The sequence below is a fragment of the Cornus florida genome, unplaced genomic scaffold, assembly GCF_030987335.1.
Source record: "Cornus florida cultivar Cherokee Brave unplaced genomic scaffold, ASM3098733v1 CherokeeBrave_3.0.0_Hap2_Chr02, whole genome shotgun sequence".
Classification (NCBI taxonomy): domain Eukaryota; kingdom Viridiplantae; phylum Streptophyta; class Magnoliopsida; order Cornales; family Cornaceae; genus Cornus; species Cornus florida.
In genome coordinates this window covers 44,638,564-44,710,652 of record NW_026775572.1, presented here as the reverse complement: position 1 = coordinate 44,710,652, position 72,089 = coordinate 44,638,564, and the positions used below count along the sequence as shown (strand labels likewise).

Sequence of the window (72,089 nt, the reverse complement as noted above, 5' to 3'; positions counted from 1 at the left end):
GTTCAATATAATTTAAAGCTTTAAGTTAGAAGAATTTTAAAGTAGTAATTTTTTTATATTTAATATATATATATATATATATATATATATATAATTTTTATTTTAAAATCACCCTTTTTTGAGATTTAAAGTAACTAGTTAGAATACAATTTTTGTATTCCAGTTTACTAAAGTATCTGGTTCATTTGATGAATTTTCAATTAATTTGAGATTGAATTAGTTTATTTATTTATTATTATTATTATTACGTATTAGCTTTAGTTTTTCATATCCTTATTCATATTTGAAAAAATATATATCTTTATTCATACTTTTTAGTACACATTCAAAATGCAAATAAAAATGACCACAAAAAATATACATCTTTTACAATAAAAAAAATAAGTTAAGACTACAAAAATAAATTATGCTAAAAAACAATTGCTACTAATGTTAGTAAAAACTGATCGACAAGTCCATCAATCTTTTTTATTCAAATACTAACTTCAATTCCTTTGGAGTACTACATTGAGGCGCACACAAAGTGAAAGTTTGCAAGAAAACAAATATAAAAGTGACCAGAAATATTAATGAGAGAATAAATAAAAAATAAAAAAAAGAAAAGAATTGATATGCATGAGCTACGAGAAAAAATATTGATATGGCTGACCTGAGAGGGTGGAAGAATAGAAAAAATAAAATAGAAAAAATAGGTGATGGAGAGACTAATGAAGGACAAATAAAATGAAAAGTAAAGATGGAGATTAGAAAGAAGATAAAAAAATTAAGTTAAATTAAAATAGGAGATTTAATAAAATAAAATAAAAAGTAAGAAAGAAAATATATATAAAAAAAAAAATTCATCTTTCTACAGTTAGACGGATGAACGTGGATGGGCATGATTTCTAGTGTCCAATGAAGACAAATTGCTAACGAAAGTTTTACTATAGACATGCAAATATTTAAGATCAGAGAAAAGCGGCAAACAAGACAAAAATGACAGATGTTGAGTAACTTAAGATTAAGTAAGATGGATGAATGCGGGTGGCATGACTTCTACTGTACACATGCAATGAAGATAAATAACCAGTAATGTAAGTTTTAAAAGATAAATAAGCGACAAATAGGTAGTCACGAAAGTATCACTGTGACAAATAACGGGTGTGTGTTATACCGTACAGATGTAATGATAAATAACGGCAAATTGTTGCGACATATAGTGGGTAACTTAAAGTATTATATAGCAGATAAAATTGAGCATAACTGATGAATGTGAATAGTATGACCGGTGTTTTACACATATAATAAGAATAGTGTGACTCACTACGAAAATCATATGGTATCGCAGATCAACCCATGAGTTATGATAAGGAAAAATTTATGTGAGTGGGGTGCGAGAATTGTGAGACCACGAGCAATAATAGTGTGTCATGATAAATAACGTGAAATAGGATGTGTGAGAATGGCGTGAGATAATAGTGCGAACGGTTGTTATGAGAAAAAATAGTGTATCATAATAAACGCGAATAGTATGACACCTATTATATATGGGCATGATAAATAACGACGATACGATCGTATAATCAATAATAAGAATGATGTAACGTCCATAACTAATAATGAGAATGAGAATGGTGTAACGTGATATCGTAGATCAACGTGGTGAAAATCATATAGTATCGCAGATCAACCTTATGATAAGAAAGAATGTATGTGTGTGCGTGTGAGAATTGTGTGAGAATTGTGTGACCAGTGTTTAATGATAAATATCGTGGAAGTGAATGGTGTTAGATAATAGTATGACCGGCTGTCAGAAAAAATAATGTCATAATAAAGAACATGAATAGTATTACCCATTATTACATGCGCGCATAAGTTGTATCGTCAATATCATAACTAATAATGAAAATGGTGTAACGTATTAACGCCTACTGGTTTGACAAATGCCACGCTGCTATTACAAATAGCTAACGTTATATTATAGATTACATGAGTAATAGAAAAGACCTTTTTGAAAAACTCAGAATGAGTAATCTTTTTCTTTTTAATCTTATAGTGTCAGTCACTTGTAGAGAAACAGTAACAAGTTCTATCAGCCCTCCTGAGTAACGGGAACCACTCACTTAGTTTAAGAAAAGAGTAAGAATCACCCTTCCTCGCTGTCGTCGAGGTTTTCTCTGTGTAGAGATTGTCTCGTTTAATCGAGAGTTTGAGTATTTGTGTTCATCGTGATCTTTTTGGGGGTTTGGTTTGTTGATTGATGTTGTAGATCTGTTTCTAGAGTTGAGTGTTTGAGTGTTTGGTGGCTGAGTGATTGCTGTTAATTTAGTGTATCCTTTGGGTTGCTTGTGAACTTTCTGTTTTACGTGTGTGGATCCGAATCAGGTGATAAGTCGCCGGCCTGTAGCTATTCTAGGTTTCGTATTGAGATTGCTAAATTCACTATATTCCTTTGGGGTGGAGTTCTCTGCCATTGTTGCATCTTAAGTTCTATTTTCCTTTGGTTTTTTTTTTTTTCAATCTACATGGTTCTTGGATGTTTGTCTTGGGTGAATTTGTGCTGTGTGATAGGCCGATGATAGTGATTTGGAGGATTTGTGGTGATCGTCACTGTTGGTTGGGTACTGTTTGGATTTAGGTTTGGATGCAACTTGCTCTGGTTGACGGTGGCGCTTGGCTTGTGTAATACATCTAATTTCAAAAGGATAGTCCTGATATTAATTATTTAATTACATTTTTAGTTGGTTTAATTGTTTAACTGCGTATTATTTGAGTTAATTGTATTATTTATATTATTTGAATTATTTGAATTAATTGATTTAATTATTTTTTTATTATTATTTGACTTTAATTGAAATTGTTTAATTATTTGAATATGTTAAAAGAGGTAATTGTAAATTAGGGTTTTATCAGTCTTTTATGATTCACGTTGTAATCGACTTATGGTTGGAGTAGAATTAGAATTAGGTTTCGTTTTAAGTGAAGCCTATAAATACATATGATACGTCTGCATAGGGTTACAAATAAACCCTATCACGTATTGAGAGACAGAGAGAAATGGAGAGTGAACTTGAGAGATTAATAGAGAGGTTCAAGGAGGAAGGAACGGATTTGCTTCTGGGTTGAACCAAGAGCACCAAAGGTGTAGAACGGCAGTCTAGGACGTGAACGGAAAACTTAGAGACGGTGGTTTAGAGTTTCAAAACTGAAACTGAAGGTAAGCCTCTATTCTACTCTTTCCCTTAAACTTGTGATCTGTGCATGCCTAGGAAGGCTCCAGGGACTAAACTAATGCTAAGACACATCTTTTATGCAAGTTTAAACAATATTTAATTTCACTGAATTAATTTGTTATGAGTTGCTTAAAATTTCTAATTAAATTCCTACTGCCGTTGTTTTCAAAAGTTGTGTTCAATTCATATCATGGTTGTATATTAACGGTTTAGGATTAATCTGGGACTGAGATTGAACTCTAGAACAAGTAATAAAAACAGTATAGAGGCTCTGAACTTCACCTCCTGGAGGCGAAGAAGACGAACAGGTTAGGCATTACGGCTCTTAGAGGAGGAGAGCCGACTCACCACAAGGGTGGAGCCGGCTCTACAAGGGGTGAGCCGGCTCCCACAAGGGTGGAGCCGGCTCCACTAAGGGGAGAGGCGGCTCCCTTTTCTATTTTTTTTTGTTTTTCGTGGTTTTGGGTTCGGTTTGGCTTGTAAGGAGTAGTCTGAGTTGTTTCAGTGGCTGTGGATGATGTATATAATTGCTACAGAGATGTAAAAACTACTGGGAAGCATGTTTGTATTATAGGATATTGATGACTGAAATAACATAAGGTTAAACAATGAATCTATATGTGGAAGGTTGGATAATTAATTTAAATTGCTTACTATTTTTTTTAGCAAATTGGTTTCTCTGCATGATTTAAAGTTGATAATCATGTCTCAGCTGTGTTATGAGCATATAGTTGTTTATCTGGAAAAATAAGTATGCTTAGATGGGATTAATTGATGTTTAAATCTGTTGTATATTGCATTAGTTATGGTACTGTTTGGAGGAGTTAAATGCTTAGTCTTACTTTATAAATTTGAAGGACTGGAATAGGATTTCTAAATCTTGTTGGATGCATAATTTGTCATACACATGTTAGACTATATTTATGCTTATTTTGAAGTATGGTAGATGAGTATTTATTACTGTTTTGTCAACTATGTTGGTTAGAGGATTATATGCACCGGTAGGGGACGGTGGCATACTAGGTATGGATTAGTTCAAATACTAAGTCTTACCTAATCTGGATTGAAGTTTGGATTAACCATAAAGATTAAGTGCGAGAGTGCTAGCACCCACAAGCAAAGCTAAATGAGTAGCAAAGGGCTAAGATGACTCAAAATGATAGGCATCCCTAAGATGAACACCAGATTTTCCAATTCGTTGTTTTAAACTTAGCCCCACCAAAGTCGTTGTTAACCAACGGGCTAGTGGCCTAGCGGTATCGACCTCTTACTTTCCAAAGGGAGGTCAGGGGTTCAAGTTTCAGAAGAAACGTGTGTGTGTAAGTGCCAACTAGGAAAAAAAAAAAAAAAAAAAAAAAGAGTCGAGGTGTTAAAGGTCCACACCTTTCCAAATAAACTAGAGCGACACAATAGTTCACTCTGGTATGTATCTTCCACCGACAACACTTTTTGCTCTTTCTCCGTCTAGGTCAGAGTCATGCCTTGGAACTAGAATATCATAATAACCCACCATTGAGGTCTCCCAGCCTAGCAAGAAACAGAAGACAGCTTAACACAGTAAGAGCTCAAAAAGAAAGAAATGTAAGTAACAAATGGAAGAAACTGAAAACAGAAAGCTAGTGGACCCCAAAGATCAATAACAGTGAATATAAAAAGGTTACCCAAGATTTCAGGATAAGAAGCGTAGTCAATATGCCATTCACCCTTAATCATACACTTCATAAAGCTAAGTAAATGATTGGACGTAGAAGTGTAAAAAAACTGACCTCTAAAGATAAAAATCTGCACCGCCTTACACAGAGCCCTAGAATAGTCAATGACCTGGCCCACTAACAACCAGCATAACACTTTGAAATTATTATCTCCACACGTTAGCTATGACGTCAAAGCTTCACCAACCGAATACCCAAGAGCCGACTTCCAAAGCCGACCCGCCGAGAAACCGCCGAGCACAACACTGCAAACACCATAGATGTCGAACGCCGGCATAGTGCTCGAATGCTTCAGCTCCACCCCTATAGGAAAACACTCCAAAAATAGTAGCTCCAAAGAGGATCATTCAGAAAGATCCATCTCCGGCGACCTGAGAACACCACCTCCGCATGTCGCCACTGAGTCTGCCCCTCCACGTGACACCCGCGCCCAAGACTCCACGCCGAGGTGTCCTGAAAACACCACCATCGCACTTTTCCCCAAACAAAACAGATCAACGCTGGCCAGAAAACCCTACCATCAACCAAACCACCGCCCCTGGTTGAAACACGTTTCGCCTATATCCCTTCCACAACGCCCTACTCCATCGAATTGCCCAGGTTCAGTGGAATCCTAAACTGTGATACCCCTCAATTCTAGAGCCACGGGTGATCAAGTCCGAGCACAGATTCGAGGGATATCAAACAATTAATATATAATTAAGCATATAATACAAACCGAATTAATAAGAAATAAATAATAAAGCAGAAAAGAATTCTAATTAAAAATTCCTCAAAATGAAAATGTTAAAATCCATTAATCCAAAACCTCCAAAGTAACTCCATTAATTAACAACTCGGGAATCCCTCAAGTGGACTCCTAATAAAATCCCAAACTTGGAAAGAAAATAACTGTAATCAAAATCCAAAGCTAAATAAAGTAGTCCTACGTAGTCGGAGAAATGAATATTTGTATCTGCTCTGCACGACCAAGCTCTAACGCTAGAACTGACGAGCACCTGAAAAATAAGAGAGTGGATCAGGCCCACATGCAAGTCCTATTCTACTACGATCCATACAGAAACCCGATACGCAGATTCATCCTAGATAGCTCAACAATATTTAGTAGTCCATATATGTATAAGTACACACTATAGGACACTCGCTAGTCCAATAGGTCTGTCTCAGCCTGAGTAAAGATACCATGCAAATCGCACATAATGTGGTTATGTGTACCTAAACCTACCAGGGAACAACACATATGTCCAGTTATCCATCCTAGGCGATATATGCACCCTAACCATGGTTTTGAGACTCAAGCTCATACCATGGCACCATAATGATAAATATATAAAGTCCGTATACTTCTAATACAAAATATCATCCATCTGATATAGTGGCCTGATATATGTACAACAATCCATCCAGAAATCAAAGTAGGTCATTCAATTGTTTTATTAACATAACACAAATATGATTAACTGACACCTTTTAGATGTAATTTATTGTCAAGGCTGTTATCTTGATATTTGTGGGTGTTAGTTTTGGATGTTTTGTGTCTGTTGGTGCTGATTGTGTTTGCTTCAACAATGATACCTTGTTCTTGCCTCTGTAGATGTCGTATGGCTGTTTTCTTACCAGGGTTTAAAAATTAAAAAAAAAACTTGTTAAGAAACAATTAGCATAGGTTATATAAGAAAATTGTAATAAGTTAGAAACATGAACTATCATAACATACTATCGTAGATCAGACAAATAGTTTGTCTGTTTCACCAACAAATAGCGACAATAGCCTAAACAAACCTTCTTATGAACTATATATCATAACTCTCAATGGAATAGTTAAAATTAATGAATAAGATGTTGGTGTATAGTGTGACCTTGGTTAATTTACTATTTCATTTGGGATGTCATGTGGTAAATAAAATGCAAGAAGTGTGGATCAAATTAATTCACCCTCATGGGGCCCTAATTTGATTTTTGTTTTTGAGTTTTATAAAAATTTGGCTAAAATTTGACTATAGAAACTTTGGAAATTTGTAATAATTTAGACAAATTTCTATCAAATTCATGAATATTATGGCCAACTTTCCCTTGAATCAACAAAAGTTTTAAAAAAAGTTTATTTTTTTGGTGAATTTTAAACTCAAAAACTTTTCAAATTTAATTATTCTAAATATTACCTTTTCAAGATGGTGGTGGTGGTTGAAGTGGTGGGATGATGGTCATTGACCAGGATGGTGTGGCACTGAAGAACGTGCACTGGCTGGTTTGTAATGGAAAAACCATTGCAACGATATTCCGATGATGCCCGTAAAGAAGATGACGATGTTGGTTGTTGGTGGTGAAAGGGAAACAGAGCTTTTTTCTAGGTTCACTAAGGAAGAAGACAAAGCGCACAAGTGGATGGAACCCCACGAGCGGCGACAGTGGGGTGTGTGAGTCCATTCCAGTGGAGGTTGGGGCTGAAAAAAGAGTGATCCGACCCCACGATGCCATTATCTTCCATTCAACGATGACAATCTGAGACTTACAAGGCCAAAATTCAACTCGATTTGGAACTCTACATCATACCTTGTTGCTTGTCTTCAACACCCAGAATAACGATTTCTCCGATTACCTTCAAGGTGGTGGTTTCACAGGGTGGCCATAGTGGGAGGAGGTGGCAGTGGCCATGGTGGTGATGGTGTATAGGAGGTTGAGAGGTGACAGTAGTGGCAACCGTGTTTTGTGGGGCAGAGGTGGTAGGTGAGGGTGATGACAGGTGGCCTAAAATATGTGGATAATATTGTTGGGGGTATTTCGGTCGCGTAAATATTATGATATTTTGGATTACGAAATTATTATTTTATTGAAGGGTAATAGCGTCTTTTTAAACATTTTTAGGTACTGTTTGGCAGCACTTTTTGACAAGGAGTGTGAGTGTTCCAAAAAAGGCCAACATTTATTTGCCTGTCATTAAGGCAAACCTCAGTAGGTGTGAGTGTAATTAACCAATAAATAATAGAGTTTACATCAATTAAATATATATGTGATAGTAACTTTGCGCCTTTGACATACTGTTTGTTCTTTATCTATCTTAGAACTGCTTATTAATTGATTCAAAGGTTAAAAATGATTGAATTAAATAACGGTGACTTATAGCGAGAATAGTAGACCCTTGTTGTACTATGTACACTATGTAATAATAGTGTTACACATTACTGTACATTGTGCAAAAATCGTGCAATGTAACCCGATTAATGTATTGAATAATTGTTTAATTGGCTAGGTCAAAAATATGTCGTTGTCATTTACATAAATAATAGAGTCTAACATCGATTAAATAAATATAGGATGCTAAGTTTGGGCCTTTATAAAAGGAGGGATGTTTAGTCAATTGACGCTAATAGTCGCGTGACATGTCACTAGCCTACTAACTTTTGTTATTATTATTATTTTTTTGTTTTTCGTCCCTGTCTTTTTTTTCTTTATTGTTTTTGCTGTTTGTGTCGGCTATTCTTCTCTCTCTCACCTTACTCTCTCTCTCTCTAAGTTTGCAGACCCAAAATCCCTTCATCTTCCCCTTCTTCTTAACCCAAAAAAACATCTTCTCCTTCTACTCTCGGCCTCACCTTTAGTGGTCACCCTTACCTTTGCAAAACCAAGATCCAAACAAACACACAAAACCTGATCTCTGCAATACCCAAATTCATCACCTCAACCTTCGTCGTCGTTCGATCTTTACAATACCCAAATTTATCACTTCAACATTCGTCGTTAAATCAAACAACACAAGTAATCATCGTCGGCATCTTGGGTAAGTCCTCTCACCACAATCAGAGAGCTGGGTGGGTTAGTGACGGAATCAAATTAAAACGATTTGGGCGAAAACCAATTCAAACAATTTAGGTGAAAACCCCAAAAATTTGGAACTGAGATTTGTTGATAAAGGACGATCATGATGTCAACGGAGACCCGGCCGATAGGTCCACAGATGGCGAAACCAGGTTACCGAAGAAGTTGATCTTGGTGAATCCATGGTGGGATTCGAGTTGGCGGCGGTGTGGACCAGTAGCATCATGCAGTGATAGGTGAGGAAGGCGATGGAGAAGAGCATGAGAAGAGTCAGGTCAACCGGTCTTCTTGAAGATGTAGGGAAGGCTGAGAGAATGAGTTTTTTTGGGTTAGGAAGAATGGGAAGATGAAAGAATTTTGGGATGAGGGATCCTGTTTGTCTCTGCAAACTCAGAGAGAGAGAGAGAATAATAGCCGACATAAACCACAAAAACAATAAAAAAAAAAATAAAGGAAAAAAAAATAGGTCCGAAAAATAAAAAAAATAACAAAAGTCAGTAGCCAATAGGCTACTGACATGTCACGTGACTGTTAGCGTCAGTCGCCTAGCATCCCTCTTATAAAGATGATTTATTGTTTGTCCTTTATCTATTTTAGAACTAATTATTGATTGATTCAAATACTCAAAATTATTGAATCAAATTGGAGTGGCTTATAACGAGAACAGTATGACCCTTGCTATACTATGTACATTGTGTGAGAAAAGTGTTATATTATATACTACGTGAGAATCATGCAATGTAATAGAGTCCCACATTTTCATGTGTATATCTTCGAGCTGCTTTTAGTTTATTCAAAATCTCAAAATTATTGAATCAAATGATGCCGACTTATAGTGAGAATAATATGACCCTTGATATACTTGTATACACTATGCAAGAATAGCGTGACACATTACTGTACACTGTGCGAGAATTGTGCAATGTAACCCGATTAATGTATTGAATAGCTGACGTAAAAAATATATCATTGTCATTTAGATAAATAATAGAGTCCAATATCGGTTAAATAAATATCTGAAGCTAACTTTGAGCCTTATAAAAGGAGACTTATTATTTGCCCGTTACTTATTTAGAACTGCTTATTAAGGGCCTGTTTGGTACGCGTTGTGTTCGCGGCGTTTGTTTTAGCCTAAAACAAAACAAGTGCTTTGTTATGGAGTGTTCTGAATTGAAAACTGAAGCATGTTTGGCGACGAAAATTTGCAGTGGGAACTTCAGAACAGAAACATGTATAACATGTTTGGTAAGGTATTTCATTTCAATAAATATGAAAACAAAACATGTTTGGCAGAGTGAAACTGTAGGCAAAATTATTGAAACAAAAACATAAAATATGTTTGGTAAGGAGTGTTTTCAATTTATTTTTGAAATTTTAAATTATATCAGTACATTATTATTTATAAGGCAAATTTCTCAAAACCCCCAAAACTATCAAAAAGTGATCATAAAACCCCAACCAGTTTTAAAAACCCCCAACAATATAAAAACGTTATCATTTTACCCCAACTTTATCAATTGGTCGTTAAGAGTATGTGAAATGACTAAATTACCCTTATGATATTCCAATTTATTTAAAAAAACAAAAATTTATAATTTACAAATTACAAAATTATCCTCTATTTTTGGGTTTTGATTTGCTGCTATCATCTCCCTTCTCTTCCCCCTCCATTGCCTCCTCTGCCCCACCTTCAATCCTCCCATTTTTCTCTAAAATAACACACACAAACACACTCTCTCTCTATATATAACACTATATGTATCTGACTTGGCTCAAGTCTCATCCTTTGAGAGTCCTCCCATTCCCAGTGCAAACTGTTCACGGCGATTGGTTAATGCAGGTTCGTCGAAATTGTTCACGACGGAAAACATGGAGTTTGAACGTTGAAGCTCAAGTTGAACTTCTGGTTACTGCAATTGGGTCGAGAAGATTGAAGCTTCGCTGTCTTTGAAGTTCAACGGAACTTCTCGCTGGATTGACACACCAAAACTGAAGTTTGCCTAAACAGGAGCACGCCGGAACTTCTGGGTCTGTTAATGGGGCTCGCAGGAACTGTTTACGGCGATTGGTTGATCTCTGTACTGAACTGAAGCTCGCCGGAGTTCATGGTGTTTAAACTTTTGGGTCTTGCCGGTCTTCATGTTGATGGAGTTTTTCACCGGTGCTTGAAAATTTCCAATAAGATCAAAATTTTGGGTGAAGCTCACGTATCCAAAAAAAAAAAAAAAAAAAAAAAAAAAAAAGAAAAAGCAAATTTGGTGAGTTATGAGTGTCATGAGTGAAGAAAATTGTGGATTTCGTCAAACTGTTGCGGGAAGTGTGGCTTATACTTAGGGAGATTGTAACTGAGGGAGCAAGGGTGTGGTTTGTGAGCTAGTCGAGACTGGGAGTGCAAGTTAATTCAGCAGAGACTGAAGAGCCGAATTCCTTCACAGATTACCTCTACTTATCTTCCTGTTACTAGTATGCTACTATTTCTATATTAAAATGGAAATGAATTATTACATCTTGGCATGTAACAAAACAAATCATAATTGCTGGACTCTATGTGCTTATCCGGTAGTTCCTACCTTCTAATCAACATATAAACACACATATATTGTAGAAATTGATTAACTCATTTTCAAATGTAACCAAACAGTCTTAGCATTCCAATAATAATTCCCATATATATTATAAACAAATGGCAGTAGAGGATAAATACCGCATTAAAGTTTTCACTGTACTCCGCCTCCATGAACGGCCACAGCTTCTCAAAAACTTGAGGACTCCGATACATAGACCCAGGTGGTGCCTTTCCGCCGCCGCCGCCACCATCTTTGCTAACAACAACCTCTAAGAGCAAACACCAACGGCTCCACGAAATTCTGCAGCTTCGGCTCCGAACCAACTCCCCGAAAACCTCCTCCCCCGCCGACAACAAAGCCGGTAGCGTGCTTGCTGCGGCCATGGCGGAACCGAGGTGAAGACGGCGGCGAGGGGGTGGATGACCTCCTGCTGCTTAGACGGTTGTAGTCGTGCATGGTGAAGGCTGGCTAGGGTTTATTACAGAAGTAAAACCCTAGAAAATGCTAGGGATCTGATTGATTGTTGCGCACTACCAGTTAGTGGCATTTCAGTGGTGGTTTTTGAGGAATTTGGTGTTTGTTTGTGAGAAAGAAAAAAAAAAATGGAGATGAAGAAGTTGAGAGGTGAAGCAAAAATGGAGATGAGTACGTAGACTTTTGTGGGTTTTTACTATTAGAAGCTTGGGTATTTTTGGTATAACATATTTAAATACACATCACTTGTTTGGCACATGTGACAATAGGGGTATTTTCGTCACAAAAGTTAATTTGTCAAAGCAATTGTAAATCACGCGCTGGGTTAACGAGGCCAATTGACAGAGTTGGGGTAAAATGATAACGTTGTTATATTATTGGGGGTTTTTTAAACTGGTTGAGGTTTTATGATCACTTTTTGATAGTTTTGGGGGTTTTGAGAAATTTGCCCTTATTTATATATAAGAGTACATTGTTTTATATGGTTTAAAAATTTATAACTTTACTAAATATAAAGTAAAATTTTATTATTTATTAATTTTATTCTACAATTGATATAATTTTTAATTTTTATAGTTTATTTTAAGTTTTAGTTTACTTAATAATATTACATTATGGCTTTATATTTTTTTTAACTAATCTATAAAAACCAATAAAATGTATTTTCTTCCCTTTTATTAAATTTTATTTTGTCTAATTTTGTAAAATAAAAGTTTGATTTTATACCTAATTTAGCAAGAGTATATCTAATTTACTAAAGAAAAATTTTAAGACTTATTTATCAAACAAATTTAAAAAGTAAAACTTGATGGTAATTTTTGTATATTTTACATGCCGCTCTTTTCATTTTTTTACCTTTTTAAAAATTGATGGAGGGTTAATTTGTTGTTAAATTTGTTGAATTAGAAATTGTAAAACCTATAAATGCTGGATATTGTTTTGACAATTGTAGAAGACATTATTTCAATATCGAACTGAAATAAACTATGAAAAAAATTGGTCAACAAATTATTATCAAACTTTTTGTCCCTATAGAGACATGAGTTTCAAGATATTACACATTACATGTCTCTCTCTCAAACACACACACCAAACTCACCAGAGGAGTAGTCTGACTCCCAAAACTCATCTTAAGCATGCCAAAACATAAATATTACATCATTTGTCAGCAGCCACAATAAAAGTGTTTAGGTAAAATTGAACTATTATCAACAACCACAATAACCAACAACAACAACATGAACAATAACAAAAATAATATAGTTATAGTAAGACAACAACAACCACTATAGATAATGTAGTTTTGCCTATATTGTTGAGCTTGCATAACAACTACATCCTCCAACTCTTGATCCACATGACCACCCACTTGCACACGTTGGTGCTTGTCATCCAACAATATAAATGCACGAGTATGTGACTAAAATATCAAACACTTGTATATAATTATAATGCCCCTGTGACAATAATATGTATGTATAAAAAAATTGGCATTCAAAGGATTCTATACCTCCTAAGCTAGACATTTATAGAATAAATGCCCATAATTCTTTGAAGTTCCAGTCGTATGAAGATTCATTCGGCCCCTTCTACATGCACAAGGTGGCCCTTTTTTTTTTTTTTTTTTTTTTTTTTTTTCTCTCTCCTGAATGGGGTATATATATATATATATATAAATTAAAATTGTACAAGTGCATAAGGAGGCATACTTCTTTTTACAAAACAAGGCCCAGAAAAAGCCCACTTCCAGTAAATAATGAAAAAAGCAAAGGACTCAAAATCATGAAAACACAAGACTAAAATCTTCCATAGTAAGAGAGAGGTAAGAAAAGACCTCCAACACAATACTCCAGCCAATATAGGAAATTTGCTCCTTAACACCATCATGCAACACTGTATTATTTACTATCCAAATTTTCCAAATAGTTGTTGTAAATATAACACTTAGAATTTTAGACCTGATAGAATTCTTAATAAAATGCTGTCTGAACCACTCCACAATAGGGGTGCACAAAAGAATCGGAACCGTGGAACTGGAACCGGAACCGTGAGAACCGGAACCGTTTTTTCCGGTTCTCACGGTTCCGGTTCCGATTCCGGTTCCAAATTTAGGAACCGTGGACATACGGTACCGGTTCCAGCCCGTGGGAACCGGTAAGAACCGGAACCGTATATATATATATATATATATATATATATATATATATATATGTATTATATATTTAATTTTATACTTTTAAAAAAAGTAAAGATATATATGTTTGTGCTTGACAGAGTAGTCAATGACTCATCAATTAGAATTATTAAATCACGTGGTGGTGGTCCACAACCTAAATTCAGTCCTCAGTTCTAAACCTAACCTCTAAAATCGCTCTCAAGTCTCATCTCAACTTTGGTTATATTCTGAAATTTCACTGAAGCGGCTCGCCTCGTCACTTCTCGACTTGCCTCGCCTCATCAGTCCTTGACTCCTCTCTGTTCGTCGCCTCGCCTCGCCGACTCCTCAAATCTCAACTTCATTCTTCAGTCCTCCTCAAGCCCTCAGTCGATTCAGTCCTCAGTTCTTCTCATCGCAGCTATCGCCGACTCCCACACACCATCTCAGACTTCTCATCGCCGTCGCCGACGCCCACACACCATCTTCAGATCTTCTCATCGCGGCTACCTACAATTTTTTTTTTTTTTGAATGTTCAATAGGACTAATATCTTTTCTGTTGGGTGTTCAATTTGCATATCTACTCTCTATGTTATTGTTTTGCCCTGCATATATACACACACACACACACTCAAAGGCTCAAAGCCTTCAACAGGGAAAAAAGAGCAAACAATCAGTGAGAACCGTGGAACCGAACCGGAACCGTAGGTTCGGTTCCGGTTCGGTTCCATACACATATGGTTCTGGTTCCGGTTCCATTTTCAAGGAACCGTCGTGAACGGTTCCGGTTCCGGTTCCAACCGGAACCGTGAGAACCGGAACCGTGTGCATCCCTACTCCACAATCTGCTATAAAGAAGTCCATGTAGGCATCTCCAATTGTAACGCAATGTAACCCAAATAATGTATTAAATAGCAGAGGTCAAAAGTCTGTCATTGTCATTTAAATAGATAATATAGTCCCACATTGGTTAAATACATATAGGATGGTAACGTTAGGCCTTTATAAAAAGCGACTTACTTTTTATCCTTTGTTTATTTTAGAGTTGCTTATTAATTGATTCAAAAGTTTAAAATGTTGAATCAAATTGCAGCGACTTATGTAACGACCCACTCCACTACATGATATGATGTTGCCCGCGACTTATGTAACGACCCACTCCACTACATGATATGATGTTGCCCGCTTTTGGTCATGAGGCCTTTTGGTGTAAAACCCTAGAGCAAAATCGTGCAGGCTCAGGCTTAAAGCGGACAATATCATATCATGTGGTGGAGTGGGTCGTTACAAATGGTATTAGAGCCTGATCCAGCCGGAAGTGTGCCGACAAGGACGTCGGGCCTCCAAAGGGGGTGCATTGTGATGACCTTGTGGACAAGTGTGTCGTGGGCAGGTGCGAGACACTGGCAGACTACCACACTAAGCGAGATACGGGTGCACAATTCCACATTGCCTAGGTAAGAGAAAGGTGAAGTGCTTATATGTAGTTGTGTCACTCCAATTGGTATAAGGCATTTTGGGGTAAAGTACAAGAGTAAAACCATGCGAGCTCAGGCCCAAAGTGGACAATATCATATTATGTAGTAGAGTGGGTCGCTGCATTTGTCACCTTTTAAACAGGCACGAACCCATGAAGAATTTTTTTTTATTTACAAATTTATCTATAGATTTTGTGAAAATCTTAAAAATATCTTTATTTTTTTGTAAAAATTTTAGATATCCCCACTCAATTCTAATGATACCCCACCATACATTATTGTTGTTCAAAGTCGTCCCCTCTCATATAATTATCTGAGTTCATCGCAACTTTTAAACCCAAACAAAAATATTCTAAAATACTCCACAAATATCGATAATTATTTAAAATATTCCACCTTAATCTAGTAGGAATCACATGAATTTATTTTGTTCTGAACATTTAGGGATGGCAACGGGGCGGGTTTGGAGCGGGTTTCCCTAAATCCTGCCCCGCCCCTTTTAATTTTTGTCAAGTCCATGCCCGCTCCAAGACCCTCGACGGGTTGGATTTTCATGTCCAGCCCCGCCCCGTTGGGAAATACTGTGTCCCCGTGCCCGCTCCGCTAACAAATTTTTTTCTCCCACTTTTTGGAACTTAAGCTCCTGCTATTTGAATGTGGAAAGCTTGGGAATGGCACAACATAAATGAAATTATGTATCCCAACAAAAATAAAAAAAATAACATGCACATAACATAATTCGGATAACATAATAAACAAAAATAAAAGTTTAATACAACTAAATCACAAAAAGTTCTAAGCTCCAACTTCCACCATAACCAAAACAAGAGCAAATTTAATACCAAGTTTACATATATATATATATATATATAATATAATATAATTATATGCTTAACAGGGCGGGGAGGGGCGAGGCGGGGCGGGGCCCCTAGGATATGTATACTGAACCCTTACCCGCCCCGTGACCCGCGATGGGTACAAAATTTGTATTCATACCCGCCCCAACGGTATAAAAAGTGTTCCCATATCTGTTATTAATGGGGCGGGACGGGGTGGGGCCCCGACAGGGCGGTAAAAATTGACATCCCTACGAACATTCCTCTATAAATGATAAACATAATGTAGGTATCTACAAATAATTATATTTCGGGTAACAAACATAATACAACACACCTTACATATTTTTCATTATTAAACGCTCGTGTGGTAACTTCAAAAAATTATTTTTCAGGTGTGATTTAGAAAACCAAACAAGATCTTGTGTGGTAATTTTTCGAGTGTCATTAGCCACGTCTCAAAAAAAAAATAATCAAACAAGATCATACAAATCCACTCAAGTTCTTCAAATGACCAAACTTGCCCACCTCTACACTGAAATAGACATGTTCAGCACATATTATCATGGCATTGTTACATGATATATACTTGAATAGGCATGTTTAGCACATATTAATATATTATGTACTCAAGTTCTTCAAATGAACATACTTGCCCATCCGTACACTACAGCACTTTTTTTAACTGCAGCCTCATGCATATGATAAATGACTTGTTTGCCCATGATTGAGCTCATCCAACAAAATTCTCCCACTAACTTCTGCACTCAAGTTCTCCCTATTTGTGAAAATTAGGGGTACTTATAATTAGATATTTCATAGGTTGTACCCCTTTTTCAAAATTCATATCACATAAATTTGTGATCTCTAAAGGCAGATGGCTCGATAGTCCATTGGTAGGTGACTTTTCTTGAGTATGGCAGCGTTTGGTTTCGAATCTTTACGTCTAATAACTACTAACATTTCTAAGACCAAAAAAAAATTGTGATCTCCAAGAATGTTTGAAATCCTCTGTGACCCTCACTTTTCTCCCATATATACAACTAATAACAACACAGAGAAATAAAGAAAACATCGAAAATTCAGTCAAGTAGGAAATTTCATATTTTGCGGGCATGAATTTTCGGATTATCATGCACTGAACTTCCCAATTTTTTTTTTTTTTGGTACCTTACACTCCTTGTATCCCTTCGACTCAACCCAATCCCTTTTATACTCAGCCTACACTGGAACTTTTTTAGAGTTACTACACAAAGGCCTGGAAGTGTGAAACTATACAAAGATAACAGTTGCATACCAATAGGCCAATGGCCTAGCGGTACCCAGTCCCTACTTCTCAAAGAGAGGTAAGGGGTTCGAACCTCAATGAAACAACCAGTCGCATAACAAAATATGTTATGTTGATCATCTTCATTTTATTTATCAAAATTAAAATTAGTCATCTATTTATATACTTCTGTAGGTACGCAAGACATTTTCTTTAATTCCATGGCTAGAAAAAATCATTCCTGAAGAAATATGATCATTTGTGATAGTCTAAAATATTACAAATCCATTCTAAAAATATTTTGAAATTACGAAACTCCCTCCAGACCTTTTTTAATCAACAAACAAGTGCTTATAATTTATTTGTACATAAGTGAGTGTAATTTACCAAATTATTTGATATAAAATATGCTATGCACTACTCTTCGTGTTCATCTCTCATTCAAATCTTTGATCTTCACTATTTCATACTTGACCAACATTAAATAAATAACTACTCCAATCAAAGCATAATAATACAACTATTCGGCTTCTTGTCAAAATTGAAATTTTTTACTTTTCTGCTCCCCAGTTTTCCCCAGTATGAGTGCACGCAGCAAAGCTTTCAAAACGAGGTCTCGACATTGCTATTCACTTGTAGCTTTTGATCAAATGGATGAAATCAATTCCATCACTCTTTTCACTTCCCCAGAAAGTACATTCCATCTCTTAGTTCCAACTTCTCTTCCACGACTAAACCAGATAAGAAGCTTTGCAGCTGTTGGAGTGACTTGTCATAAGGCGGATCAGCTACGCAAAACATCTGCAGGAACATTTAAGCATTTTTGTGATTATAATGTTCCTAGAGGAATAATTGTTGTGGGGGCATGAGGGTAACCGTTTTTACCTTGAGAGTATTATGAATCCGATCCAATGCCATGCTGCCGAAATTTGTTAGCATCCCAGTGATAAATTTCTACAATGAAAACCAAAAGTACATTCAGAAGTTTGCATCAACAGATACCACCTAGAAAGTCCTCGTACAACATACAAATTTTGACAAACATCTGGCGTAGTATCTTTAACCAGAAATGAAATGGTTTTTCAGAATTGTTCAAATTGCAAGGTTTCTCAAGAATTCGTAAAGTTTACCTACCCGAGACACCCAAAAAGGCTATTTCCCCCCAAAAAACACAAAAACCCCAAGGGAAATGTTGACCACCTCTCTTTCTACCAACACTGAATTTTTTATGCTCATTTCAGTTTTTACTTTCCAAATATTTATGTTGTGTGATTTCTTTTGTAGATCCCCAAAGCAAAAGAAGGCAAGTTAAGGCATCTAATTTAACCTCTTCTTACCTCCCTTCTCGTAAAGATATTCAACTCATAGAGCATTTGCTAGTTTAGGGAGTAATTTTGAAGGAGTTGCTGTACATTGAACTTTCCTTTCAGATATTATTCTAGATAAAGAATTTGTATCCTTACAGTTTGGGATCAAGTTCAAATGACATAAATTTTGCCTAATTTACCAATGGCTGATTTTTGAGAGATATGTCAAGTGTGGTAACCCGCCAGGATAATAGAATTTGATCAAAAACAATTTTGGGTTATCAGTATGAAGTGGTAAAATGAGACGTGAAAACATAACAATATTGAGGAGTGCTTGAGAACCTATTACATTTGACTTGGTGCATAACATTGAACATGAAATGCAAGGTTTGGATCTGTACCATAATTATCATAAGAAATTAAATGAAAATGAGGTTTAAAAGAATAGTTAAATACTATCACAAACTCAGGAGTTAACTTACAAAAGACCTAAAGAACCTTTCAGCAAGCATACTAAAAGCTAAACAAGAATAATCAGAAAATGTACCTCATACACAGTCATTTCTTTACGTAGTTGATCCTCAATGGAGGCCACTGATCTCTCGCCATCCTCGTCACCAACTAGAAGCTCATCACAGCTACCACCGCCAACACCAGGTTTATTAGAGTCGGCAATGCTATCCACCAGCGTAAATATGTGGTCGTTAGAGTCATCTCCAAATGATTCTGCAAGAATCCCCTGGGTGACCGTGAAACAAACAAACAGAACATGAAAATTAATCATATGCTATTTTAATTTTATCCCCAAGGACAATCATGATAAATATTTCAAATCAAATTTTATAAAAACAAATGACCCTATTTGAGCAAGCAAAAAACAAAATGCTAATGCTTTCACCATTCAAAATGACCATATGAATGGATTTGGCCATAATTTGGCAAATAAAAGCTAAAGGAAAGCAACCCAAGGAACTGGCAGTGATTTGGCTTCTTAATTCGAGAAGGTGGTTAATGCTATTTTATTAGTCATTGAGATCACACTGGATAATGGCCTTTTTTGGGCTAATGGCCAGTTTAACATAAAAGGCTTTCAGAAAGAGGAAAAAAAAAAAAAGTTCATGCCAGGCAGACGTTTAAAGTTTCAAAGCAAAGCAACAAACTATATGCCAATATTACATCTCAAAAAGAAAAGAGAAGGATTTTAGTTACAGCTACAAGTAAATTGCATAAAGTGTTAGAATGAGTATAACTAACCTTGCTTATCCAGAAATTTATTCTGCGATTGAGTACGTCCGCAGGTATCCCAATAGCAGCTGCAAGATTCTTAGAGGTCCAGCTGAAATTACAAGGTATAGATTTTGTTTAACTGTTTACAAATAACAAAACGTATTGAGATGGTTCACAAGGTTACCTTGTTTGATCTTGAAATTGCATAATGATTGACGCATGCACAGGAGCCACCGTAAACTGCAGTGCTCTATCTTCAAATTGCAACTCCAACTAAAATGGAATGACCACAACAAAAACAGTTAATGTTGTTTGCCGAAGCAAGAAGTAGCCGATGGTGCTTGGTGAGGCAGGGAGTGTAAAAGGATGAAATTTGTTTTAATTTTCTATATTGAGAAACCAAATTTAAGTAAAAATTTAAGTTTAGGAAAAAACAATGAGTTGCAGCATATAAACTTGAACTGCCTAACCTTGACTGTACCAAGATTTTTCTTCCACAATAGCTTCCGAGGGGTCTTGATTTCATTAAATCTTTTCGCATAATCACTTAGCAGCTCATCCACAGGCCCCGGTATTTTAATGGTTTCGTCCTGCAATTTCTCTTTGAGGTTATATACAGTGTAACAAAAACTTGTTCACAAGGATCAATGAAACCATTCTGAAGCAAAATTAAGAACCAGAAATACGTGAACGAAGTTCTCACCATTTCCTTGTGAGCTCAATTTATGTAATAGAGGTATTTCATATAAACAAAGCAGATATAATAATATTATATTTTTCATGAAAAAATATGAAAATCATGACAGTTTTGCTTAGAAAAAAATGTCTGAAAAATAACCCTTTTCTTTCTCTCTTTTAGTTTTTTGGCTTGAACCCGCCTGATATCAATAACTCGGGTAAGATTTTCGAAGTTTTATTCAATGGATACCACTGCATGTCATTATCATTTCCCGAACTCATGTTCTCAGTAAAAAGTATGTAGACTGAAAAATATTGTTTTCCTACCTGGATGGGGGGCCAGAAATTTGAAGATAAGATTGTAGCATTCAGAATATCAAGTGATACACCATTCTCCCCTAACTCATCACCTGTGTTCAAATTGAAAAAAAGTTACTCGCAAAGCTTCAAGAAATATACACTAGTAAAGTAACAATGGTTTTTGTCATGATTGCAAGATTAAGCATAAGGTTACCAATAAAGGCTGAAAAGCTTAGAAAAAGAATAATAATAATAAATAAATAAAAAAGAATAAATAAATAATACCTGTTTGAGATGGCTGGTTTATGGTTGCTTTTATATTGGTGTTTGTCCTTTTGGAATCAATCAGATCATTGAGCATAATCTCACACCTCTGCATGCTGCTCTCTCCAAAATGTATCTGGGAAATGAAAATACAAACTTGATACTAAGATGTGTTAAGCTGAAACCAACAGGACACTCCAATCAAGTGCCGCCAGTAGACTCAAATGAAACTGACATAGATCACAAACTTACATAGCCCACCTACCTTAAGCAGTTCCAAGGTACGTATTTCTGAGTCAATATCATAATCAGATTTGTTCAGAAGCTTTTCAGCTAGCATAACATGATATTCATTAACTAGCTGATCCTTTGAACCGATTATGCCAACAATCATTCCAAGTATGTCCACCTTCCTTCGATTCCTGCTACCCTTCAAGGGGTCAGCCTCTACAGGGTCAGGCTCCCAGCTGAAAGGGTGTTCAATTCAATTAGAAAAACATGTCACGCTTTTAACATGGTAAGCAGAAGTTCATACTCACTGCACATCTTGACTCAACTCAATTCAATTCAGCATTTTCCCAACTGTTCGTATTAGCTACATGAATGCTCCAAGTCCACAACTCACTCAAACCAGATGCTATCATATATTTCTCAACTATCTCAATCAATGTTAACTTTGGTCTTTCCCAAGCATTACCCTAAATAAAGTCCACCACTTTTCCTAACCTGTGCAACTTTTTTTGTTTCTTTTTCGAATGGTAAAAAGATTAAGAACACAAACCTGTGCAATTACATGCTCATCTTCATGTGTATAAAAATTGAATTACTTTGTCCATGTCCATGTGCATAAGAATAACATACACATACCGTTGGGCATTTATCCATGCTTGCTTGTCGTCAGTGTTGATATCATCATCAATACTAGTGTTCTCCTGATTTTCTTCATCTCTATTTAATTCTTCAAGAAGGCTATCCCCATTTCCAGGTCCATTGGGATTCCCACCAGTCCCATCAGTAAGCATGGTCACGATGCATTTAATGGTGTCTTTTCTCCCCTTTAGGTATTCCCTTATTGGTTCACCAACTGCTTCAAGAAAAACACCCGCTGGATCAATTGTCCGAAGTGCTTTAATAGTTGAAACATATTGGTGCAATATGTCATTGGTTGATGCACCAGCTGTAAGCAGACGATATCGCAGTGCAGAAATAAACGAATCAACCAGCTTTGAATGTTGTCCAGTATATTCAAGACATTGTTTCAAGTCCTCGATAGCAGGAGAACTGCAAATTCAAAACAATTATATGCATATCACTTTGATGCCAAAGATTTTAGACGAATATTAGTGAAATAATAGTTTTACTACATGTACAAATATTAGTGAAATATATATATATAAATAGGTAAGGTTAATAACAGTTGCTCACTTTTTGTGTTATATATCTGTGCATTTTTTTTTTTCCCTGTATGTCTGTCTCTCTCTCCCGCTTTTGTTTCTACTAACTGACTAAAGGAAAAGAAACTAGTTCATGCCCTAGATAGAAACCCCAATAGGAATTCCAGAACTAGTTTAGATATAGGGAAATGAATCTTTCAGAATTACATGAGAGCTCAATTCTCACAAAAAAATAAGGAACATATAGCCCCCCTTTCTCCACCAGGGGAAAAAAAATAATACATCCTAAATAATTTGGTAACACGTATACAGATGTGCTATATAACCCTCTTGCTCAATTCAAATATACCACGTTAGAACTACACTAAAATTTGTTAGAATTTGTTAACAACCATCTACTCCAAGAGCTTAAGTTGTTAGAGAGGGTGCAACTTTTATATTTATATCCTTCAACGCGCCCCCTCACATGTGGCCTTCTTTTTGGTCCAACGAATGTTTTTCAATTTTTTAATTAGGGTGACGGTGAGGTTTGAACTCGAGACCTTTGGCTCTGATACCATGTTAACTACCCATCTACTCTAAAAGCTTAAGTTGTTAGAGAGGGTGCAACTTTTATATTTATATCCTTCAACAGAATTAAACTAGAATTGATTTGTCATCAAACATGAATAAAATGGCTACAGAAAGTTTGTTCCTGTGCCATGTATCAATGTTAATGCATGCAAAAAGTACCAAACATTATTAGCATGGCCACAATAAAGAATTTAGGTTTTCCTGGTTACTGTGTCAAAGACTAATACCTAAATTAAACTCCAAGTAAAAAAAGATATGTTGACTACTGAAATACATTAAAATTCTCACCATACTCATATCTACATAAATCCTTTCTAATTAAGGACTCGTGTAGGAAGCATGTCCAGCGCAGAATTTCATTACACAGTTACCAAGACTAACAAAGACTGCCTGTTAAAAATGTGGTAGAACATCATCTAGAATGCAAAAAGAATTACCTGTCAGGATAATCCACAATAATCTCAAAAAGTTTGGCTATTCACAAATCTTGCAATGTTTAATAAGCAAAATACTCTAGCCACAACTGCCATCTAACAAGTCCTTAGAGGGCGTGTCAGTTTCAAAATAGCACGAAGGTGGGTGAAATGCCAAAGGTGATTTCAGACCAGAAGAAGGGCTGTCATAACTAACAGACTACTGAAATACATTAATATTCTAACCATACTTGTATCGACATAAATCCTTTCTAAGTAAAGACTCGTGTAGGAAGCATGTCCAGTGCAGAATTTCACTACTAAGTTACCAAGACTAACAGAGACTGCCTGTTAAAAATGTGGTAGAACATTATTTAGAATGCAATAGAATTACCTGTCAGGATAATCCACAATAATCTCAAAAAGTTTGTCTATTCTTAAATCCTGCAATGTTTCATAAGCAAAATACTCTAGCCGCAACTGCCATCTAATAAGTCCTTCAGAGGGTGTGTCAGTTCCAAGATAGCATGAAGGTGGGTGCAATGCCAAAGGTGATTTCAGACCAGAAGAAGGGCTGTCATAACTAACCGAGTCACCGAGATAAGCAAGAAGTGCATGCAAGAACTGGAGGGGCACAGCCTGTTTGATATATTTCCAATATTAGAAGACATTCATTATCCAAGATTGTGTGGCAGAAAGCAAGGATTAGGAACAGAATAAAAGCAAACCATACCATGTTCACAACATATAAATAATATATCAATTTGCAATTTTAGCATTACACTGCATGGGAAAATTGAATAATCATATTTGGGCACTTGCAGTAGTCCCTTTAAGTTAATTAAAGATGTCACTAGGAATAAACTACTTCTTAATGAAATTTATTTATAGTATGATATGATCAAATGTCCTCCAATTTAGAAAATGTCCACAACTGATACCAAGAGAAATGCTAAGGCATTGCAAATGATGCTTATAGATGAAAATTGTGCATTAGATACTCTTAATCATCATAACATAGTTAAAATCCACCCATGCAATCACCAAGCATATCCTCAATAACTTACCAAGTAGAGCCAATAACACCTACTACATTATCGCAGCATGTGCATGGATGAAATATGCATCATTAGAGATTAGTCCACTATAAAATGAAATTATTAAAAAAAAAAAAACTCCACAATTTCAAAGGATAAAAACTAGAAGTATCTGGCATGTGAGAGCCACCTGTATCCACTCCTTAATGGACTCCAAAACAGAACTCCTGTAATCATCACCAGCCAGATCATGAACTTTAGCCTGCCAAGAAAATTGAAAAAGACAATGTTATAGAAATAAATTAAATATAGATATAAAATATAAACAACAGGAACCAACAAAATTTAACTGAGGAACTATAATGTTATCTATTAGAGACTATTGGATCTGATGCAGTTAAAGAAGAGATGACTAATTATATGAACCAAAGTAGGAAGGGAATCAGATATGCTGAATAACATTTGCATAATAAAACACATGCTCACCTTTAAAAGTAAAAATATAGCAGAAGCATAGGCATCTTCCGTCATTGATGTAAATCCAAGACTTCTAAGATTACGAACAACCGTTCCAATGCTCTTCACTAGTTTGTTGTTTTCTGAAAACCTTCTCTGACGATAGTACCCATCAATATCCATTTCACCAATTCTGTAGGGGAGTTTACCTTTTTCATCTATATCCATGTCATCTTTATCTTGTGATTCATCATCTTCTCCAAATTCTCCAGCCATAATTGTACTTAACTCCTCCAGCCTTCCCTTGAAATACCAGTGGAGTATCTCTAAGAACATTGTAAGACATAAACAAAGCAGTGATAAATATACTTATGGGGTGTCAGAAGCATTACATAATTTGAAGCTTCGAAGAAAGACCTCTAGAATGGATAACCCAAGCCCAAAGAACGCACTGAACCATTTTACAAATATGTCAAAGAACTACAGCATCACAATATTAAATGGAGACGGGTGAATTGGTAAGAACTTTGAAATAATGAAATGGAACAACATAGAATGAGTAAGATAACTAAGGCTGGCATAACAAGAATTTGAATAGAAATTGCTAATTTAAAAATATATATTAAGAAAAAACAAAAGAAGAAGAAGAATTGAATAACTCAAAATAAGTGAACACAGACTTGCACATTAATAGGTTAATTCATGAAATAAATTTATATGGGCATTCAATTCAGTTACTCCGAACTCATATCTAGATTATACGAAGCTGAAATGTCCATCTGAGGATATGACATATAAGGTTGTCTTCAGAGATCACTAAACTAGACGAACTTACTGATGTTAAGAGATCTTTTCACTTACCATATACTTTTGAACTACTTGAAGGATCACAAACATAGTCATTTTATATGGGCAAAACACTATGATACTTTCTTTGGCTTATGCCATTTTACCAAGAAGACAATAGAACTTTCAAATTACCGAGAGAGATAGAGAGAGAGAGGACCTCTTTATCATATGAATTGACATTATAAATAGCTCTACAGATGGCTTTCTAAGTTTGTGATAAGATACCATCCAACACGTATACGGAATTCAACAACAATATTGACTAACTTTATAATTCAAGTGCCATAGAAATCATGTTTTTGTAGTTAACTTCAGAAATTTCTGGCTTTCTAAGGGCCCGTTTGGAAACCTTCTCCGTTTTATGTTTCTGTTTTCACCTGAAACAGAAACAACATTTTTGTTGTGGGGTGTGTTCAATAGTGACTGAAACCATGTTTGGTAACGTAAAATTTGTTGCAAGATTTTTGGAAGCGAAAACATGAAAACATGTTTGGTAAAAAAGTGTTGCAAGATTTTAAAACACCTTTCCTAGTTAAAAAGGCCATTTAGAGGGGTTTTTTTGGGGTACTGTTCATCACTAGAGTGTTTTGCCACAATGCGGAAACACAAATTTTTTCTTTTCGGTTTGGTCCTCTTTTTGGCAACAAAAGTGGTACTATTCAAATCCCAACAAAAGTTACCAAACGCGCTTCGGTGTTTTGCTTCACTAGCCGCAATAGAAAACACAAAACAAAAGCGGTTTCCAAACAAGCCATGAGTTTGTGATAAGATACCATCCATTGCAACACGTATATGGAATTCAACAACAATATTGACTAACTTCATAATTCAAGTGCCCTAGAAATCATGTTCTTGTAGTTAACTTCAGAAATTTCTATCTTATGATTTGCAAACAAAGAGGCTGACAGACAAGCACTGATGTGTTAGGATCAGTTGCCCTCCAGAGAGAACAGACAGACCATGCACTTTACAGAGTACCCACATACATGGTGAAGTAGGATAACAATGATTGGCCCATATTTACCTAGTCTTTTTGTTCACTGGAATCAAAGTTATACTTTCAACAATTTTGTATTGAACTTGAGAAAAATGGTGAACACTAGCGTTTCTGTTTATCTTTAGGAAAACAAATGACAAACCTGAACAGTTCATCTATATTTTTTCTATCATATTCAGCAAACGTAAGTCCGAATTTTCTCATGCATAACTGCATAACTAATAATATCGAGACATACCAGGAAAATGCCGAGGAAGAGAGGCCATGAGAACTGAAGACACCATTAACTGATATTTAGAAGAAAGATGGATTCTTTCGGAATCTGACTTGTGTCTTCCCTCCGACATACTATCTCGGTATGACTGTAATGCATGAACCAACATTGAAAGGCACTTCTCCTGGTATTGTTTTTCCAACGATATCTCTTCAAGAGCTTTACATAATACTTGTTGAACTCCATTCTCTTGAACCTGTTTCAGTAATTATGGGGGTCAGGATTCCAACATGACATATAAACTATTGGAATCTGAGCGGATCAATAGAAAAACAACTGGCAGCTTGCAGCAGCTTCTTGAAAAAAAGAAAAGTTCTTTTTAATTCTATTGGTAAGTCGTGGTGTTGGTCACAAACAGGATTAAAATTTAACATGAGAGGATTTTCTGATAAAGTATTTAGCAATTCTAAGGATATTTCAGCCAGATCCCAATATATATATTTAAGCAATACAGATTTGTAACAAAATTAATCAAACTTCATCTTCCGTTCAAAATCCAAAACCATTTAGCAGCTTAACTTGAAGAGCTTTACCAAATATAAACTTCATATATTAATAGAAACCAAGAGAGGAGGGAGGGGTGGGGGGGGGGGGGGGGGGGGGGGGGGGGGGGGGGGGTGTGGGGGGTTGTGTGAGGGTGTGTGGGGTTGCGTTAAGAAAAAGAAACACTCAGTACCTCGAACTAGAAACAGATGGAATATAAGGAAGGAAAGAAGGATAAAAAAGTGACAAGAAAATAGCAGACAGTGAATAAAAGAGCAATTGCAGATAGCATTTCAATAACCACAAATCACTTCAGATGTGCTTTAAAAATGAAATATATATATATACATATATATATCAAGTTTATGTTTTGAATTTAAATATTCAAAAATAATCATAAGCATTATCATCATCATCATTTTTGCTTGAATACCAATTGAATGGGGTCAACCACATGATTCTCTTCTTCCACGCCAATGATCTAATTTCTTTATATCTTTTTTTATTATTTCATTGCATGTTGGTTTTAGTCTACCACTTTGTATCTTACCTTCTCCATAGCTAGTTTTCTTTGTCTTATTGGTGCATCAGCTGGTGTACATTACATATGTCCATTCAACTAAGCCTGCTTCCTCTCATAATATCATTAATACGTCACTCCTCATTTCTTTCTAACAAGTTAATAAATCTGCATTGATTTTTTGAAGGGTCACTGTCTAGTAGCAATGAATGGTTCTAGGTGGGGTAAATTTTACACCTACCAAATATGTCCTTATCTGCATAATGTGGCTTCCATAAGACTCAAATTCGCATTCATGCTTGAGAGCTTAATTTCTACCACTGAACCAAGCATGTCCCTTTGCGTTAATTTTTTTATTTTTATAAGTAAGAATAAGAAAGCTGCATTTTGTGGTGATTAATGATGATAAAACAATAGAACTTCATTTGAGTAATGACCTAACAAGAGAATCCACTCTTACTATTTCAGCGGATCATATTTGAGTATAATAGAATATGTGTCTTTTTTCACAGAATCCTTAACCACAAACTGCTCCCAAGATCAAGTTCAGATAGATTTTCTTGATTGTAAGCAACACTTTATCAAAAGTACAAGGGGATTCCTGTAAGAGAGGAGTAAAATAAGGCATGAAATGATCATGAAACAATCAAACAAATTAATTACAAAGAAATCATAAACAAATTGGTCAGAAAATAAATTAAGTTGGGGTACACAATCTTCCCAAAGAAGTTAACATCTCATCTGCTTACCTCCATAAAGCAGTGATGAATGGATGTTAATGTAAAATTTCAAATCACATAATCTCCCAGATAGCACTGGATTCATGAATTTACATCTGAGCCCCCAAATTTAAACCCATTGTTTTTCAACGCTCAAAACACCCTATTTTGGATTTAATAAAAAAATTAAAAAATAATATTAGACGTTTAAGATAAAAGATCTTGCTCTAGCTACATATTTCTGGTATTTTAATCTATATACAAGCCAAACACTCCCCTTCTGCTAATGTAAGCCACTGAAACGATTAGCTTCACCAAAATCACAGGAAGTCCATGTGCTTACTTTGTACGTGTACATGTGCTCATGTGTGTTTAAGCTAAAACGCTCATGTGTGTTTAAGCTAAAACCATCATAAGGAGAGAAGTGCCAACCTTTTTGTTGGAATACAATCAGATAGCTAAGTATCTAAATGAGCCAGCCTTGTCCAAGGCAAGTCACTAACAATATAATGCATTCAAGAAATCTGCAATAAACCAAGTACAAAGCAAAATCCCTTGGCAGGTATAGCATATTTGTACATTTGATGAGAACATTTATATATCTCGTGGTTGAACTGATCATTTTTGCATACTGAACAATGTTGAATAGAAACTTTGATTTACCAATCACTTTGAAGGTGAAAATGCCAAATTCATCAGTGACATTTAAAATATATGTTGTAATTCATAAAAACTAAAGCAAACTGTTAGAGATTAGTTTGTCCCTTTAAACAACTGAAGTGTCACAATATGTCAAGAGGCTGAAAGTATTATCTGCAAACTATAAATCTTATCATTATGAATTTCGACAATTAGATGAATTCAATACAAGACAAACAATCAACAAATGATGCTCAGAAGCAAAACAAATATTCCTAATCACATGTTTCCTAGACAATTTATATTGATGGAAGGACAAATAATTAAACAAGCAACAAAGTACTTAGCTTGCTAAAGCATCTCACATACATACCGGGTCATTCATTTCTAAAGCTGCAACATTGCTGTAAGCATCAAAATGCCGCCAGAATTTTGGTACTCCATTTTTCTCGAAAGTTTCCTATTAGCAAAACAACAAAAAGTGATACAAAATTAAAACACAAGTATCTGGAAGCCTAAATTCAATAGATAGAAAAAAGAAGGTAAACATTATTTATAGCTACAATACTGAAACTGTAGCACTGCATCCATTTTCTTTTAGGTTTGAATGAGAATGATCTGGCATCATGCCATCACCACATACACATTACTACAGTATACAGCACTCCTTGCTTCTTGAATATTACTTGCACAAATAATTATTCTTAATGTGCTTACAAACTTCTTTTTTTAGTTTCCACCAAAACCCCATTGTAATTTTATTAATTTGCCATCAGCAGATACACATTACCACAGTATACAGCACTCATTGCTTCTTCAATATTACCCTGCACACTTAATTACTTAATGTGCTTACAAACTTTTTTTTTTCCATTTCCACCAATACCCCATTGTAACTTTGTTAAAAACCTATTCAATACTAACTTGATTGCACCACTACAAGTGAATTTCCACCCACACAACAACCATAACACCATGCACTTGCAGCATTTTAAAACAATTTCTAGAAAATGCGTTTTAAAACAAAATTAACTGGTCGAGAAACAAATTGATTTCTCAGAACTTTTAAAATCCAAAGAACATAGATTATAACAAATTGATTTCACAAAACGTCCACAATTAAAGCAATTAACTTGAAGCAATGAACAATTCTTGTAGAAAACAAGAAGCATAAGCACCTCAAGAGAGCGAAGGAAGTGTTCTTGAGCGAGAGATTGGAGGCCGTGGTTGCAGAGAGTGAGAGCGTGAGACACGAACTCTGAACCGTACGATAGGTCACCGTTGGCTTTGAGAAGAGCTTCGGTGGAGAAGCAGAAGCCATTCCAGCTTTCCAGAATTTCTTGAATCGCATCGTCATTGAGAGAGTCCAAAATCCCCAAATTGCAAACTGATGAGGAAGAGTCCACTGTCATTGTAGAGGACTCAACAAGCTCAGCCAACCGATGTTCAGAGTACAAAACCAATTGCAAATGAGTGGATTAAACCCTAACTAAAGATATATCGGACTGGCGATCAACTTTCTGATTTGCCGCCACTTCACATTCAAACAGTGTCGGACTGGCGATTATTAGCAAATTCTGTCGAGACTGTTGTGTTCTTTGAAGTAGAAGCAGTCAAGTCGCAATGCGACGATGTCGTAATTCAGCGAATAGTTCAGGATGGAAACGGGGCGGGTTTAGGGAGCCCGTTATAGACAAGCACGGATACGGACGGATACAGGTGCAAATCATGCAATGCCGCGGTATAAATATGATACGATGCGAACACCCCTCTTTGATCAAGCCGCATCTAGGGCTCAGATCCTTGGCACACTGAATCCTCGTGCAGCCGAATCACACCGGATGAACCCACTTATACTAACACAATCCAATGGCCCAAATCTTAATAAAAATAAAAATTAAAAAATCTTTTAAAAAAATTAGGGCAAATTTAAGCCCAGGGCCGATACGGTAAATCTCTTAAAAATAAAATAAAGTAAGGCGGAATATGCTAAAAATAAATAATAGAACTTTTATTTTTTATATCAAAAAATTATATATTTTATGAATCTAAAAGTAATTATTAATAGTATAATATAGAAGCTCGTTTTACAATACATAAAATAAGCATTTTAGTTATCACCTAATAAATTTTGAACATTTCTTAACAATTATACAATATTATTTGTGTGATTTATTAATTAATTAAATTTTAATGTTCAGAACTTGTTAAAATTGTGCTATGATATATGAGAAGTATCAGATACCTGTTAGAAATTAAAAATATATTTTAAAATTATGAATATGTTTTAAAATTATAAATATGTTAAAGAAGTATCGGATTAGGGAATATCAATATCCAACACATATCTTAGTTGTACATGTTACGTTTTTTAGAAGTAACCGTGCTTTTTAGATAAATGCCAACAAAAAGAATAATGCTGGTATTTGAGATTGAAAATAAACAAAGCCATAATATGAAAATTGAATAGATATGAGGGGTGCACAAGTTGTTAGAAACTGTAAAAAAAGTTGAAACCAGTTTCGATTAGATTCTTTTCCGATTCGATTTTGATTTCAATTAAAAATAAAGAATAATTAATTTCCACGATTTCAGGTCCACTAGGATCAAACATTTGACTAAATTTACATATTAGGTAAGGAATAACTGGATAAGGGTTAATGACAAAAAATGGTGGTGTAATTTTTGTATTACTAGAGTCCTTATTGCACATCTAGATATTGAAGTCGCACAAAATACTAGAAATGAACATATGAAACTATGAAAAATAATTATATTCATATGAAAATTCATTTATACTTTTACTTTCAAAAAGTGTGTGCTAAAAGCGGTTGCATCAGAACTTGAAAAGCGTTCCGAATAATGCAGTGAGGATGAGTATGTTTAAGTTAGGTTGTATCTTAGTGCATGGGGATGAGCATGGACCTCTCTCAGCCATGCGTCAGCGATTTTAGACTAGTTCTTAAAATAAAGTAAATTTTTTAAGGGAGAGTTAACTAAAATCTAAAGAAAGGCGCATGCTAATTTAACTTGTAGGTGTGGCTATTTAAATCTATTAACAAAATATATAAAATTACAAATTGAATATTACCTCATTTTTGTTTTTGGACATGTATTTTAATTCTTTATTTTATTTTTGAATAATTATTTTAAATTTATTGGACCATATCAGAAGGTTGGATGAAATTCATTTCACATTGACCCAAGCATTGATCTTCAATTTATAAGGATGTGATTCGATAAATTCAACTCATTTATAGTCATGTAAGTTCCTTATCATTATAAATATCGTAAGTTGATGCCAGAAAATACATTCATATTCCTTTTAATTTATCCACAGCATTCCCCTGGGTAAAAATAGGCAGCTTCACCTGTGTTTGAACTAGGGTAGTGCCCCCCAATTATAGGGTGGATGATAGATTCATACACGAATTACATGGGTTATGGATGATTTGTGTCATAGTGCTAATACTTGTTCGTAAGGTAAAACAAAAGGGGTGTAGATTTGGTGTTTTATATAATTTATTAATTTTTACAAATTCTTCAATATTTTAGAATATATGCTTTATTTTCCTACAACACTCCTCAATGTTTTAGAATCTTCCATCTTCCCTAACACCCTATGCTTCTTTAATCATTTCTAAAGTAGGAAGAAAAAAATTACACGTGTGGTCGAATTTTTAATAACTTTTTTAATATATATATATGTATAGATATATAATGGAACGCTATATCATATACTTATTGTTGTTTATTTTACTTTATTACCCATTTTATTAGTGTATTTCATTATACATTATTACATATATTATAGTGTGTTAAATCATATATACTATTATATATATGGTCAATATAAGAAAGAGATGAACTACCTAATTCTATATTTCTACATGAGTGTGTCTATATATTTTCTCATTCTCTTTTTTACATATTTGTAAGTATTATAGTTAATGAGTTTATACATATTTTTGAGGATTATATTTGATGAGTATATAGACGACGAGACTTCGACATAATTGTCCCGTTAGTATCGACTTTAGGGCAGTGCATGCAGGCCTATCAATCTTAAAGTCCAATTTTCCTTACTCTTATCTAATTTAACTTTAATATATTTATATGATTATAATATATTATTTATCAAAATATCAAGTTCAAGTTCAATTTTCTTGTACCATTGTTGATCAAATAATATTCAGTGCAATTCTTTTACTTATTATTGTAAAATTGAACTTCATTCTACTTCTTGTTATTGCTATAATTCTTTTTATTATACAAAGCATGTAATATGGTGAGTGTTAAAGATTAGAGATAATATTTTGAGTTATGTATTTTCGTTAAATGAGAAGTTCTTGTACTTATATCATTGTGTATGAATGATTTCTATAAAATATTCCCAACATATTATACTCGAACATATTTGTATTCTTATTTTTTTATGTCAATTTTTTTAACCTTTTTCAAACAAGAAAAATGAATTATATCCATTTACAACCAAGTATTTTTTCTACATACATTACTTTACTATGGAAACTCAATTGAGACCCGATTCGGTAGGGTAACATCATCATATTGTACAGCACTAAGCTGTCATTCACACATATGACACGATCACATATGCAAGTGATGAGGGACGAACCCTGACCATTAAGTGAGGGGGGCAATAATGATATTTTAATAATTTTAGAAAGGCAATTGTAATATTTTAGGGGTATATGATTGAAAAAGAATAATTTAGTAGTGTTAAAAAAAAAGAAGTTCAAGGGGCAATTATTCCATGTGTACGTAAGTTCGTCCCTGTGAGTGATTATGGTGGTCAATTACTGTTCAACGCATACGTGTAAGGTGTACTTTACTGCAAAGGATCTCGTCTCCTCTCAATAATTCTCCTTTTAATTTTTAATTTTTTTTTTATTTTTGTCAAAACATGCAAGAAAGGTATATTTAGATTGAAATAGGTTTATTTATTTATTTATTGTATTTAAAATAAGAAAAACTCATTTCAACTATAATTTATCATTTACCATATTTGGTTTGTGAACTAAAATTAACAAGCTTGTTCGGATTTGCGAATTCATGCATGTGACCCCCGATTATCCTTGCATTCTTATGGCTTAATTGATGAACCAAAGGTTCTTGCTGACATTGTTGAATTCACAATAGCGGCCATTTTTGTTGACATCCATTCCTCTTTGGTAAATAAATTATCCCACTTTTTTTTTTGGTACACTACATGGAAGGTACAGGGTAATTGGCTAAATTTGAATTTATGTTATCCCACTTTTTTTTTTTTTGGTAAATAAATTATCCCACTTTTTGCATGTTCAAGAATATCAAGTAGTTTCATTTAAATCTGATCTAATATTGATTTGTAACTAACTAACCATCTTAATGTATAATGTGATCGTTAGTCACAATGATAATTTTATTTTTTTGGTAATTAAGAAGAAATTTTCTTCTAAATACTTATTTTTGGGCAAAAATTGCAACTTTACATTTGATAAATTGTTTGTCACGTTAAAAGTCGTTATTTGTATATAAAGTCATTTTACATGGTTATGGATTTATATATGGTTCAAATCCTCATACATGGTATTGCTATTAAAAATTGATATAGTTATATATTATTTATCTATTGTAGGTAGTCAAGAGATTGTTAGAGCTTGTGATCACTTCAGAACAGATGCAATTACATTCTGTTACGAAGCTCTACGAGCTGTACCCGAAAAATGGATGTGAACTACAATTTGTAGATCGATGGAAGAAATTGGACTATTAATATTTTAGTAAATAATAATGAATTTGTGGGAAAAAGTATATATGATAGGTAGTGTGGAACTTGATAGATACTGTACATTAAGATCCAACTCCGCGATAAATTGGTGGGGGATCGTAGGGCAGAGACTCCTCCCAAAAGTAAAATCTGTGCGAACTGATTTTTTTGGAGGGTATTTTGATAATTTTCAAACCTGTTATATTGCTTAGTGCAATGGCATATATTCATTTTATATTTCTTTAGCCGTTGTTGTTTTGCAATCATTGGACGTACTCCTACTTTTTGGTTGAACCAAATAAAATCTGCGTTTTCTTGTTGTGTATGTTTGATCTCTTTTTTATATTTTTTGTTTAATTTCGCAACAATACAATCCAAAGAGATTAATCACGATAACAACAGTAAACAATGCATGACTGAGAAAGAAACATAAAAAATAATGTGCAAATACAAAAATAAAAAGACCAGAATTGAAGGACTTTTAGCCTATGGTCCTGACTATGTTGGGTTTGGATCAGCTTGACAAGTTGATTAGTATGTTAGTCTCACCATATATGCCTTGGTTTAGTCAGATTTTAGCAAGCTTTTGTTGCGTCAAACCTTTGACTGATAGAGAAGAAGCATTTAACCATCAATTGAATGACCTATTTACCCTTCCAGTATTCTGAGCTCTAATAATGCTTCCATAGTTCTTATGTTTTGCATTGTATTTGCCATGTAGAAAAAAGGTAATGTTTAATCAATTCGATATCAGATTCAATTCTGGTATGTGGATTGAGCTTAATAGTCTTTTTCATTACTTTCATGTCAAAACTTATTGTAGGGTGAATTTCTTCTTCCTCGAAAGGAATTTCCAACAAAAAGATGAATAAGACATACTATATATATATATATATATATATATATATATTCTTGGCAAACAACAGCAAACAAACAACACACAATTATAAAGACAATCTGCCCTCATCCCGATCAACCAAACTAAGAATATCCTCCCGGATAAAAACCAAATGAGAATCCGTGACAATATGACTTTCGGACAGCTTTGCCCCAGCATGGGCAACCTCGTTGCCTTGCCATGATTCAAACATGGCTAAGGCGGAATCTGACTTAAATACGTCGCTGCAAATCTCCATGGAATAGTCTCAAACCAACATCTACCGAAATTCAAACATTGCGCCCACATTATTGCTTAATTTTCTAAGACATTTGGCCTCCGCAACTGAAGTATTTGAAAGCAAAAATTTGGCTAAACACAATCACTTTCACAACACCACCTTCGTGATTGCGGAAAACCGCCCCACCCCCTCCTTTGGATGTTGACTTGAAGGAAGAGGCGTCCCCTTTGCATTTAGCCTCTCAATACAATGGAGGGAGCCCAAATTGAAGCAGACTGAGAGGAAGCTGTGATCACCCCATCAAAAGAGGATCGGTTCGGAAAAGCATCAGCAAACTCCCAGAATTGAGAACAGGCTAGACGCACAAGAATTGTTGGATCCAGCAACTCTTCCTCAAATATAACCACATTTCTGGCTTTCCAAAGACACCAACATACACAACCAGCCAGACCTAAGCATCTCTTGCCATCGTCTTGCAATCCCAAGAGTTAACCAAATCATCCCACCATGTACAAAAGGAATATGGGCCATTCAATGAAAAATCGAAGAAAATGGATAGCCAATGCAAGGATGCAAGCTGAATGTGACAGCTAAGTAGCCAATGCAGTACCGGCTTTGAAAAGGGATAGAAGTGAAAATGTTCTGTTTCAATTCAGGAAGGCAAAAAACAAAAGGTCTCTTTCAGAGTTTCTGAAAACTTAAAAGACAGACAATAGAATCAAGCGAAATTAACATGGCAATTAAAACAGGAAAGAGACACATGAAACCAAACATCAAAGCTCATGGTCATCAAATTTGGTTCATTTCACTCATGTGCAAGTAAAAATCAGTCATCATCAGAAGATATTATTTTTTGAATTCAACAACAGAGCCTAAATTAGATTGAATCTAATACAGCAAACAATAAATCCACAATAACAAAAATTTGATATAGTACTCACACAATATATGCTACAAATGAAATCCTGTCCATCTTCTAAAGCTTCTAATCTCCCTTCCTGCAGACACTGCCATTCCAATTCCCGTCCGCCCCCCTTCACCAATTCCTCTGTAGTACAATCTCCATTCATCCGAATCCCCATCCATCTGAACCAGACACGGCGATCCCACTTCTCTGTTATCCCATCCATCTTCTTCAGATGGCTTTAAAACCGCGCCATCCTGAACCCTCTGCCAATTCTTCAGTCCATCTTTAGACACAGCCACTCCTATACTCCTCCCCCCATCCGCGGCAACACCTTCGTAAACCATCACATAGTTCCCATCTTTCCGGTTCCTCACAACACGAGCATTCACCGCCCCATATTCATCAAAAGCACCATTTGCACCTCCTCCTATTATCTTCCCCAATTTCACCCACCTCATACCATCTCTTGACCTTGCAATCCCAATGGCAAAGTGCCCATTTTCAACATCAAATGAATGATAATACATCCTAAGATCACCACTACCATGAAAAACAACCTGGGGCCCTGCAATAAACAAAGAATCCCACTCACCCTTCGAGCCCACATCGAGCAAAGCTCCAGTATGATGCTCCCCTTCAATCCTAGCCCAATGCCTCCCATCTTGACTCATCGCCAAACCCGGAAAAGACTTGAAAACCTCACCAATTCCACCATTACCACCATTCTCATCATCATCAATTCGAGCCCTTTCCGGGTTTTTTAAATTGAATCCCATCAAACTCTCAAAAGATTCAACCTTTTCAGAACTAAATCCAGTATAGAAAAGCCAGTAGACAGCACTGTTTGCTCTAAGCTTTGAACTAGACATAATCACCACCTCACCAGGCCTAATGCTGTGTGTATCGAACGCCCACCAATCCTTACTACAATTCAACACCAAACCCACATCCCCACTCGATCCAATGTGTCCTCTGCCTCTCTCCCAATGAATTCCATTGCTCGAAACCGCCAAACCGATCGAATCCGAACCCGAATTCCCATTACCCCTTCCATGGTACCACAGGTACCACCTCTCCTCCTCATCACTGAGGTACCTTTTCACAACTGGAGACCCGATTTCGGTACAATCCCAAGCGTTCTCGGGGCCCAAATCAAACACCAGACCCCTAGAAAACAATGAATTCGAAGAAGAAAGTGCATAATTCGAAATGGGTGTTGCTGATTTCTCGAAATTCGGATTTGAATTGGGCTCAACGGTCGAATCCTCGTCCGTCGCACTGTCTCTGTCGTCGGTGTTAGGTCTTGTGGAGCAGTGGGTGAGGAAGAGTGCAGTGTTTTTCTTTCTAGGGATAGGGTTTGGGGGTGTTTGGGGTTTAAGAAAGCTGTTGGTGGCATAAAGATCGAGCATGTTTGATCCGGTGACAAGCCATGCTGGGGCTGAGTTTGGTGGGTTGGTTAGTCTATGAGTGGCGGGAGTTGCAAGGACGTTAACCGTTGTAGCTAATGCAGTGTCCATGGCTGAACTCTGGAGAGGTGCAATAGTTCCAAAGGTGAAGAAATTATTGACTCAAATTATCAGTTGGAGGGTTTAAAACCAATCAAGTGTTGACACGTTTGAAGATTGTACCATATATACTTATATGGTACGTGTACAGTGTAGGTGAGTGTGCGTGAGAGAGATATTTTGATGTAAAGTGAGTTGCTGCTTAGCTGCTCTGCTTATATACAAATGCAAAGTTAGATGTAAAATGAGTTGGTTCCTAGAAAAAGTGGATACATGGCAGATTAAAAACACAGAGACACTAAAATAATACAAAGTTGGAAAAAATAAATTGGTGAAATATAAAGATACAGGAATGATCTTTACTTGGATGATTGGTGAAAGAGAAAGAGAGAGAAAAAGAAAAGAAAGATTAGATTGCATTCTTGCACCTCAAGAAGGGTATCCGGCCGAATGTACAATTTCTTTTGACCATTGGAGTATTGGATTATACGAGAAAGTCTACAATATTCTTAGATGTATTTTACACATGGTGTGGGATATAAATTGTAAATACCCTCAGGGTACTGTAGGAATAAAATTTTATTTTCTCAATTTTCAAGGCTGTTTTACTCAAAACAGGCCTCAAATTTTATTTTTATTTTATTCCATTTTCAGTTTGTGTGATCACCAAATGCTTCTATCAAAATCTGTATACACTATGAATTGATGGTGTACAATGGTAGCATTTACTTTCAAAAATCTTGTGTTATTCTAGACTTTTTATGTCCTTTAAATTGGTTTTTAATTCTATTGAGGACTATTTATCACATTAATAAAGGGATCAATCACCTCTTTTCATTTCTTACAAGTCTCTCCTGTCTTCTGCTTCTTCACAAGTTGAAAATCCTTTTCATCAATCCCTCCGAACCTGGCCAGCTTAATTCTAACCACTTGCTTTGAGTTTCAACTCTATAAAATGGCATTACCTCCCTTGTGATCTCCAGGATCAACCAATTCTGTGTCGAAAACTCGAGACCCCTGCACTGAAGCAGTCATGGAGCCTCCCGTTTTCCCTTCCACAGAGTTGAACAGCACTGAGTGAACCAACAGTCGATCTTTTTTACCATCCCATGGATTAGCACTCTGGAAAATATCCCTCGACGAACTGCCTTCTAGCAATTGCTCCTTCCTTCCCTCCTCCTCCGCACTTCTGTTTCTTCCCTGGTCACGAACACTGGCTTATGCCACTTTCTGATGCAATATCATTCAACAGAACCACAACCACCATTGATGTAATGCTCCACAAACTAAACTCCAAATTTTGCGGTAGCTTGTGCAGGGTCGATAGATATACCCCGTGAATTCCTGTCATCTGACCAGACTACAACACATTCCACACCACACCAATCCCTGTCATCTGACCAGACTACAACACATTCCACACCACACCAATCCTCATTCCTCAGGGATTAAATGCACTTATAGCTAGAGAGAACAAATTTATATCTGAAACATATAATGAAAAATATCCGAAACACTTCAAAACAAAAATTTGGGATGGTCCCTAAAATTTTAGCTACATTTTCCTCAACTGTCAAAATGAGCTAGTATCATGTTGATTCCCCATAAAGAAAAGTTCTAGTCATTGTGAGGCACACATAATAACAAGTCCATGTTTTAACATTAAAATATTTAGCCATAGCCTAAATCAGTGAAACCAGAATGCAAAAATAATAAATCAACAGCAAGAAATATTGGCAACATTATAGTTCAATTCTTATTCATTTTTATCTGATAGTTCCACTGACAAAATTTCAGGAAATCAAATTCATGTAAAAGATATCCCAATAACTGACCAACTAAAAGTATTATTATAACTCAACTTCAAAGAGAAAAGGATGAGTCCACATTTGATCCATCATGCTACTTTACCAGCCACCAAAACCGCCACCGCCTCTGGTTCTGTCATTCATCTCAGCTGCCCTATCCTCTTTCATCTTCTGCACAATTTTCAGTATATCGGGATTATGGAAACGTTCACGGACATACTTCCTCTCTTCAGCCTGTATCTCCTTGATAGCACTAGGATATGGGTTTGGAGGAGGCTTTTTCCCCTGTTGACGTGCAATTTGCTTCAAACGAACATATGCCTTCTTTTTGGCCTTTTTCTCCGCTCGATATTCCATCTACAGAAGAAAGTATATGTTAGATTGACAAAGATATCATAAACAGATGAGGATTTGGTCATGGGACATTTAAATTCAAGAATCTGGAATCATGAAAATATACATCTGCTAGGGCCATAGCTTCCTCCTCACTCACTCCCTGCTCCGTCAACTCGAGCACTCGCCAACCAAACACACGGGCTGGAGGGGGATTAAAATCACGTAACCTGGAATTTTAGACAAATGAAATTGATGACCAACTTGAAGCTCTTAACTGAATGTGACAATCCAATTGTGGCTATGAGATCATGATATGAACACAAATCTCAAGTATAATATAAAAAACAACAAACTTTCAACAGCTTCAATAAATTACTTTCTAATTTCCCTTACATTAGAGCATCAGGTTTAGATTGACGTGTCAGATTTTAATCCATTCTATCAATCAAATTAATTATAAAAGAGCCAAGCAAGTTCTTACATTCAAAAAAAACGGCATGAATCAAAATGCATATTAGACCTTAGGTGAAGACATATTTAACGCTGCACCAGAAATTAAATAAATAGGTAGATAAATAAACCAGAAGCCAAGAAACAGCCTTGAACTATCAGTTGAATGGAAACAAAGATAACTCTTTTACCTACAATGATCGATGCTTTTAGCAATGAATTGAAACTTATACAAGATGCCACCAGCATCAATCATCATAATCCCGTGGTTCTCTTAATTGGCAGTTGGGCAGCTTTCTTTCTTTCTCTTCTTTTACATATATTTCATTCATTATCAAAAGGTACACTTTTTACTTCTAGTTCTATTAAGTAGCTTCAGAGGTGATGATCTGCATCAGCTGGTCATGACACAATCAGTTTCTCATTAACTAGCCTTGAAGTCAAGAAACTGATTCACAGTTCCATACTCGGTCAACATATATCCTAAAATTGGAAAATAAATACATTTGATAACGAGGCCAACTCGAAATTATTAGCTGTCGTATTAGCAAATAACAGTAACTATTACAACTCAACCTTCAGCCACCATAAGCAGTAACAATGCAAATCATTAAAGCTATAACTGCCATTACCAAATAATGGCCCCACTAATGCAGGATCAACATTGTATGAACTCAGGTAAGAGCGTTAGTACAAGTGCAGATTTACATGCCAGATCCTTCCAATCCCAAAGTTTAGAGTACTAGGACACCAATAAAGTCTTGAAAAGTCCATGAAATATGTGTTGGGACTTGTTGAAATAAAAATTAAATATGGGAGATAAAATAAAAAGGTTTAGCCCCGTGCACGAGGCTCCCACCAATGTGGGGTTTGGGAAGGGTCGGATGTACACGGCCTTACCCCCGCATACGAAGAGGTTGTTTCCTCTATGACGTTCAGGTCACAATTGAGCAACCTTACCGTTGGACCAAGACTCACCCTCCAAATATGGAGGGTAAAATGAAAAATATAATTGACGTGAGGAATATTATGAAAATATAATTATCGAGACATTTTTTAAATTATCAGAAACAAAGACAGTGAGTGGTAATATAATTCTAATAATTTAAAACATATGTATAAGGGTTTGTGTAAAAAAAAAAATGTTGGAATAAATGAATTAGGGTTCAAAAACAATTTCACTCGTCATCTTCATCATCCTCGCCTTTACCCGGTATGGACAGCATTGACCACATGGATTCTCCTTTTTCCACTCTTTTCTATCATAAGCCATATCTGTTGTTAAAATAAATATTTTAAAATCATTTAATATTAATTCATTCCATGTTAGTTTTGGTCAACCTCTTTGTCCCTTACCAACTAGGCTACTACACAACCCAATCTTCCTTTTCTCACCAGTGCATCTTCTGGCCTGTGTTGAATATATCTGTACCACCAAAGTCTGCTTTCTTTAACTTTTCCACTAATAGGCATCACTCCTAATTTCTCCCTTACGCGTTGATTATTGAAGTTATCTCTTTCAGTTATTCCTAACATCTATCTCATTTCAGTCACTTGAATGTGTTGTTTTTGTTTCTCTTTCAAAAACGATTTCATTCTTACGACTTAATTGGTTCAGTAAAGATATGGAACCCTACGCTACATTGGCAATGAAAATTACCTCCAGAGACCATTTCTCAACTAAAGATGAATCCTCAAGAAAATATTAGTAATTTTCTTTTTATCCTTTTGCCTTTTCCTAATCCTCTTTTTTTTCTTCACCTATTCAGACCTAGATGTATGACAATCATGTACTACTCGTGTTCGGCACCTATGTCATGCTAAAACGGGCACCCAAAGTTAAAATGACAAGTACATGTAACATTGTATAGAATGCTAGGAGGGCTGCACAATAATCAAACATAAGCTTTGGCATTCCTTTCACAAAGTGATCACTCTTAACCTTGAACACAAATTCTTAAGCTTAGCCCGAACTTTCACCATCGCACCAATCAATGAAAAATATTACCTGAAAATGGCTTCCACAAAGTTCTCAAATACATAAATTTATAATACTAGAGAATTTATTCATACATATATACTGTGTTATATGGATTCGGGTACGTGTGTCGGGCAGCCACGGACCTAGCATAGGCCCAGTGGGGGTCGATGCCCCCATTGGATATTTTTTATTTGTATTACTATCTATATATTTTGTTAAAATTAGAAAAATGCCCCCACTCAATTTTTGAAAATACTCCATTATATACTCTTGCCCCCACTGATTTTTTTGGATCCAGAAGATACTAAAGTAATCGGCTCTCTCTCTATCTCATTAAGTAATCAGGTTCTTATGATTATTACTTTATTTTTTAAAATATTTATCTTTAACTTCATTTCAATGACCACACCCACCCACCCCCCCCCCCCCCCCCCCCCCCCCCCCAACCCAACCCAACCCCAAAACAAAATTCCTGGGTACGTCATTTATCAAATCTTCAAACGGAAGGACACAGACACTGCTAAATAGTCATTTTATTTATTATTTTATTTTATTTTCTAGAATAAAGTAATGTTTTTATGTAACTAAGTGTTCAATATAAGCATTTAATTCCCTTTAAATTAATAATATGATAAAATTGAATGATTGGAAATGCTTTTTAAGTAAATATCCAACCAAAAGTGCAAACACATATCCCATACCCATGTTCGAGCAAAATGTGTCTGACACGGGTATTTCACTACTTTTGAAGAGTCCATGTAACATAGCATATATGTGCACAAAGCACAAACCCTCACATACAAAAGCCAAATCAACCCAAAAATAATTGACATCAAATTTCAGACCACATACCCACTTCAAACCAATTCTCAAAATTTCATTCCGGCTTGTTCAGGGTTGATAACAAGAATTGAAAAAGCGTTTAGCACAATGAATTTCTAAATTATTCTTCCCTTCTCTGTCATTAAACTTCATTTTACAATTATTATTATAAAACTTCAAGCAGTACCTTTAGATAAAAAATGTAAGGCCATATAGCATTCTTTATAAGCTTTGTACAGAATATGGAAGAACGAAATGATATTTAAAGCTACAAAGATAAATATATACAGGGGTAGAGCAGTACCTGATAGGATCGTCATGTTTAGAGTCTGGATGCTTCTTAAAGAATTTTTTTACATAAACATCCTCAGACAGACTGATTGGCTTAAAAGTGTTATCAACACGGGGAAATGTCGCAGGTGGGGCCCTGGATTACAAAATCAAGCACAATTATAAGCAAAGCATTAAAGCATAACTAATGATCTCACCATAAGTTTAATATCAATGGACGGAGGAACATCAAAATAATACAAAAAAAGTTTCTTCTCAATATATACCTTGAGGTCCTTGACAGAAAGTCTTGACTAGGCACAAATATTTGATAACTTAATTTTTACATCTTATACAACCGAATAAACTTGACTAACTACATCTGAAAAATACACACACACACACATATATATGATAGCTTGACATCTCCTTCCAGAGATTCCCAGTAACTTCTATAAGGAACTGAATATAGGACACCACATGCATCAAAATCATATATAGTCTAAGAAAAGTCACACTTTTTTCCTTCATGGGTTGGGGGATTGTGACTTTAGGTGTCCAATAACTAGTGAATTGAGATGAACCGAGTTTAACTTCTCAACAATTGACACGATTGACAATAATAAAATTAATTAGGATTAACAATCTAAATCAATCAGGAAATGTGAGTGTGTTTACCCTCAACTTGGTTGTTTGATTGGATTACTTTTAGTATGTGACAAATTTAAGAATAAAAACAACAAATATAGAAAGAAAAAAAATATTTGACAAGTTAACAGAAAAATGAAATAAAGAGGTACTGGCGTTTGGAGGCGGGTTTGTGAGGAAGGCTAAATGGGTAGTAAGCGAAAGGAAGTTTGGTCAAGACCAAAGAACACTTTCACAACAACAAACCGAATTAAAAGCACAAAACCCGTACTATGATGCCATCATTTTCCACAGAAAGTGAGTGGGAAAAAATTGCTGTAGGGCTTTAAATGGCAGGGCAACCTGTAGAGCACCTACAGGTTTTTCCAGAGTCATGGATATGCTAATGCATACAACTCTCCCCCTATTTGCATCAAGCCCTTTTCATTACTTGAAGTCAACTCTTATTGTTTAAGCCCAAAATAGCATTGTGTGTGTGTGTGTGTGTGAGAGAGAGAGAGAGAGAGACCCCAACCTAATGTCTGACAAGCATAGAATTTCTAATGATAATTAATGTGCCAGAAAACTTATATAAACTGAAATTTAGACAAATTGATTCATGTAATCAAGCTATTTCTAACTACTTCAAGAAAACAGATCTGGGACATACTGTTCCATGGCTTTGAGCCAAATAGGCTCGGCCTTGGCCAAACCTTTCACAAGCTTTCTCGTTCTTGTAATCAAATCACCTTTCATGAACGACATGACTCTTTGGTTTTGTAAAGATAGCTTTCACAGTAACACAACTTCCTAGTTTTCAATTCCTGCACCCACAATGAAAATATTATAAACAAATGAGACTTAGAGAAAGATAGGGCAGAAACTACATGTGTCAATGGCCCTAATTCAAAATGAGAACCAAGCATCTAGATATATAAATATATATATATATCAACAAGGAGTTAGATTCTTAACACAAATACATGAATTTGGAGTATGGAAATGGTAGAAATGGCACCTTTATTCGTAAATTGTAGGCCAAATCATTTGGTCTAAAGCTTTGAAATTGTAACGCAATCAGTAAAGACCTAACAAAGAAACTCAACTTTAAGGTACAGTTCATTGCAGTACAGTTGATAAAGTTCTTGAGAACTTGGGCCAAATAGAAAAGACCCACTGCCTGGCCCATATAATTGTTTCGGTCCACCGTGAGTTGGATTGGATGGTTCATCTAGTGGGTGCACAAGGTTGAGGTTCAATTCAATTATGGAATGAAGCAGGACACCAATGGACCAGTGGCCTAGCAGTATCAGCCTCTTACTTCCCAAAGGGAGGTCAGGGGCTCAAGTCTCAAAAGAAACATGTGTGTGTAAGTACCAACTAGGAAAAAAAAAAAAAAAATGAAGCAGGACCAACTCACTCCCAATGGTTCCAGAACTACTGGAATCGAACCACTCTCAAAATTAATAGAATCAGAACAAACTGTATATGACCAGTTCAGCTCGGTTCTACAGCTTTGGTATATACAAATACAGGGCCAAACCTGAGATTTCAAATATATTGAGAGGCCCTAGGCAAACTTTCAAATGTGAGGCCCTTAAGTTTCACACGCACCAAAAAAATTATAAGAGTGCGGAATTTTCACACGATGTTTTCAAATTCTATAGCTAATATAATTGTGCGCATTTGCATTGTGCATAAGACAACTAACTAATAATTATAAATTTATCACCACCAACAAATAATTGTGCCCCTGTACAGTGTGCATAAGACAACTAACTAATAACTATAGATCAATCACCACCAATAAATAATTGTGCGCCTATGCAGTGTGCTTAAGACAACTAACTAATAACTATAACTTTTTATCACCAACAATAAATAATTGTACACTTGCGCAGTTTGCATAAGACAACTAACTAATAACTATAAATCTATCACCACCAATAAATAATTGTGCGCCTGTACATAAGACAGGCAGGTAACTAATGACAATAAATCTATCAATTAAAGAGTCCGAAATTTCCACAAGCACAAAAAAATTTATAAGAATGCGGAATTTTCATTAATATGAGATGATAAGAACATAAAATATATTGATATTGAAAACACACAAAAAAAAACCCGGTCTTGGTGTTTTAAAAAGAGCACGATTTAGTTTACATCAAAAAATTAAAATGAAATATTCAACACAACTTAGTCACAAAAATCAAAATTCAACTTTATATCAAAGTAAATGTTAAGGCAAATAACCTCACAAGATCCTAAGAAGAGTGTCCTGCTAGCATGTGAAAAAAGATCACAATTAACATAAAATGGATGGAGAATCAACAATAATAACTAAGCATTGCCGATCATACAATAAAAATAAAAATTAAAAAAAAAAAAAAAAAATTCTAAAATCAAGCAGTTTGGTCGAATGATCTCCCGGCTGGAGTTTTCAATGGAGCATTGTGTGTGTTTTTGTGTTTTTTTTTTTTGGGGAGCCATTTACCCCTTTCTTGATTTCAGGATGAGGAATCAACTTTAGTAGCAGTGATTGATTGATCATTGCTACAGAAAACCTGTGCAAATTAATACAAAAAAGCATTAACTTATGTTTTGTTAAAGCCGATTTCCATGTGTTTGTACATTCTGATGGCAAGTGCTTTGAGCCTTTGACAGTATTATTAACTGAATTTCTAGCTGAGCCAACTTCAAATAACATCAATAATGGTGGTATGTATCTTCATATAAAAATAAAAATAAAACTAAAAACCTTAATATGGCACTTTTAAGTATGAGCATAGTTTAGAGATTGAAAAAGTTAATTATTACCTCAGGTCCTTAATCCACTAGAAGGGATCCTTAATTTTCGTAGGATTGAATGTGAAAATGCAAAAAATTATGAGGAAAGGGGGTATGGTTGCTGCTGTTGTGACACTGGTGTGGACTCGGGGAGAGGGAAAAAAAAAAAAAAAAAAAGATCGATTCATGCAAAAGGAGAGAGAAGATAGAGAGAGGATGAACATACCTTGTCACGGTGTCACCTGAGCCTGAGGCGATAGCGGAGGCTGCGTCCTGCAGAGTGTCGAAGCAGATTGTGTCGTCTCCCTGACTTAAAATATATATGTTTTTGGGTTAATTACAATGATACCCTGAGCTTTGCTATAATGACAACCATATATACAAGTTGAGTCTTTTTTGAACAATGACACATTTGTCACAAATTGGATCCAAACATGCCCTTAAAAGATGTGAGAAGTCAAGATTGCCCTTCAATATTTTATTAATTGAAATTAAAAATTAATCAGAACTCTTAAATGACGTTTTTGCCCTTGGTATGTCATCAGTATACATCACCATTCTCTCTCTAACCTTCTACCTTCTCCATCAAAAACCTTAGATACCACCACACTTCCACAACCACAACCATAATAGAAAAAATAGACCAACTACCAACCATACCTCTCAAATCCTAATCTTAACAAACCCACCACCACCACAGAAAAAATAGAGCAACGGAGAACATGGCCTATCCTAACAAACCCACCACCACCACAATAGAAAAAACAGAGCAACGAACAACCATAACCTCTCAAACCCTAACCCTAACAAACCCAACCCACGCCCCCTCCATCAAACCCACCACCAAATCCCTAGACCTCTCCACCCTTAAATCCCACACCACTGTTGCCGCCGTCACCACCAAAAAATTCGCCATTGTTGAATCCTCGGATCTGGCCGCCGAATTGAGTGGGGAATTTGAATGCATCAAATTGGGCGATGTTGTTGTCGAGTAGGGAGACGAGGCCCATCCTTGTGATGACCATGTTCTTCTTAATTTGGATCATTCTCGTGCCTGAGGTGAAGGTTGTGGTGGTGTCAATGCCGCCTCAGCCGTGGCCACCGTTGAAACCATGCTAGGACCTTAGAGGTATATAAATACATATATATATATATATATACACACACACGTGAGTGTATGTTGAAGATTTGGGTTTTGAATAGTGAAGTGGTGGTGATGGTGGGTGAGACCTTCGCTGTAACAGAGGTTTATTTAGATGATAGATTTGTAGATACAAAATATGTAATGGACAGTACTGAGGAGAAAGAAATTTTTTAGTTTGATTTTTTTTATTTTATTTTTTTATACAAGGTTAGAAAGGTAATTTTATTATTTAAATTGATTAACTGATAAGTTGAGGGCAACAATGTTAATTCCTTAAGTGATAATTGAGGTGTCTTTGTTAACTGTATTAAACTTGAGGGGGTATCATTGTTAAAAAAAACTCAACTTGTATATGGCTATCATTATCATAAATCTCAGGACGTGTCATTGTATTTAACCTTTTTTTTCCTATCCCCCTCTAAAATTTGAGGCCCAAGCTGACTAAGACTTGCCCTAACTTAATTTTTTTTTCCCCATCCCCTATGGTCATCAAAATTTGAGGCCCAAGGCGATCGCCTTGGGCCATGGCCGACCTGTATAAATACCACTCGAGGAATAAAACTGAAATATATATATATATATATATATATATATATATATATATATATAAATGATGTTCCTATGTACTACACTATGGTAAGTTATATTCACTACCAATCATAATCAAACTACAAAAAAAAAGGTAAACCCACTGCACGAGCGGCCTTAGCCATTGCGTGGTTTGGTCTTACCTCAACATGCGAAGAGGTTATTTCTTAGTTTTCAACCTGCGACCTCCAAGTCATAATGGAACAACCTTATCAATGTGTCAAGGCTTACCATCTATCAATCAAAATTGAACTAGTGTATTATAATTTAGATATTTTGGTACTAATGTTTTGGTTCAGTCCTTTTGGATCCCAAACTGAGAAGGTAAGAACCGAATCGTAATCAACGATTCATTAATTTTATAATACAATCGAATTGTACTACCGCAAAAAGGGGCCAAAACTATATGGTTCAATTTATTGGTTGCATCCATGTGGCTTCTCACTTTTTTATTGATTGGTGAATGAGTTCAGCGATGGAATGATTTCACACGAAAGGAAGAGAGAATTCTCTTCGATGGCCGGTACTCAAGGGGATGGCTACGATCAACTCCATCCATCGCCAGTGGTAACATGTTTTTATTAAGGAAGATCATATTTACACTCCCTTTTTTATTACTTGCATTTTAATTTATATTTTAATAATTGAAATGTCAAAATTTTTCTTTGAGTTAGTCGTTTATTTTTATTTTTGGGTAAATTGCATTGACAGCCTCCGAGATTTCAGTTAATGTCACTCAGATACGGGTCAACGACTTTTTTAACAATGACACCCCCTGTGGTTTCAAATGTCATATTTGCTCCTGATTATTTAATTCAATTAATTTACAAAATATCAGCTCTATTAATTGACGAAACTACCCTTATCATTAAGCCTCTTTCTTTACCCTAATCTCTAACCCTTTTTTTTTTTTTTTTTGGTTCATTTTAGTACCTAGTCGTCGACACTCCCTCTCTTTCTTCTTAATTTCTCACATTCCCTCTTTCTTACTATGTTATTTATTTTATTTTTTTGATAAATTGCAACCATCGTCATTCTTCTTGTCGGTCAAGGAGCTATTGGTGGCTGATGGAGGAAAACGTAACTGGCGGTGGAGGAGATGGTGGCTACGGCAAGTTAATTTGCAGAATTTGTGAGAAAAATGTTGCGGTGTGGTGGTTGTGGTGGTATTGGATTTATGATTGAGATGATTAAGGGAAGGAAAGCGGGTGTAATAGGAAAGAAGAGAATTGGTGTCTGAATTGGACATAACTGTTTTTTTTTTCTTGTGGTGGGTCTGGCTAGCCATGGATGTCTTTAATTTTTTTCCTACTATGGTGGTGGTTGTTGTGGTGGTGTTTAAGTGTGGTTGTAGTAGTTATGGTGGTGTCTTGGTCATTAAGATGTTTCAAAAATATTATTTTCTTATTGTGGTGGTGGTGGTGGTGTTTTGGTGTGGTGGTGGTTCTGGTGGCATTTTGGATGTATACGTATGGGTTGGTCATGGTTGTTTTTAATTTTTTTCTAATGTTGTGTTTGGGTGTGATGGTGGTGATTATGTAGTGTACAGTTATCTAGCTATTTTTAAAAAATTAATTTTCTTTTTTCTGTTTTCTTTTTATGTTGTACGTGGTGGTGGTTATGGTGGTATAAGTATTGTTAAATATAAACTATATCTATATCTATAGAAGAGATGAAAATACTAGTTTGGTCTATTAAATTAGTTAGGAGTTTAAATTTGTAATTTCATTATTTAAACTGAGTTGTTGACAAGTCAAAGGGTTAAAAGGTAATTTTATATGGTTTAAGAGGTCTGAAAGGGTGTCAATGTTCATTTTTGAAACCTCAGGTGGTGTCAATATAAAAAAAGTCATTGACCGTCCGCTGAGTGGTGTTGACCAAAACCTCAGGGCTTTCAGTGCAATTTATCAGGGTTAATTACAATGACACCCCTGAGGTTTACTATAATGATAGACATATATAAATTAGGCCTTTTTTTAACAAAGACACCCCTTGTAAGAAATTCAATCCAAATAGCCCCTAAAAAGTTATGAAATGTCAAAATTGCCCTTTAATATTTTATTTTTTTTAATGGTAAAAATCAAAACACTTTTTTTTTTTTTGGACCAAACATGCCTAAAAAAAACCACAATCCAAAAACTGCCAAACCCAACCATATTTAAGAATTTTTGCCACTTATTCCACAGGCGGTGACAAAAAAGATGGCGGTTGAGACACCTACAACCTTTGGCTTAAAGAATTTGATGAAAATATTCACAGTTGATGAGATGATCAGGATGAGAAAAGATTGGTTCGTTCGAAACTTCTATAAGTCTCTCTTGGGCTCCAGTGACGGAGATGACCAAGGAGATTAGATTGGGCTCCGACGACTATCCATGACAATGGCACAGCGGTGATGCGATTCCGATGTATACAATAATTACTAGGGCTATGTGTGTGTGTGTGTGCGCGCGCGCGTTTGTGTGTGTGTGATGTCAACAATTGGGATCTTCATACTATATTTTATATATATATATATATATATATATATATATATATATATATATATATATATATATATATGTTGTAGGCATTGCAGGTAGAGAAGAAGGTGAAGGCGTCACCAACGGAGATCTTGTACAGGAGGTCGAAGGTGTCCTTGGAGAAGAAATTGTAGCTGGTCAATCGCTGTGTTACGACCATGTACGCAACAATTAGCTACGTAATTTTGCTCAGAGCCTAAAATCTTCTTCTTGCACATAACAACCCTTCCCATATTGAGCCGTTCTCGCCGAATCGAAACCTAGCAACGTTGTAATACCCCTAATTTTAGAAGGATAGTCTCGGGATTTATTTATTTATTTTATTGCATTTTTATTTGATTATTTGATTACGTGGGTAATTATTATTTGTTTACTTGAATTGATTGGTTGTTTTAATTATGTGTTTAAATTGTGTATTTTAATTTATTGTTGGTATGAAAATAATTATTTAAATGCGATGTGATTATTTGTATTTATTTGTTAGGAATTAAATTGTTATTTTTTATTTTACTTTAAAGGAAATGGATTTGGATACTAGTAATGGACCAACCACATGGGTCACATGGACTACTTGGGTAGGAGGCTTGATGGGTATGGAGGATTACCTATGGATATTAGTTTATGTATATATATATATATATAAGGATAGATTGTTATTATTTTTATTATTATTATTATTATTACCTCTGTCCCATATTAGTAGTCCATTATCTCATTTTTAGACGTCCCAAATTAGTCGTTCATTTTGAAATGTCAAAACAAATTAGCTTTATCTTTCCATCATTGTCCTTTATATTTTCAAAAAATTTCAAACTTGGTAACTATACATATCTAAACTAAAAAGGACAAGTTGGTAATTTTAAAAATAGACAATGCATTAATTGCATGTCCCCTTAAAAACTCCAATTTCTAAACACGGACGTCTAATATGGGACAAAGGGAGTATGGAATGATAGTTAGGTATATATATATATATATATATATATATATATATATATATATATATATATATATAGTTATTAATGTCGTATGTGTGTGTGTGTGTGTGTGTAGTCATGCACGTTTTTGACAGAGGACCTGTATATATATGTATAGTTTATTTTATATTTTATTTTCCTTTTCCCTTCTTATTCTTTAAGGTAACTAATGTTGGGGTAGGATTAGGAGTAGGATTATATTATAGTAGTGTGTATATATATATATGTTGTGGGTTTGTGAAAGGGTTGCAAAACCCTATTCACGTTATATTTTAGAGGCAGAGAGTTTAGAGAGAAATTGAGAGAGAAGTGAGGGCTTAACCAAAGTTGAAGGTTGAACCAAGGGAAGGAGAAGGAAGGCTTGCTCGTGGGCTAGACCAGGAGCAACAGAGAGGTTTGAAGGCAACCAAGGGTCACTGGAAAATAGAGGAAGAAGGAGGTTTAAGGTTTTAACCCGAAATCCTTAAAGGTAAGTTCTTCTTCTAACTCTTCCCCTTTGATCACGTATTCTATACATGCCTAGGTAAATTCTAGGATGATTAAACATTAAAACTGACTATGATTGCATGCTTAAATAGATTAAAAAGCAGTGTACGTGTTTATGTATATTTGGTTGTTTGATTTTGATCTTTGATGCATGAAAACTTGTTTTAATTTGTTTTAATTATGCATAAAGGCTTAAATAAATAATTGGAATACTTTGGGACTTAGTACAGACGCTTAGGACCCTTAATGGAGGTGATCGGAAAGATTGAAGATAGCCGAAGACGGAAAAGAAGGTGAGTAGCAGGGTGAGAGCCGGCTCCCTTGCTGAGTAAATTGTTAGAGCATGTTTTTGGGGTTTGATATTGGGTTTATGGGGTTTTAAGGTTGCTTAGTTCATAATGACTGATTTAAATGACTAAGATGGATATGATAAACTCGCAGAATGCATAATATACATTAATATGCTAAGGACTTAGACAATATGAAATTTTAAATAACTCATAAGTTGTTAATAGATCATTTAATTGCTTCAAATTATTCTAGCAATTTCAAAGTATGTGTATATGATTTTAATCATGTTTTGGCAGTATAATATGATCATGTATGTATTTGATTATTATTATGTTTATTTCTGAATTATTTGATGTATTATTATATATGTTACATCAATTGTTGGATTATGTGGATTAATGTACAATTGTCAGGATATAGGGGCATATTATGGATGGATTGGCTATTAAGTTAAGTTCCATCTAATCGTGTCGGGCCACGGAACCAGTTGGATGACATGCCATTAAAAAACTATGGCGGATAGTTTAATTTTATGTTTTGGATATGATGGATTTTATATTTATATGGATATGTGCCATAATATAAGTTTGAGTTTCTGGATCGGTGGTTAGGGAGCGTATATTGCCTGGAATGCATAACTGGATATAGTGGATAGTTGTGTATCCTGGTAAATCATGGTATTCATGTCCACTATATGTGTAATACCCCTAGTTTTCAAAAGTATATAAAAGGGGATTAATTATTTATTTTATTGTATTTTAGGTGCTTATGTAGCTTCATGTTATATGTTTATTTGTTTTAATTGCTTATGTGAGTTTATTTGATTCGTTGTTTATTTTAAATATGTAATTTAATTGTGCGTTTTAATTGATTATTAATGTGTGAATTGTTTGTTTAATTGTGTGAAATTTCTTGTCAATTATTTATTAGTTGTAAATGATTAATTGTTTTATTTTAATTTTAATTTAAAAATGGAGTTGGATTTGAATTGTTGTAATGGACCAAATAAATTGGTCACATGGACTATTGGGATGGATCTACATGGGTAAGGGTTATGACCCATGGGTATTAGAGGTTATTATTATTATTATTCTAGTTAATAATGATAAGGAGGATTCAGTTATATATATATATATTTATATAAATATATAATTATATTATATTTGTAAATGGTTACATATATTTGAAAATACGTAATATTACAAGGTAGTAATAGTATTACTATATAGTTTTATTATCTTTATAAGTAGATTTGTATTACGTATAGGATTAGGGTTAAATAATATTGCCTATATTTATATATTTAAGTCGGTAAAGGAGGAAGCTAGGTTTATTACGGGAGTTGTATTATACCTAGAGAAAGAGAAGTAACAGAGAGGTGAGAAGAGAAACCGAGAGACAAGAAAGAGGGTTTTGGCCAAAGAATTAGGCCGGACCAAGGAGGAAGGTTGAAGGCTGTTCGTGGGTTAGAACCAGAGCAGTAGAAGGCTTTGACGGCGGCAGGTATCGTCGGAGAAGCTAAGAAGCAGAGGTTAATGTTTCAATCTGAAACCCAGAGGCAAGTTTTACTCATACTCTTTCCCTTAGATTTGTGTTCTATACAAGCTTAGGACAATTTTAGGATTAATCAGATATTAATTGGATCTTTCTTGCATGCTTATTTGGAATTAAAATTGACTTTATATGTTTCTATGTGTAGTGACTTGATCTCAATCATACTTGCAAGAGTACTTGTTTTGATTCATGTTGTTGATACAAAATATTTTCAATTAATTGTCTGGGATTGTTTGGGACATAGAACGGAGGTTTAGAACCTTCAACAGTGATAATCAGAATGATCGGAAAACGCCGGGGACGAAGAAGAATGAGTAAAACAGGTCGAGAGACAGCTTCTAAGGGCATGGAGCCGGCTCCTAATTAAACTTTTACATCTCTCAGATGAGAGAGCCGGCTCCCTCAGGCCGAGAGCATGCTCTTTTAGTTGAGAGCTTGCTCTATTAGTTTGAGAGTTTGCTCCATTAGTTTGAGAGCTTGTTCCATTGAGGACAGAGCTTGCTCTCTCAAAACAAGAGCATGCTCTATCACTGGGAACTTGCAGATTTTGTTTTTTAAAGGTTCTGTTTGACTGTTAGGGTGGGTCCAATGATGTTTAATTTAGTTTGGATGATTTATATGATTTAAATAAATTATATTAATAACCGGAATGCATAATATATGACTATATGCTATGAACTTGAACAATACAAAGTTTTAAATAAATTTGCATATTGTTAATCAAGGATTTCATTGCTTAATATTATCTAGCAATTTAAATGGATGAATATTGGAATTAAACTAATTTAATCAATTAATTAGATTTAAATAGTTTCATTACGTCCTGAAGGTTAAAACAATCTATTTGAGATGCATGTCAATTTATTATTGTAAAAATTAAATGCATGTTACTTAGAGTTATTATTTTGCTTAAATATATGTAAGGATTATATATGTGATTTGTATCATATTATTTTGGATTATTTGATGTACTGCTTTATCTGTTACATCATGTATTGGATTGTATGGATGTAATGCACCGGTATGGGACGGTGGCATTCTAGGGATGGATTAACCAAAGAAGTTTAGTCCTACCTATTTTGTATAAGGGAATTGATTAACTAAAAATGTTAAATTCTACTTATATTCCTGTCAACTCAACTGAACAAGTTGAATGACTATTTGGATTACTTATGGATGGATATGATAGATTTTATGTATATGATTATGATGTCATGATATGAACTTGAGTCTCAGGATCATGGTTAGGGTGCGTATATCGCCTAGAATGAATAACTGGATATAGTAGACATTGTGTACCCTGGTAAGTCTAGGTATACATGCCCACTTTATGTGTGATTTGCATGTTGTCTTCTATTCAGGTTAAAAATGACATATGGTCTAGCGAGCGTCCTATAGTGTGTGTGTGTGTGTGTATATGGACTACTAGTTATTGTTAGATTGTTTAGGATGTATACGTGTATCGAATCTCTGCTTGAACTGTAGTATCATAGAAATTGTTTGTGGGCCTGACCCATCATTATTTTTCAGGTGTTCGTCAGCAGTAGGGATTGTTCGTGCTGAACAGGGATCATTTGTTTCACTCTTCCAGCTTATTTACTTAGGAGTTCATTTATGTTTCAGTTTTCTGATGTAGATAGTTATTACTGTCATTTATTTAGTTTTGGTTTTCCAGGGGTCCACAGAGTATGGATTCCTGAGTTGTATAAATTGGAGAATTACTTGTATCAGAAGAATTTGTTAATGAAAATTTATTCTGAGGTTTTATTAAAGGATTATCATTTTAGTTTATTTGTTATTTATTCTTATTTATCTATTTTGTACATTGTGTTCGATTATTACTGATTCGTTTTGATATCCTCGGGTATTCGGCGTGGGCCTGGCTAACCCGCATCCAGAAATTCGTGGGTATGACAGTTAGTATCAGAGCACTCCGGGTTCAAGTGTTCTTAGGAGTGTCTTTCGTTATATAACTTTCGCATTGCGTCTCTTAAAACTTAGAGCCCATATTAGGATTCGTTGTACTTTATTTATGGTTCGTCAGGAGGAGTTGATGTCAAGTATATTCCGTAGTTATGGAATGGGTGACACTTGGAAGTGGATGGGGGTCCAACGCGAAAGCGATAAAGACCCAAATAAGTAAATGAGTACATTATCGATTTCTTTGCCAGAAGGCAGAATTAGGGATCGCAAGTTTAGTCCTGGTTGGCGCTATTTTTAAAAATATAAGCCAAGGAAGGATTTAGGTATACGTGATAGGTCACCGCATATCAAGGCTAACACGGCTTCAGTGATCTAAAAAAGGAGACAAACGAGGAGTAGGAATCCGAAGAGGATCCTAATGGAGGAGATTTAAACGTATCCAAGAAAAAGGGTACTAAATCTTGAAGATGAATGATCGCGTGAGGGTGATCTTATTTGCTGGTAGTATAGCGAATGATATTAGTAGAATTGGGGTTGATCAATCTACAAATAGTTAAGCTTTCTTATCATCTCTAAAAGAGGTGGATAAAAAGTACTCTTCTGGAGTTTGAGGATTTGATAGAGTTCTTATCAGAACGAGATTCATGATTTTATATCACATTTAGGAGAGCATTGAAATTATGTTGTGACGTTCGAAGTTGTTTTATAAAGCCACGTTAGACAGTTTACATTCTGTGTAGAAGGAGGATAAGGGTTCAACCCTTGGTATTTGCTTAGGCAAACATATGTTGCTTTTAAGCTATGTTTAAAGTATATATTTCGAGGTTGGATAATTACTTACGAAACTATAAAAGGAAATTGTGAAACAATTTGGTAGGGTTGATTTCAAATGACACTTTCTTTTCTAGAAAGAATGATGTCTTGAGTAGGATTATATTTTGTTATTTTGTGTTTGTTATACGTGTTTTATTTTTGTTAATGTTTTGGGTTTTGGGATGCGGTTTAGTTAGGGACATAAGTGTGTGATCAGCCGACTACTGTTTTTAATAACATGGAGTACTAACGCTATATTACGCTAAGATTGTGAGTATGAGGTAATAGGATTGGGAGATACACATAAATTTGGCCAATCTAATGGACCTGGACATGCGTCATTATAGTATGTTATTTGGGATGGGATAGTTAAACCATCCGTACGAGTCAAATAATTTAGAACAATTAGTTGGATATATTTTACGCTAGGTATGGATTCGTATTATATTACAACGCCCTAATAATGGTGATTGTTAATATTTCGGTATTCGTGAGGTTGTGGTAAATAAAGACCCTTGGAATGCTACGATGGATTCTCAGAGGTGTCGGAGTTATAAAACATCTTCTTAGAAACTCTAGAAGTTGTTACCAAAATGGAAGGAGGATTTCGTACTGGCTTAAGTACTTATTGGAATGACGCCGAGTGAGGATAGTAGATTGAATAAATCTTCATCAGTTTATTATTAATCAAGAATTTTATTCACTAGAGTGTGTCATTGGGAGGTGTTGCCAGTGTTGCACTTAGAAGAGGAACCAAAGTCTCTACACTGTATAAAATATGGAAAAAAAATTTTAAGGTCATATTTCACGACAATTAATTGTTGCTAGGAAATTGATGACCTATTTGGAGGACGGAAAGATTACATATTCTTTTGAAGTTAGACAACAAGTATAATAGACACTTACATGTGTTAAAGAATCAAGGTGTGTCAAAGACATGAAGGTGAGACTGAACACCTATATAAAGAAGAGGTGCACGGTGTGTGTGAAAAATTTATAGCTAGTTGACTTTCGATGAATAGAATTACCGGTTGATTTTCTTTATCGGTAAGTTTATCACGGATCAGTGGTGCGTGGATTAAATTGTAGAGTTAGCTTTTGACGATGCTCCAATTTAAACAATGGGTGCAGATGACAACTGGTGGTACCAGACTAACGGTACTTTCTGTAGACAAATTGGAAGAAGGATGCAAGAATTGAGGTTCACAACTCTTAGTTCTTTATTTATCCTGGTGAAAACATGATGCTTTACGGTATGAAGCAGATGTTTGGAGGACAGGCAGGAGGAGGGACATAGTGATTTGGTCTCAAAGTTTAATATTTATTAGATAATTGAGAAAGACCGTTAGAGATTACAGGACCCTTTGCAGTCATTTCCTATACTGAAGTGGAAATAACAAGAGTATTTTTTTTCACGAATTTAGTTGAGAGATTTTTGACTTTACACAAGGGTCAGGATTCTGGTTGGGATATTGGTTGACTGATAAATTAAATCAACTTCATTTTAGCTATTTTGAACTGGTAAGATATCAGTTCATACAAATAGAACGAATCACGAGACTGCTTAGATGGATAGAAGTGGTGATTCACACTTTGCATTAAGTTCCGTCTGGTGGAAGTAAATATGAAAGTGGATGCTCTTAACAACCGATATGGTAATTAAACCTTCGGGTAGTTGGTGAGACATTAGTTAAACTTATAACTTGTATAATAATGACACTGGTTATTACCAAGGAAATTAAGGGAGTCAACTTCAAATATTGGAGCTGACTTTAGTGGAGGTGTTACTTTACTCAGATAGAGCTTAAGGTACTCGAGGAGGATTAGTAGTTTCTGTAAATGATGTCGGAGTGAATGAGATGTCAAATTCGTCTATTCTTCTCAATGCACTTAGACGATTATAAGATAAATTAAGACATCGAATGCCAGTTCTAGTGAACAGGTTGGGGTAAGGACATGTTTAATTGGTATATCTGGATAGGTTGGTTTTAAATTAATAATATACAAATGATATGCATAATATGACTATATGTGATTTAGTTCATCGTTAAGTTTAAAATCGGTACATGGTTGAATTGTAGGCATGGTTGATTTGCCAATGTATAAATAAATATAATTAAGGAGGCATGGTTGATTTGCCAATATATAAATAAATATACTTAAGGAGGCATGGTTGAGTTGCCAATTTATAAATAAATATATTCATAATGGCATGGTTGAATTGCTAAAACATAATTAAATTGTTATGTTACATTCGTTATTGGCTTTTAGATTAAATATAATTTTTCTTGAATTATATTTTATTATTTAATTGATTAAATAATTATTGACTTTTGGTATTGCCTATAGATTAGCGTTACCAACTTGTTAACACTGGATGCATAGGAATTTTGTGTGAATATCCTATGAAACTTGGATGAATAGGGATCGTTACCCTTAACTAAATATTGGGTAAGATTGAGTCGTTGTTAGATACAACCTAGGACTTGTACGTTTCTTGAGTTTATTAAATATTAGAACCTTGTATATTGTTGGATGCATTGGAATTCAGTGGAGCCCATACACAGAGGCAGAATCTACAATAGAATAGAAATGAATTTTAACAAAAATAATTCAGAGTTTCGTGAATTCCAAGTATGGAATTCCTTTTGTTAGGGGGAAAGACTGAAATACTCCTAGTTTTCAAAAGGATATAAAAGGGATTTAATTATTTATTTTATTATAATTTAGGTGTTTATGTGGCTTTGTGTTATATGTTTATTTGTTTTAATTGCTTATGTTAGTTTATTTGATTCGTTATTTATTTGAAATATGCAATTTAATTGTGTGTTTTAATTGATTATTAATGTGCGAATTGTTTGTTTAATTGTGTGAAATTTCTTGACAATTATTTGTTAGTTGTAAATGATTAATTGTTTTATTTTAATTTTAATTTAAAAATGGAGTTGGATTTGAATTGTTGTAATGGACCAAATAAATTGGTCACATGGACTACTGGGATGGATCTACATGGGTAAGGGTTATGACCCATGGGTATTGGAGGTTATTATTATATTATTATTCTAAGTAATAATGATAAGGAGGATTCAGATATATATATATATATTTATATAAATATATAATTATATTATATTTGTAAATGGTTACATATATATGTAAATACGTAATATTACAAGGTAGTAGTAGTATTACTATATAGTTGTATTATCTTTATAAGTAGATTTGTATTACGTATAGGATTAGGGTTAAATAATATTGCCTATATTTATATATTTAAGTCGGTAGAGGAGGAGGCTAGGTTTATTACGGGAGTTGTATTATACCTAGAGAAAGAGAAGTAACAGAGAGGTGAGAAGAGAAATCGAGAGACAAGAGAGAGGGTTTTGGCCAAAGAATTAGGTCAGACTAAGGAGGAAGGTTAAGGGCTGTTCGGGGGTTAGAACCAGAGCAGTAGAAGGCTTCGACGGCGGCCAGGTATCGTTGGAAAAGCTAAGAATCGGATGTTAAGGTTTCAATCTGAAACCTGGAGGCAAGTTTTACTCCTACTCTTTCCTTTAGATTTGTGTTCTATATATGCTTAGGACAATTCCAGGATTAATCAGATATTAATTGGATCTTTCTTGCTTGCTTAATTGGAATTAAAATTGAATTTATATGTTTCTATGTGTAATGACTTGATGTCAATCATACTTGCAAGAGTACTTGTTTTGATTCGTGTTGTTAATACAAAATATCTTCAATTAATTGTCTGGGATTGTTTGGGACATAGAACGAAGGTTTAGAACCTTCAACAGTGATAATCAAAATGATCGGAGAACGCAAGGGACGAAGAAGAAGGAGTAGAACAGGTTGAGAGTCGGCTCCCAATTAAACTTTTACGGCTCTTAGAGGAAAGAGCCGGCTCCATGGAAAAGGGAGCTGGCTCCCTTAGGCCGAGAGCATGCTCTTTTAGTTAAGAGCTTGCTCTATTAGTTTAAGAGCTTGCCCGATTAGTTTGAGAGCTTGCTCCATCAGGTTGAGAGCTTGCTCTATTGAGGACAGAGCTTACTCTCTCAAAACGAGAGCATGCTCCATCATTGGGAACTTGTAGATTTTGTTTTTTAAAGGTTTTGTTTGATTGTTAGGGTGGGTTCAATGATGTTTAATTCAGTTTGGATGATTTATATGATTTAAATAAATTGGATTAATAACCGGAATGCATAATCTATGACTATATGCTATGGACTTGAACAATATGAAGTTTTAAATAAATTTGAATATTGTTAACCAAGGATTTCATTGCTTAATATTATCTAGCAATTTAAATAGATAAATATTGGAATTAAACTAATTTAATAAATTAATTGGATTTAAATAGTTTAATTACGTCTTAAAGGTTAAAAAAATCTATTTGAGATGCATGTTAATTTATTATTGTAAAAATTAAATGCATGTTACTTAGAGTTGTTATTTTGCTTAAGTATATGCAAGGATTATATATGTGATTTGTATCATGTTATTTTGGATTATTTGATGTATTGCTTTATTTGTTGCATCATGTATTGGATTGTATGGATATAATGCACCGGTATGGGACGGTGGCATTCTAGGGACGGATTAACCAAAGAAGTTAAGTCCTACCTATTTTGTATAAGGGAATAGATTAATTAAAAATGTTAAATCCTACTTATATTCGTGTCAACTCAACTGAACAAGTTAAATAACTATCTGAATTATTTATGGATGGATAAGATGGATTTTATGTATATGATTATGGTGTCATGCTATGAGCTTGAGTCTCAGGATCATGGTTAGGGTCCGTATATCGCCTAGGATGGATAACTGGAAATAGTTGTGTACTCTGGTAGGTCTATGTATACATATTTACTTTATATGCGATTTGCATGTTACTTTCTATTCAGGTTGAGACAGACCTATGGTCTAGCAAGCGTTCTATAGTGTGTATCTATATATATATGCAGACTACTAGCTATTGTTGGATTGCCTAGGATGTATACGTGTATCGAATCTTTACTTGGACTGTAGTAAGGTAGAACTTGTTTGTGGGCCTGACCCACCATTATTTTTCAAGTGTTCGTCAGGAGTAGGAATTGTTCGTGCTGAGCAGAGATCATTTGCTTCACTCTTCCGGATTATTTACTTAGGAGTTCATTTATGTTTCAGTTTTCTGATGTAGACAGTTATTGCTGTCATTTGTTTAGTTTTGGTTTTCTAGGGATCCACAAAGTATGGATTCCCGAGTTGTATAAATTGGAGGATTACTTGTATCAGAAAAAATTTGTTAATGAAAATTTATTCTGAGGTTTTATTAAAGGATTATCATTTTAATTTATATGAGTTTTTTTATTTATTCTTATTTATCTATTTTGTACTCTGTGTTCGATTATTACCGATTCGTTTTGATATCCTCGGGTATTCGGGTGTGTGCCTGGCTAACCCGCATCCGGAAATTCGGGGGTATCACAATATGTGCGTTTTGCATATTGCCTACTATTCAGGTTGAGGCCACCTTGTAGTCCAGTGAGAGTCCTTTTGTGTGTATCTTATTTCGCTAAGTTCCCGGAATCAAACAAATATTAGTAGGCCATGTTCTTTAGTCACAAACCGCAGGAAATCAAGATTTTTAACGAATTACCTATTGATCATCAAAGAATAGGTTTTGCTCTAAAGCAACCCGGTCAAAGAAGCGAAGTTCTTTATGAAATAGTGTTTCAAACAGCCGATTGGAGCTTAGATAGGAAAACATCCGAAAGATGTCTTGAAAGTGGCTTAAAGGTCATGATCATAGCCATTGAGGAGGTTTTCGTTGGATGTCTCGTATCAATCGTGGAATCGGGACCGGAACCGGAACTGAACCGTAATATATATATATGATTATATTATTAGTAATTCTAAACCAAATAAACAAAATTTTTTTTAGGGCAAATCATTTCAGCCTCCCCAATCGCCTCCATCTCTATTCTCGTTCTCGACTTTGAACTTCTCTCTCTCTCTGCAACTGCAAATTACAAAATTCATAAGAATCAAAAGTTCAAAACCCATATATTTCACTTTATCTATCTGTCTGCAAGAATCAAAAGTTCAAAACCCATATCAGCATATCATTTCAGATTGTTCAAAAAATCAAAACCCATATCTTTCAGTTTCCATTGCCCGTTGTTCCAATTCGGGTTCGCTGTTCGCAAGCTTCAGCCGCTATCTCTCAACTCTCAAGCTTGCCCCCTTCTTTTTGCAACAGCTAACTTGTATGTATGGGCTTTGTTTTAATTAATTAATTTATTTATTTATTTATTTTGCATATCAAAATGACCTTTCATATTAAGCCTTGGAAGGAAGAGGGGTGGCCGGAGATTTGCAAAGCTCTTAGAAAATTTAGGTTTTCATTGCAGCAATTAACGATAGTCAACGGTTCCTTGGAATCGAATAGGAACCTTACAGTGAATGTCGATTCGGTTCGGTCTAGTTCCAGATTTCAACGGTTCCGGTTCCATTTTTAAGAAACCGTTGAGATCGGTTTCGGTGTCATCAGGAATCGGACCAAACCGGACCGTGTGCGCCCCTATATCTATATATGTATGGATTGTGTAATTATTGTTGAGTTGACTAGGATATGTACGTATATCGGGTCTCTATTTGGGATGTAGTATAGTAAAACTTGTTCGTGGACCTGACCCACTATTATTTTTCAGATGTTCGTCAATTCTAGACTTAGAGATTGTTCGTGCTGAGCAGAGACAATCTACTTCCCTCTTCTGACTCTACGTAGGATTCTTCTTTATGTTTTAGTCTTTGGATTTGGTTTTATTTCAGTTATTTTAGTTGGGATTTTATTAGGGGTCCAAATGATGGATTCCCGAGTTGTAATCTTTACCGGTATCAAAGGTTTCAAATTAGTATTGGAGGATTATTTTATTGGATTATTTTGTGAAGGATTTATTATTTAGTTTCTTTTCAGCTTTATTATTTATTCTTATTCATCTTTTGTATTCTGTGTTCGATTATTACTTTAATTGTTTAATATCCCCTGATTTTGGGCTTGGACTTGATCAACTCATGGCTTTGAAATGAGGAGGTATCACAAACATGAAAATCAAAACAGTCCAGAGAATTGTTTGTCTCAGTTTGGGCAGTATATGTTTGAATTGATTGCAATTGGATATACGTGTATGTGCTTATATATATATATATATATATATATATGAGAAAATAAATAGAGAGAGAGGAAGAGGTGGGTCTGGGTATGGGCGGCGGTGGTATACTGGTAGACTTGGTAGTTGCTCGAGAAAAATGAGAAAACATAGATAAAAGGGAAGAATGGGAAAGAAGAATGGAATTTTTTTTTGACCATGATGCACTTTATGAGCCATCCGATGCTGTGGTAGGCTAGTGGGTGTATGGGTTAAAATAGTCCATTATAGTTACTAAAAAGGTTAAATAGGTAATTTTATAATTTAAATAGTTTAATTCAAAAATCAAAAGGCAAGTATTTTTTAGCTTGTGACAGAGGTGGCGATGTCTTTGTTCATTTTATTAAATTTTTAAATTTGAAGGATGTAATTGTTTATGTTATGGTAAACCATAGGAAGTGTGAGTGTTATTAACCTTATTTATTTATTGTTGGATAATTGGGGTATTAGGGGCGTTATTCACTAATTCGGGGAATAATGATCTACGGAGCACCGGGTTCAAATCTTTCCTAACTAGCCGATTACATTTTAATCATATAACACGAGCCGTCTCTCAGCAGCTGTATACTGGAATGTGTTAGCTCAACCTTCGCAGCAACAATGGCGTTTAGAGCGGCGATGCTAAGAAGCGCTGGGGTAACATGTGGTGCTCGTTAGGGCTCAGGAGGTCAACTCACGCCATCGCCCAATCTGCACCGCTTGATAGTCCAATCAACGACCCTATGACCATATCACCACATTTGATTTTGCCTGAATTCGATCTAAACTCTGAGAACAGAAACATCGAATTCGGATTCCCGAGTTTCTCTTTCGGATATGGATCAATGGAGCTCATGGCCGTTCCGAAGAAGAAGGTGCACTTCATATTCCATTTCTTGTTTTCCAATTGGCATTACCAAGACAACTTTTTTTTATTTAAATTTTTTTTTTTTATAAAAATATTGATAAATTAATTTTGTTTTATACTCATTTAGCCGTTGTTTATTTGATGTTGGGAGATTTGGGTTTTGATTGTTTTAGGTTGGGAATGATTATTTTTAGTGTTTAGGTGTTTGGTGCAAGAAGATATGAACTGGTATTAAAAAATCAGCATATTATTTTGGGTCCTTATTTTATTTTCGGATCATTCTATGTTGGTACTAGTTTGTTTATATACTCCTCTCACTGTTGTTTATGTAATTTTTGAAGATCTGGGTTTGTCTTATTTTTTTGTTGGGTGTTTAGTTGAGGAACTATACTTTTGTTTAATCCCTCAGTTGTCCATCTAATTAATGATTTCATGTTTTTGAAGTTTAAGGTGTTCGGTACTTCGATTATACTGGTAGTATTGTTCAATCACTGAATTATTTTTGCAAATTTATTTATTTATTTTTTCTGCTATGGTGCTCAAGCAAATATAAGAGACAATCGGAAGGAGATATGAGTTTACCCATATCCTTGAACTCTTAGCCGAACTCAAGTAATCATCCCTTGTAGGATATACTAAAAGGCTTTGCTTGGAACTCAGAAAACAAGTTACAATGTTTAGTTATGCTGGAAATACCGGGAAATAAAGATAATAGGGAGGGGAAAAAAGAGAAGAGTTTTGTAACATTGAGAAAGCTCAACCTTTTCCTTTTAAACTAGTAAGGGAACTTTTGGCAAAACTTGCTAGGAAAAGAAATCATCATTTTTTATAAATGGATTCATTTATTTCCTTTTAAGCTTTCCTTTTGCATTCTCTTTTCATTTTTGTTTCCCCTACCATCACTAAGCCAGTAAGCTTAAATAGACCTATACTAATTTGCTCCATGTCATTGGTTACACAAGTTGCAGAACGGTGAAAGTGGAATATAAATGGTTTAATCTATTCCCTTTGCAAAATATGATAGCTTGAATCTTGTTATAGTTTATGCTACTATGATTATTAGGGATTTTTTCATTGAGTTTCTCACTTTCTTGTGATTATATTGAATGCCACTATTCTTTCTTTTTTTTTTTTTTTTTCATTGTATGTATCTTGAAAAGGAATTGGATAAAAAAAAACTCATATAGAGCAATGTGTTCTCTCATAATGTTTAAATGAAGTGATGTATTTTTCCTTAAAAAATTATACTAGGGTCTGTTGCTTGGTGTATTGGTATAATTTTTAGACTTGTGAACCGTGAGAACATGAGTTGGAGTACAAGACGTATAGGAAAGTGCATTAATATATGTCCACTTACACATGTACTGACAGGAAGATTGGAAATAGACCTAAGATTTGGTTTTGTTTTACACCAAAAAAAAAAAAAAATGTATGTTTTCATAGTGTTAGGTTTGGAGTTCGAGTTTGAGGGTAACCAATTCACCTCGATTAATCCCTAACCACAACCAAAACTAGTATAGAATATAATGAGAAAGAATACACAAAGCATAGAGAGGTACACAAAAACAATGTTGTTTGATGTTAGTTTTTTTTCCTAGTTGGTTTGATCTTAGTTTTACTTTAACGTTTTGGATAAAAGTTCATTAAATTTCTTGTATGGTTGTTTAAGCTTTAGATTATTCTCCTTATGAGTGGTATTTTATTTGAAACGATAAGATTGTGGGACATTATTTATTAATTTATTATTATTATTATTTTTTTTGTGGAAATGTTTTTGAGTTTGTGAGGAATTCTGTAAACTTTATATATGTCGTGTGTGGGTGTATATATCTCTTTTTTGCTTTGATATTAAGTTCATTTCTTTTTAAATTTTTTGACTTCGCTATTAAATTCAACATAAGAATATTTACCCATTTCCTGTGGATCATGATTCTAATTTCCAAGTTTCTTCTTCTTATTTATTTATTTTTTAATTTATATATATATTTTTATGTATTTGCGATTGGTAGCTTCCATTCCATTTGCTTTACCCTCAATAATGTGTTGTATTATGTCTGGATAACTTTTTGCATCTGTCATCTAGAATTACTTAAGGTCACAACTACTGTTGAGCTCCATTAACACTTTTCTCCATTGTTGGTTCTTGGCCGCAAAGTATGTCCTTGTATACTTGTGATGGAAAAAATCCCCATGATTTATGCCTTTGATTATTTGTGAGTTCTTTGCACTTTTCTTGTGCTTTTTAGTCACTGTCACTTTGCTTTGTTTTGCTTCTCGTGTAGTTTTGTCAGCTAGGTTAAATTTTCTCAACTGTTGATTGAATGAGTCATGATGTTTTGATATTCCAAAATCGACATGCTATTGGCCTGCTTCTCATGGTCATATGGAGAAGGCACCTTCAGCATCGGGAGCACTGTTTACTTTTGGCACGTGGTGTAATGGCTTGCGTGATGCTACATGTGCATGCACGGTTGCTTATGAATTATCTTTATTTAAGATTACCCATATCTCGGATTCTATTACTCCACTTTATAGCTCCCTTCTTTCAAGGTGTTAGTTTATGGAGCTTTCATCTGTAACCTTCTTTAATATTATAATTGCTATTACATTATCAATGTACCTCAGGTTGAAATAGATTTCCAGATTGGTTATAAGTATGAAGATTTGTTGGAAAAAAGTGAAATTTCTTTTTACTTATTAGATCCTTTAAAAGTAGGAAGTTGTTTCCTCTTGATATAGTGTATATATTGTCGTATGGTCTCTGATGTAATCTTAATATAGTTTATAGATAGTCTCTTAATAAAATATATATATATATATATATAAAGTATGTTGTTCCCTTGAAAATTAATGTAGTTTTGCACATTTTTTCTTTGTTGAATCTTACAAATTCTATCTTCATCTCTTAATGATCAATCAGGGAAGATTGCTGCCTTTTAGTTCTTCTATCATAGTGTTATTAATCTCTGCTAAAGGTTCCCCCCAATCCAATTGTTGTGCTGCTTAGTAAGTGTAAAACTTTTGGGTGAATGACAAATGCTCTTCGAATGTATGGAAGTAGTTGAGATGTTTTTGTTGATCATGCAGGTTTTTCCCCATAAGTGAGGCATAAGAAATGGACCGAAGGCTCTCAAACATATTCCAGTGATTATCCGTTGCAAGTAAGAGCCTTGTTAATAATGCCTTCTATTTACAAATTATGTTCCGGTATAAGTTTATTAGTGCAGGATTCACACTGAAAATTTGTTGAATTTCTGAATGTTGTGTGGTTGAAGGGTTAAGTATATGTTTTGTAGTCTGAATAGCCTTAAGTTAAAATCTTGTTTTAGTCAATTGTCTCAGATTAACAACTAAATATTACTGAGAAAGTGACTCCATTGATTATTTCAGTTAATTTAAGATTTCGGTGAATATAGAAGTATGCCATCACTTGTTAGTTTGATATTCGTTTAACAATTTTTTATTTTCCTATTGTGGTTAAGCAGCATATGGCTATTAAGGAGGAAATAATAGGATAACTACAATCTGTAAGGAGGAAATAATAGGATAACTACAATCTGTAAGGAGGAAATTAAATGGTTTTTATTCTAGTTGCGCGAGTCTTGGGCTTTTCCACTTGTAGAGAAGTTTCTTCTTTTATCTGCTTCCATTGCTTCTCTTCTTTCTCAGACATTTTCATCACTAACAAACGAAAGGCTTATGTTAGTTAATGGAAGCATCCCACATGCATCGTGCAGGTTTGAATGCGTCATTTGACGTTAGAATGTTTATGTTATAAGGAGGGTTCCAAACCTTTGCTTCATTATTTTATAGATCACTTGATGGTAAGATAATTATTATTTTCCAAATAGATGGTATAAAAACTAAAACCAAATGACCACTTGAAAGAGAACAAAACCATGAGGTCAGGGTAGGGAATGGACAATGTGCTATTGGGAACATTCAACTATTTACAGCATGCATTGAACACCGAATAGTGTTGCCTTGTTTTGCTCATTAAAAATCTAAACTAGTAGGTAGCATATTGATTTTAGGGTCTGGGAGTTGGAATAGAGTAACACATCCAAGAGAAATGCGGACATATTCAAAAGCCATTATTGAGAAATTAGTGAGACTGTTGGTTGATTGGACTTTGTTGCTATCAAAACTTCTGATATGCTTTGGCTTGAAAGTCCTACTGAAGAAGGGGAGAAAAAGGTCGTTGAGGCATCACCATTATTGGTGGTTGACAAAGCTCTATGTCTGAGTGGGTGCTATGCATTGCATGTAATCATGGAGAATCTATTGGAGGTGATGAGGGATTTTCATGACATGTTCCTTTCGGGAAAGATCTTTATTTTTTGGTTTCTAAGGTGGGTGGAGAGGCTGATTTAAAGATTGGCAACTGTATAAGATTATTATGGAAAATTTGGATGGAGGTTAAGAGTGATGGTGGGTTGAGTTGTTTTGTTGGGCAAAATGAGTCAATTTCTAAAAAGAAGTTGAGTTGTTTTGAAAGGCTTATAAGAATCTTGAAATTGGAATTCTAGTGAAAAGGCCCTGGAATCAATCCATGGTCCTTACTTAGGCTGCTTTCTTCTCATGGATTATGGTGATAGAGAAATGTGACCGGGGATATGCTAAGTGGAAAATTGATCAATTCCAAATAGTTGTACATTGTACAAGGAGGCGGCAAAATCACTGGATCATTTTTTCCTTCATTGCTGGATGGAGTGTGAGCTGTATCTCCCTTGTGAAGGGCTAAAGGGCTAGCCCAATGCACAAGGTTCCCGCCATTGCAGGTCTGGGGAGGGTCAAATCTACAAAGTCTTACCTTCACATGGAGAGGTTGTTGGTTTCGAACCAATGACCTCCAGGTCACAATGGAGCAACCTTACCATTGCGCCAAGGCTGTATCTGCCCTTTGGCCTTCGCTTTTTGGTGTCAATTGGTTGTTGCCTTGTTTGGGGCTTTAGTTGCCGAGTCGCTGACAGGACACTGAATTAGTGCTGGAAATAAGAAGCACTTTTGTGGGAAATCCACTCAGCAATCTTTCACAGACGCCAACTATATGTGAGCATTTTCTGGGGTTCTGTCATCATTAGATAACAATGATATGGTTCAAATTCATTATCAATTGAGGCATTTAAAGGGATAGCATGCACTTGGTGTATTCGGAGGGGGAGAGATCTGATAAATTTTAATTACGTTGAACTCTTTGTCTTATGTACTCCCAAATTATTACAAATATATAGTATTTTGATTAACTGATTTGAAAATATCGTATTCAACATTTATTGAATAATATGGAAGTCCTGAGTCATATGCTTCCTGCTTGACGAGATCATAAAATTAACAAATAAATATTTTTTTTTCTTAGTTGGTACTCACACACACGTTTTTACTGAGACTTGAACCCTTGACCTTCTTTTGGAAAGTAGGGGCCCGATACCGCTAGGCAACTAGCCCGTTGGTTTTTATTAGCAAATAAATGAATAAACTCTCTTCATTCATGCTGATCCAATTTATGGAAGTTTGATAAACTAAGAACATCAAACTTGCACTGTATTCCACATTTTCATACTTTTAGCATATGTTCTTTTGCATTATCAATATTGGCATTTTTTGCAGGAGTTGCGGTCGGGTCAAGGTACCACACTTCTTCTGTTGCAGTGGAGATAGAGGAAACACAGGTGGACAGAATGGTTCAACCAGGTTTGTGGTCAGCATTGAACTTAATAATGTAGGT

The 72,089-nt window shown here is 35.1% G+C and overlaps 4 protein-coding genes across 6 annotated transcripts in view; 1 reads left to right on the top strand and 3 right to left on the bottom strand.

The window, feature by feature from the left end:
• Window positions 1–17,730: 17,730 nt before the first annotated feature.
• On the bottom strand, window positions 17,731–31,293 carry LOC132294839 (anaphase-promoting complex subunit 2). The gene is made up of 16 exons (XM_059792840.1): window positions 30,827–31,293; window positions 30,022–30,108; window positions 27,252–27,483; window positions 25,198–25,493; window positions 24,902–24,973; window positions 24,069–24,313; window positions 22,162–22,575; window positions 21,560–21,761; window positions 21,316–21,430; window positions 21,058–21,140; window positions 20,523–20,642; window positions 20,237–20,325; window positions 20,080–20,161; window positions 19,373–19,564; window positions 18,404–18,472; window positions 17,731–18,319 (listed from the first exon to the last, which is right to left on the bottom strand). The coding sequence occupies exons 1-16, from the start codon at window positions 31,058–31,060 to the stop codon at window positions 18,197–18,199; spliced, it is 2,655 nt and encodes an 884-aa protein (XP_059648823.1). The 5' UTR covers window positions 31,061–31,293; the 3' UTR covers window positions 17,731–18,196.
• A 4,799-nt stretch (window positions 31,294–36,092) lies between these two features.
• Window positions 36,093–39,119, bottom strand: LOC132294838 (uncharacterized). The gene is made up of 2 exons (XM_059792839.1): window positions 37,478–39,119; window positions 36,093–37,178 (listed from the first exon to the last, which is right to left on the bottom strand). The coding sequence occupies exon 1, from the start codon at window positions 38,958–38,960 to the stop codon at window positions 37,488–37,490; it is 1,473 nt and encodes a 490-aa protein (XP_059648822.1). The 5' UTR covers window positions 38,961–39,119; the 3' UTR covers window positions 36,093–37,178; window positions 37,478–37,487.
• Window positions 39,120–40,650: 1,531 nt separating this feature from the next.
• Window positions 40,651–48,356, bottom strand: LOC132294837 (uncharacterized). Of its 2 annotated transcripts, none has more exons than XM_059792837.1 (5): window positions 48,256–48,356; window positions 45,913–46,066; window positions 44,650–44,772; window positions 41,217–41,319; window positions 40,651–41,113 (listed from the first exon to the last, which is right to left on the bottom strand). In XM_059792837.1, exons 2-5 carry the CDS (start codon window positions 46,005–46,007, stop codon window positions 40,856–40,858), a joined length of 579 nt encoding a protein of 192 aa, XP_059648820.1. In that variant the 5' UTR covers window positions 46,008–46,066; window positions 48,256–48,356; the 3' UTR covers window positions 40,651–40,855. The 2 variants fall into 2 exon arrangements, with proteins under 2 accessions (XP_059648820.1, XP_059648821.1); XM_059792838.1 differs by lacking the exon at window positions 48,256–48,356 and adding an exon at window positions 46,261–46,281.
• A 17,572-nt stretch (window positions 48,357–65,928) lies between these two features.
• Window positions 65,929–72,089, top strand: part of LOC132294836 (uncharacterized) — an 8,941-nt gene continuing 2,780 nt past the window's right edge. Inside the window, exons 1-4 of one of the 2 annotated variants that reach the window (XR_009478221.1) lie at window positions 65,929–66,368; window positions 69,282–69,367; window positions 69,449–69,522; window positions 71,972–72,089. The exon at window positions 71,972–72,089 is cut by the window's right edge and continues 659 nt beyond it. The gene's annotated coding sequence lies outside the window, so the exon portion shown is untranslated. The remainder of the gene's footprint in view (window positions 66,369–69,281; window positions 69,368–69,448; window positions 69,523–71,971) is intronic. The other variant, XM_059792835.1, reaches the window with a different exon arrangement.

What these genes read in the sequence shown, in the direction of transcription:
- LOC132294837 (XM_059792837.1), bottom strand. Translation starts at nt 46,007, where the DNA reads ATGTCGTTCATGAAAGGTGATTTGATTACAAGAACGAGAAAGCTTGTG. An exon ending in TGGCTCAAAGCCATGGAACA is followed by an intron (nt 44,773 to 45,912) that starts GTATGTCCCAGA and finishes TTTGTAATCCAG; the next exon opens with GGCCCCACCTGCGACATTTC. An exon ending in AAGCTATGGCCCTAGCAGAT is followed by an intron (nt 41,114 to 41,216) that starts GTATATTTTCAT and finishes TTTCTTCTGTAG; the next exon opens with ATGGAATATCGAGCGGAGAA.
- LOC132294838 (XM_059792839.1), bottom strand. Translation starts at nt 38,960, where the DNA reads ATGGACACTGCATTAGCTACAACGGTTAACGTCCTTGCAACTCCCGCC.
- LOC132294839 (XM_059792840.1), bottom strand. Translation starts at nt 31,060, where the DNA reads ATGACAGTGGACTCTTCCTCATCAGTTTGCAATTTGGGGATTTTGGAC. An exon ending in CCATTAAGGAGTGGATACAG is followed by an intron (nt 24,314 to 24,901) that starts GTGGCTCTCACA and finishes TATATCAAACAG; the next exon opens with GCTGTGCCCCTCCAGTTCTT. An exon ending in GCATGGATAAATGCCCAACG is followed by an intron (nt 21,762 to 22,161) that starts GTATGTGTATGT and finishes ACACCCTTTCAG; the next exon opens with CTGGGAGCCTGACCCTGTAG.